A 50983-nucleotide genomic window follows, 5' to 3' on the forward strand; every position below is an offset into this window, starting at 1 on the left:
CTTAATCGAGATGCTTTTGAGGTGGTTAATCCCCTCGGCTCAGCAAAGGAAAAAACATGAGATGCTTGGAGTCTATTTCACTCTAGTACATTTTGAACCTTTTCATTGATCCACTCTTGACAACTTGCAGCTTTTGTGTTGAGAAGCTGATTTCAAATGTTTTGGCCATGAGGAAGTGTTCTTTCTCATTTGATAAACGATCTTGGAGAACTGGAGACAAATGGACTGTATATTTCTGGAAACATTGGTAAGGCAACTGTTTTGCATTGCCGGTGACAATTTGGGGTCACATAACATTGGTGGATTCACAGAAAATTTTAGCACATCTTAACATTTCTGCCAATATTGTCACGTAACTAGAAGTGAGCTTGACAATTTGGAAATAGGGATGCAAACAATTAATCGATTATCGATTAATTGTCGATGACAAATTACTCGATTAAAATAAATTAATTGCAATTAATTGCGTTTTGAACCTGTAATTCCTGGCTGGTCCGCGTGAGGGCGCACTTGACGCCAGACGTACTTGACGCACACGCTGGAACACAAGCGAAGCAGAGCTCTGACGACGACAAGATAAACGAGAGACGGTAGGATGAAGAGGGCCAAACGAAGTGCAGTATGGAGCCACTTTAAGTTGGTTAATGACGACAAAGACGCCAAATGCACAATTTGTGGAAGTATTTTAAGGTTCAACAACTCCACAACTTCGTTGGGACTCTCTTTGTTTAAACTAAGGTGAGGCGCTTGAATTTTGACTTATTGGGCTCATGTTTGTGACGCAGGACCAGTATGTGTACCTTATTGTTACACCTCATGACGTGTTGTATATGCCAGCATTTGCTTTGTATGAAGTGAAGCAAGCAAGGCAGAGCATGAACCGTTGAAAGCCTGAGCGGAAACTAGATTATTCTCCTGTGCCTGTGTACAAGCTTTGTGGGACAAGGGTAATTTCACTTGAGCATAGAATTGTTGACTCATTGTAATCTTGAGTCTGAGAGATCAAAATCTGACAGTAATGCTTGAAGAACAGTCTTTTTCATCCCATCTAGTCCTCTAGTAATGGATGCAGTGTCCACTTCTGTCTATAATCAAATCAAATCTTCCTAAACTGAGAGACGCTGAGCCTTTGCTGGAGCATCTGCAGGGTTTAGTTGAGGACCTGAGCTACCTGCAGCAGAGTGACCTCCACGCTGTCCTGAGACCAACTGAAACCAGGAAACTTCTGTTACTGTTCAAAAAGACGAGTATGTTTCAATTTGTACATAGAGAGCACCGAGGCACTGAACCTGACTCTTCTCCTCTTTGGGGTAGAATCAGTCAGAGGGTCCAAGACCCAGCACTTAGTGATTATGGAGCACTAACTGTGTTGTGTGATGTTGTATGTCTGTTTATATATTTAAAAAAAAAAAAAAAAAAGGGAGGGGGGGGCGACACTTCTTCTGCCACTAGATGGCAGTACCTGTGACCAAATCACAACTGAAGCACTTCTGCGCTTCCTATGGACTTTTCCTTAGTTAGGTCTAAATTCTTGCTTGTGTTGTACGTCGCTTTGGACAAAAGCATCTGCTAAATGAAATTGTAGAATTGTAAACTTTCACATCAGAAAAATGTGCATAGTCAAAATATACTTCAGTAAACCTGTTCAAATTAATGCAGTCCAGTACAGCAGTTCTACTATTAATTATACTTCAAAGAAACTTCCCTACATTTTTGTTGATGTTTTCAAAAAGGTCATGACTATACACTATACCTTGTTCATCATTAATTTCATAGTGGGTGTTAGTGGTAGTGTACTGTACTGCATTATATTGCAGTGTTTCCCCTATTTTTTTCGCTTTGGCAGGGAGGGTTTGCTGGAGCCGGAATGTGCGTGGTCCGTGGTCCTGGTAGTTGGAGGACCCCCTGTCCAAAGGACCCAAATTCCACAATTACAGAGAATTTGGGTCTAAATAAGCAGTCAACGCTGACTTGTCCTTCCATTTTTCTTTATTTAACAATTGAACTGTTTGAATATAATACGATGTACAATTACCTTTTTTTTTTAAAAAATAATGAGCAGTTTGTTGCGCACGGGTGCTGCTAGGGTTACTGGGCCCCATGAAAAGAGTTTTTATAGGGTCAGGCCAGATTTTTGATGCTTTTTTACATCATAAACAGTAATGCAACTTATATCATTAAAATTGTTCAGAATTATTTTAAATATTTTTCTTAACAGATTCATCTTTTTTGTGTATTGTTTTGAGACTATGATAAAGTATATCATTATGATTAATCCAACACACACAGCTGCTCACCTCCTTCCTCTTTTGGGGGCACAGGGGCTGAGTGAGGGGCTGGTGGAGTTGGGGACTGAAAGAGAGCTGCTTCTGGTGCACTTGATTCTGTTCAGAATGAGGTATCGTTTTGATAGAGAGGAGGTTAACTGATTGAATATAACTTAAATATTTACCTAAAACAAATGCAAGTATGAAGAGTTTTCTTGAGCTAACATGGGGAGAAAAGTGAGCTAGTTTCAAAACCATATGCACGGGCAAAGTTAACATTACATAGCTTTCCACTACATGAACCACTCAAACCCAACTTTCGTCGCGAAATACCGGGTGACGTACTGTCGACCATGTAGTGCTTTCTCCTGACTTATTTTTCTTCCTTTGCATTTGTGGTGCAAGATTTTTGAGCCATAGTAACATTTTGACACTCCTTAGCCGCTCTGGTGCTGGTGACCGTGATGTATAGGTGCGCTGTTGGCAGCCAATTTTATTGGATTGAACCATTTTATGTAAATAGCGAGGGGGGGCTTGTGGCCCTTTTTTTTTTAAGTTTCTAAAACAAAGTTATTGTAACCAGGACACAGGATATAAAATATTTGAGATAAAACTTTAGTTATGACTTAGAGCAGGGTTAGGGTTTAGGGAAGGGTAAAGCTCCCCCCCCCCTGGTAGGAGAAGACAAGCACGGGCACATCCAACCAACGGTAAGTATCCTCTATTTGATTCCAGGTAAGACATTTTTTTACGAAAAGAAGTCATCAAAATGTTGTGCTCTATGAATTCAGGCTGGTGATAGGAAGCCCAGTGGGCAACAAGAGCATCACCGGAATCGAACCCCTGAGAAAGTCCGAAGCCTACTCTGAGCTACTGGAGGAGCCAAGGTGATAAGTGTCTGGTGTTCCTTTGTGGGTCAATTATCCATTCTTTAAAAAAAGAAAAAAAATGTATATATGGAAATCCTCAAGGAGATTTTTTTTATATATAAACTATACATCGCGACTCTCATTTAAACCCGTAGGATGGATTATTTCCAGTTTCAGAATGAGAGCAGATTCCTTGGCCCTCCTCCCACGAGCTGTTAGGGATGTGGTAGACGCTGCCCCCATGAGGGCAAGATTGGCTATGCCATGTTCCCTGAAATGGAGGCAATGGAGGAGGGCCGTCTCAGTAGGTTTTTGTATGCGATTTAAGTGTTGTTTTAGTCAATCCTTTAATCTATTTTTTGTTTGTCCCACATATCTTTCCTCAATGTTTACAGAAAATCATAAAAACTAAATTGGCTGATTCCTGACACAATGGTGTATCCCATGGTGCTCCCTTCTTACTATATGAGTTGAAAACAAATCTCTCTCTTTGGAAGAAGTTGTTGTCTTCTGTCTCACCGTCTTATTTTAAAAGAGCAGCATGCACCAGGAGATCTCCTAGGTTTTTGTTCCTTTTATAGGCTGTCACAATAGAGAACTCTGCAAAACATGACATTTTACTCTGTAGTTGAGTGAAATTTTGTCTCGTTTTGTAGGTCAATTGCAGAGAAGGTGAGGAAAAGATGGACCCCAAAGGGATAATCCTCTTGGTGGTAGGTTGAGGCAAAGGGTCCCCAGGTCCAACCCCAACTTCCCGTTTTATCCCCCTAAGGAAAGATCTACTATATCTTCTGTGCAGGACTCCAAAGAGGATAGAGGTGGCTCTTTCGGCATCAGCAGGATCTGTATAGAGGTGACGGTATCTAATTAATTGAGATTTGACGATCCCTTCAAATGTGTGTTTCGGGTGAAAACTGCTTCTGTGTAGCAGTGCATGTGTGTCTGTGGGTTTGAAGTTTTCCCTGGTTGGACAAATTAGGGTTAGGGGCAGAAAAAGGATTTCCACCCCAGATGGGGAAGGATGGAGCATGGTCCATCCAACCTGTGGGCCGTCCGTACCACCGGTCCTGTCGAGGTGGACGATTGCGGCAGCGCCGGCCATAGCGCACCTCCGTCCAGCCGTCATCCAAATACCCCATGTTGGGTAGGTATTAATCCAGGTAAGTACCCTTTCTTTTGTCTCTAAAATGTATTTAGGTTTGTTTTTGTGCGTGTCTGCTTTGTTATGAAATAACAATGTTTTTTATGATATAAATTAAATTAGTCTTTTTAGATTTTTAAAGCTATGATTTAAAATGAAATGAAATATTCCTCTTTTTTTTAAAAAAAAAAGAAATAATATTTATTTTTATAAAAATGAACTAAAAGAGGTGTGCCAAGGCAATGTTTCGACTCTCAATAGAGTCTTCTTCAGGCTAGGCACACTATATGTAATGTCAGGGTTAGGGGAAGGGGAAAATCTCCTCTCCATCCAGGAGAGGATAAGCATGGGCACGTACATCAGGTAAGTATCCTCCAACAGATCTTTTTTTTAAAAAAGATAAAATTTACAATCGTTTAAAAAGAGAGGGAAATAACCTTTGTCTCCACAAAGACAGGTAGGGTGATTCCAAATGGGCAGAGGGCCACAAGTGTATTTGAACCCATGGTGTTGGACATCAAAGTCAAGAGGCAACACCACTCCACCATCTGTGAGTCTAAAGAGTAGGTGTCTATGTTCTATTTGTAGGGAAATGTAAAACATTTTTAAAAAGGGGGAGGTTTTCTTATAACATTTTAAAATTTTAAAAGAACTACAAATCCCAGCGTTCATTAAGGCCCAAAGGGTGAATTGTATCCAATTTTTGGATGAGAGCCGATTCGGATGCTCTCCTCCTTCGGGCTGACAAGGAGGTGGTGGACAGTGCCCCCATGAGGGTCAAGTTAGTCACACCATGTTCCCTGAAATGACAGTGAATGAGCGCTGTCTCCGTATGCCTTTTAATTCGATAAACGTGTTGTTTTAGTCTATCCTTTAATTTGTTTTTTGTTTGCCCTACATACATTTTATTACAGTGGCTGCACTGGATCACATATACCAGGTTGGAAGATTCAGGACTCAGTGTGTGGTCCAATGGGGCTCCCTTTTTGCTGTGTTCATCGTAAATGAACTTTGCCCTCCTGAAAAAGGGATGTTTTAATCCCGGGATTTCCGAGAAAGCCGCATGGACCAGGAGATACTTCAGGTTTTTATTTCTCTTATAAGCTAATATGATGGATGAACAGGAGAAAAAAGGAAACGTATTCTGCAATTGGGTAAAATGCTTTTTCTGTTAGGGAGTGTAGGAAAGGACCCACTTGCAGGCTGCAGTTCACAATCCAAGAAGTTTAATGAACAGCCAAAAAGGTACAAGAAACGCAGGCAAAGTCAAAAACAGGGACAGGCAAGATTCAAGCATCGCAGGCAGTCAGGGCAAATACTGGCACGATCTGGCAAGGGCTAAACAGAGCCCTGGGCTTAAATACCCACAAGAAATAATTATTAAAGCAAAACAGGTGTGCTTTCAAAAATGGCGGGAAATGAACAAAGGACTGGGCGGGGCACAGCCACAACACAGCAGCACATGTGGGCCTGTAAAACAAAGCACACATGAAGCAGAATCAAAACAAAAGCACAACAGAACACTAACATTTTCATTCTATATGTGAGACGTCGAGTCGGAGAGGAGAATGTGGATGCCAGAGGGATGATTTTCCTGATGGTAGGTTGGGGCAAGGAAGCTCCCGTTTTGTTCCACACCTCTCTCTTGATGTCTCGTATAGGGATAGGGTTAGGGTTAGGTATAAGGTAAGAGTGTACCACCCCACCCAAAGTGGTGCACTTTGGAACCGTAAGGTGTAGGAGGCTGAAAGTTGGTGCATAGGGTTCTGATGGCCGGCGGAGTGATTGGTGAAAGTTTCAAGTTGATTGGAGCAAAGGGGGCGGAGTTATTGGCGAATAAGCCCCTATTTTGACCTTCATTGTCGGTGCACTTTTGAGCTGTAGGTGGCAGAGTGCTGAGAGTCTGGCTACCCCCCCCCCCCCCCCCCCAAATGTGGGCACGGGCTTTCCAACGAGCCCAGCCTCGAGTCTCTAGGATGTTCCTAGCCTGAGTAACAGCGATTTTAAATTCCTCATTGGAAATGAATGGGGCATTGATTGGCAGTGCACTTTTAAGCTGTAGGTGTGAGAGTGCTGAGACTCTGGCTACCCCCCCCCCCCCCCCCCCAATGTGGCCACGGGCTTTCCAATAAGCTCAGCCTCGAGTCTGTAGGAGGTTCCTAGCCTGAGTAATGTGGATTTTAAATTCCCTATTCAAGTGAATGGGAGTGAGTGAAAATTTCAAAAGTGTTGAAGGAAAATCGTGGTGTCCAGAACCATGTTAGGAGCACGTTTCAGGTCATTTGGAGTGGACTGGTACTGTTTTTAATGACTGTTTTTTATACATATTTTACCTGTAGGTGGCGCCATGGAGACATCTGGGTTAGGTTCAGGCACCAACCAGGGAGTGGTTAGGGTAAGTATAAGTGATAGGGTCAGTTGTAAAAAAGATAGTAATGGGTAAGTAACAGGTAAGCAAGACTCTTTGGTCTGGGCTCTGTGGTCCTAGGGACTCTCCAGAATGGCTGAACCCAGCATAGCTTACTGCTGTTTGGAAAGGCAGGAGTATGCTGTGCTGGGTACAGCCATTCTGACGAGTCTCCAGGACCACTGAGGCCCTCAAGCCCCCATGCCACGTCAAGGCAGAGTCCATGTGGAGGTTTTTTTTTTTGTTTGTTTTTTAATTTTTTAAAAAATGAACACACAAACTTAATACTAAGTCAAATCCTAACAGTAACTTTAACCTAAGCTAACCCTAAAGCAAACATACAAAACTGTGAATTCTTTATATAACTATATACATAAAAACAACAGATACTTGGGGCCATTTATTGGCATTCTGCCTGAGACTTTGTCCAACGTTTTCGCTTGAAGGCAGTCTTTGGGCGGTGGGCAATGCCAAGAGTAATACAGCTCGCTACGTAGCGGACATAGCCCTCCTCCAGGGTGCCTTCTGTGGAGATGAGGGACATCTCCTGTGGCATCCACCTACTGTAGGTACCGAAAGGGACTGCCAGGCTCTCGGTCCGCTGTGGCCGAACATCCACCTCCTGCAGTTCCTGGGCTGCCATGTCTGGGTCAACGTTTTCCCCATCTGACTTGTCTTCTTCTTCAGGATGTGGTTTGTGATGCACTTTTTCCTTTTCCTTGACCTTTATCGGTATGTCATCTGCCAATTTGTACAGGACTTCATTGGTGACCTCTGGTGGGAATCTTGCCATCACCAGTGGCAACCAGTCCACTTTAAAGGACTATAGGACGTAACCAGATAACAGTGACACATTGATCATATCTAAGAGGGAGGTGCTAATGAGGGGTAGAGAGTCCTTAAGTAGCTTGGTTGGGATGGGGTCTAGAAGACAGGTGGATGGTTTAGAGGAGGAAATGATTGAACTGAGCTCATGAAGGCTAACAGTAGAAAAACTGTCAAAGTGTACGTCTGGTCCTCCAGCAGCCTCTAAGGCTTCTGAGGCTATAGGTGCCATGTTGTCAGCTGATGGCAGGAGGAGGTGAATTTTCTCTCTCATAAGGACAATTTTGTCATTAAAGAAGTCCATGAAATCTTTGCTATTCGGGGAAACAGACGTTTTAAATTAACAATAAATGCAACAACTCAGGAGCCTGTAGCTCCTGTGGAAACAAATTCTAGTCTGTCAATGAATTAATTAATTTCATATTGAAGTCTGCAACTTTAAGTTTCTGTCAGGATGGCCGAGCGGTATAAGGCGCTGCGTTCAGGTCGCAGTCTCTCCTGGAGGCGCGGGTGGGAATCCCACGTCTGGCAAAGTGGGTTGAACTGGCAGCAGAGGAGGCAAATGAGTTTAATGGGACTTTAAATTTGAACACAATGGAATTTGGACAAGGAGTTTTCATTCAAGTCCAAACATCATCGTCCAGCCTCCAACCAGAGGTCCATCAGTTATCATGGGAGCCACATGTGGAGTCTGGATTCTTTTCTATCACATGACTGGATGACTTCAGTCATGTGACTGGATGATAGTGTAGATGCCAGTGTAGAGGTTGGGGAAATAGTCTCTGAGAATCCAGCTTGAACCAACGCCCTCCTTGTTTTTCAAAAACCCAAACATGGACCATTAGTCTCCCTCAAATCCTGTACTTGGGTTCAATGTTACTGTTCCATTTTGCAGCAGTAGGGGTCGCTGTGATACCAGGTTCAGTTCAAGATTCCCAACTCCAGCTCAGGTTGGTGACCTCAGTGGCAGGGTGAAATTGCGCTTCAGTGGATCTTGTGGATCAACTCATGTCTGTCCTCAATGCTCCACAGGTCTGTCAAATGTTCTGTAAAATAGTTTGACCCACAGCAGAGATGCTAGATTAGGAGTTGACGGGAGTTGTTGCAGATACCAGGGTCCAAAGTCAAGGCTTGAACCTGGTTTGTGCAGTTCTTTGTCAAGCTAGCAGAGATTCCTTTCACTGCCAAGCTAAAGTGACTTCTGTCAACAAAAGGTAAACATACAAAAGGATATTTCTACTGTCAAAAAGAACACTTCATGCATAACTCCTATATTTTGAGGAAAACTGAGTGAAATCCACCTGTAACTTCAAGTTTATGCATCTTTCTATTCTTTCAGGTTGAAACTTGACTGAAAACTCACATTGAGCAAAAGTTATGGCTGTTATCTATCACAGGTCACAAATAGCGTTTTCTCAGCGAGAGAAGGCCAGAATGAACACTTCCTGCAGAACTCCTGTATTTTGAGGAAAACTCACTGAAATCCACCCTTTAACTTCAAGTTTATGCGTCTTTCTATGCTTTCAGGTTGAAACTTGACTGAAAACTCACTTTGAACAAAAGTTATGGATGTTTTGTATCACGGGTCACAAATAGCGTTTTCTCAGCGAGAGAAGGCCAAAATGAACACTTCATGCACAACTCCTTTATATTGAGAAAAAACTGACTGAAATCCACCTGTAACTTCAAGATGATGCATTTTTCTATGCTTTCAGGTTTAAACTTCACTGAAACCTAACTTAAAACAAAAGTTATGGCTCTTTATGCTCACAGTTCACAAATTGAATTTTCTCAGTGAGAGAAGGCCAAAATGAAAACTTGATGCATTACTGCTTTTTTTTTTTTTTTTAGGAAAACTGACTGAAATCCACCCTTTAACTTCAAGATTATGCATCTTTCTATGCTTTCAGGTTGAAACTTCACTGAAAACTCACTTTGAGCAAGTGTTATGGCTTTTAATGATCACAGGTCACAAATAGCGTTTTCTCACCGAGAGAAGGCCAAAATGAACACTTCATGCATAACTCCTGTATTTTGAGGAAAACTGAGTGAAATCCACCTGTAACTTCAAGTTTATGCATCTTTCTGTCACGGTTTGCAGCTCTCTTCTCTGCCAATCAAGCCCAATCACCTGCACCTATTCCCACATTATATAAGTCTCCCTCTTCCTTTGTTCCCTGCCAGATTGTGAAGCATTCATGGCCAACTCTCCAGCGACGTCTCTCGCACGCCTCCCTAAAGCGAGGAGAGTTTTCGTTTGTTCACCCTGTTTTTGCCTATCCGCCAGCAGCGAGGACTGTTTCTGTTTACCCCGTTTTTGCCCGTCATCCCAAAGTGAGGAGAGTTTCAGTTTGTTGACTCGTTTTTTTGCCTGCCTTCCTGCAGTGAGGACTTTTTCCGTTGCCCTGTTTTTTCCTTCCTGCCTACAGTGCAGAGTGTTTTTGGTTTTTTCCCGTTTGTTGCCCTGGAGCCTTCCCCATACCTCTGCGGCCAGAACTAAGGTCATTTCCAATTCACGCCTGTTTCTAGTGTGTTGCATTGGGGTCCATATACCCCCCCCCCCTCGTTTCAGTGCAATCTGGCCAAACATGGACCCAGCACGCACTCCCCCCGACCAAATTCGTTTTGAGCGCATTGAGGGATCCCTTCAGCAACATGAGGCCTTTATGGCATCTGCCGCAGCTGAGGCAAAGCAGGTTGCGGCCTCTCAAGAACAGGCTCTCGCCGCTTTGGCTAACCAGGTGCAGCAACTATCTGCGATTGTCACCCAGTTCGTTCCTGTTAGCTCTGCCCCTGCCCCTTCCCCTGCTCTACCAACCAGCCCTATTTCGTCCCCCGGACCAATTTCAGAACCACGTATCGGAGCCCCTGAACGCTATGCTGGCGAGCCTGAAGGTTGTAACCCCTTCCTGACCAACTGCACCATCTTCTTTGCTCTGCAACCTTGCACCTTTTCCTCGGAGCAAGCTAAGGTAGCTTTTACCATAAATCAATTAACCGGGAGAGCAAGGCTGTGGGGGACAGCTGAGTGGGATAGACAGACTCCGGCCTGTACTTCATTTGAGTCCTTTGCGGCAGAGCTACGCAAGGTTTTTGGGCAGGGTGCCCATGCAAAGGATGCTGGGGGGCTCCTAAGGCTAAGGCAGAAGGGTCGGTCGGTTTTTGATTTTTCAATCGACTTCCGCACAAAGGCCCGTACTAGTGGATGGAATGAGAATGCACTTCGTGATTCCTTTTTGCATGGACTGGCCGACTATATCAAGGATAAACTGGTGTCTCACCCCCTACCCCTTCCTCTCGATGATGTCATTGCCCTGGCCATAAACATTGACCTTCGTATCCAGGCTCGCAAGAGGGAGAAGCAAGGAACACCTCCAGCCCGTGTACTGGCTCCAGCATCACTCGGCTCTGCCTCCAATTTGGCCTGGTCCATAGCCGCACCTGAGCTCTCAACCTATGGTCCTGAACCCATGCAGTTAGGCCGCACCAGTCTGTCCCCCGAGGAACGAGAGCGACGCCGCCAGTCCAATCTCTGCCTGTACTGTGGTCGACCGGGCCACTTCATTTCTCACTGTCCAGTAAAAGGGGGGGCTCATCGGTAGCGGAGGAGTTACTGGTGAGTCCGTCCTCTTTTAAAACCTCCTCTGTATCTGATTGCCCTCTGTTTGTTGCCAAGCTCCTTCTGCCTGAAACCTCTCAAGCCCTGTCCACATTCATTGATTCTGGGGCAGAGGCTAACCTAATTGATGAGGAATTAGCCAAACTGCTGGGAATTGACCTGTTCCCCCTGCCTTGTCCCGTGCCTGCTAGGGCCCTTGACGGTCATCTGTTGGGGACGGTCACTCATCAAACCATTCCGGTCCGCTTACTCATGTCGGATAATCACTATGAAACCATCCAGTTTTATGTTCTGCCCTCACCTCGTCTCTTATACTGGGCTACCCTTGGCTCCGCCGCCATAGCCCACATATTGACTGGTCAGCAGGGGTCATCCGTGGTTGGACCTCCGCCTGTCATCAGGCCTCCCTGAAGCAGGCGACTGCACCGCTCCACTCTCCACCTCCCTGTGGCCAGCCTGATCTCTCTGGGGTCCCCGCCCAGTATCATGACCTTGGTGAGGTTTTCAGCAAAGCTAGGGCCATGTCTCTTCCCCCTCTTCGTCCCTATGATTGCGCCATTGACCTTCTGCCAGGTACCACCCCTCCTAAGGGCCGCCTCTACTCCCTTTCTGGCCCTGAAAGGGAGGCCATGGAGGCATACATTAATGACTCCTTGGCAGCAGGTATCATCCGACCATCCTCGTCCCCTGCTGGAGCTGGGTTCTTCTCTGTGGACAAGGACAAGACCCTCAGACCCTGCATCAATTACAGGGGCCTCAATGACATAACTGTAAAGAACAGGTACCCTGTGCCACTCATGTCCTCTGCTTTTGAAGTCCTCCAAGGAGCTAGTGTTTTCACCAAATTGGATCTACGCAACGCATACCATTTGGTCCGCATCAGGGAGGGGGATGAGTGGAAGACAGCGTTCAACACCCCCACCGGTCATTATGAGAACCTTGTCATGCCCTTTGGGTTAACTAATGCCCCCGCTGTCTTCCAGGCACTAGTGAATGACGTCCTCCGAGACATGCTGAACCACTCTGTTTTTGTCTATCTGGACGATATTCTAATTTTCTCCAAGTCCATGGAGGAGCATGTTCATCATGTCAGGGCAGTCTTGCAACAGCTCCTGGAAAATTCCCTGTTTGTAAAGGCTGAAAAATGTGAGTTTCATGCTTCCTCAGTCACCTTCCTTGGATACATCATAGACCAGGGGAGTCTACGGATGGATCCAGACAAGATTTCAGCCGTTACAGCCTGGCCATCTACGGAGAATCGGAGACAACTGCAACGCTTCCTTGGCTTTGCCAACTTCTATCGCCGATTCATTCGTGGCTACAGCAGGCTGGCTACAGCCCTCACGTCGTCCAAGATCCCATTCTCCTGGACCCCTGCAGCCAATAGGGCTTTTGAGACTTTCAATGCATGTTTCACCACAGCTCCCATTCTGCAGGTCCTGGATCCTGAAAGACAATTTGTGGTGGAAGTGGATGCCTCAGCCAAACGCTTAAACCCACACCAAGCCTGCTGGTCACTCTTTTTTTTACACGCTTCAACTTTTCTCTCTCCTACCACCCTGGGTCCCGAAATGTCAATCCTGATGCTCTCTCCCCTCAATTTTCGAAGGGGAATTCCCCGGTTGAGGCTGCCCCTCTGCTGCCCCCCTCCTGTCTAGTTGCCTCCTTCTCCTGGGATATTGAGGAGAGAGTCAAAGTTGCTTCAGCCCATCAACCTGGACCCAGTGCTTGCCCCCCTGATCGCCTGTTTGTTCCTGATACCTTAAGGTCAGAGTTTTTACAGTGGTCACATTCATCTAAACTCACCTGTCACCCTGGCATACACAGGGCCAAGGAGTTCCTGTCTCGATGATTCTGGTGGCCCACTATGGAAGAGGATGTGCGGGAGTTCGTCAAGGCCTGCCCTATTTGCAACCAACACAAGCCATCTCATCAGGCTCCGACTGGTCACCTTCATCCGCTTCCCATACCCCATCACCCCTGGTCCCATACCTTCCTGGATTTTGTCACTGGCCTTCCGAAGGTAACACCACCATCCTCACCATAGTTGATAGATTCAGTAAGATGGCACATTTCATTTCCCTCCCAAAACTCCCCTCCGCTAAAGAGACTTTTGAACTGCTCATTCAGCATGTTGTTCGCCTTCATGGCATCCCGGTTGATATAGTTTCGGATCGAGGCCCCCAGTTCACATCCATATTTTGGCGGGAGTTCTGCAGTCTGTTGGGGGCCTCTGTTAGCCTGTCTTCGGTTTTCCACCCCCAGTCTAATGGCCAGACCGAGAGAAACGATCAAGAAATGGAAACTGCTCTCCACTCCATGGTGTCGTCTAACCCCTCCTCCTGGTCTCAACAATTCGTTTGGGTAGAATATGCCCACAACACCCTGGTCAGTCCAGTCACGGGTCTCTCCCCTTTTCAGTGTGCTTTTGGGTGTCAGCCTCCCCTATTCCCTGCCCTTGAAAAAGAGGCTTCCTGCCCCTGTGTAACTACCTTCATTCAGCGCTGCCAACGCACCTGGACACAATCCCGCAATTCTCTCAGACGTTCTGCTGATCACTCCGCCACATCCACCAACCATCGCCGTTCTCAAGCCCCTGCCTACCAGGTGGGTCATAAGGTTTGGCTTTCTACCAAGGACCTGCCCCTCCGTGTTGAGTCTAATAAGCTGGCACCCAGGTTCATTGGCCCTTTTCCCATAGAAAGAATAATAAACCGGGTAGTAGTGAGACTCAAGCTCCCTCAGTCCATGCACGTTCACCCCACTTTCCATGTCTCTAAGATCAAACCTGCTCCAGAGAGTCCCTTGGTGCCTCCTACTCCTCCCCCTCCTCCTCCTCGCATGGTTGAAGGTGGCCCTGTGTATGCTGTCCGACGCCTTCTTCGTTCCTGCCGCCGGGGGCGAGGGATACAATATTTGGTCGACTGGGAAGGTTATGACCCTGAAGAAAGGTCTTGGGCTCCTGCCTCTTTTATTGTCGACCCTCGTCTCATTGCTGACCCTCACCGGAAGAACCCTTTTCAGCCCTCTTACATCCACCACAGTTCACTCTCGTCGAGCTGCCCTCTCTCAACAGTTCAGCCCGTCTCCCCCAGCGTCACCTGATGATGAGGAGGAGGAGGAGGAGAATCAGGAAGATGGACCTCGCCCCTGGACTCCCCTCCCCACCCTGGACATTGTGGGTCTCCTTCACCGTAATACTAGCCCTCCGCCTGTTTTCCCCTCCTCCCACCTGCCCCTGTTTTGGGATGTCAGGAGCCGTCCCTTTGGGGGGGGGGGGTCGTCACGGTTTGCAGCTCTCTCTGGTTTCCGTTTCCCCCTGAATGTATGACCTCTCACTCACTCAGCCAACCTCCTCTGCCAATCAAGCCCAATCACCTGCACCTATTCCCACATTATATAAGTCTCCCTCTTCCTTTGTTCCCTGCCAGATTGTGAAGCATTCATGCCCAACTCTCCAGCGAGGTCTCTCGCACAGACTCCCCGGCCTCGACCCTGCCTGATTTCATTGACTCTCCTCTTGCCTCCGCCCTCAGTAACCACGTCTGCTTTGTCTTCCTCAGGACCGTTTCAGCCTTTGCCCTGCTTTTGCCCGCCTGCCCGAAGCGAGGAGAGTTTTCGTTTGTTCACCCTGTTTTTGTCTATCCGCCAGCAGCGAGGACTGTTTCTGTTTGCCCCATTTTTGACCGCCATCCCAAAGTGAGGAGAGTTTCAGTTTGTTGCCCCATTTTTTGCCTGCCTGCCTGCAGTGAGTACAGTTTCCGTTGCCCCGTTTTTTCCTGCCTGCCTTCAGTGCAGAGTGTTTTTGATTTTTCCCGTTTGTTGCCCCGGAGCCTTCCCCATACCTCTGCGGCCAGAATAAAGGTCATTTCCAAGTCACGCCTGTTTCTAGTGTGTTGCATTTGGGTCCATATACCCCCCGTTTCACCCTCTAATTAGCCTGCCTGGCTGAGTTTTATATTTTTATCTTCGTGCTGCTCACTGCAGGTCACCACATCTATGATTTTGAAGGAGCCATAGTGAGAGTGCTGTACCTGCAGCATGTGTGGTCACAGGTTACAGTTTAATAACAAATACTAGTCAGTATTCATGTTGCTGCTGTGACCAGGATTCAGACCAGGGTTGCTGCAGCCACAACAGAGTACTGACCACTATAGGATCAGGGCCTCCTCAACAGCAGCTTGAGCTTCTATGTCTTTGATCTTAGAATTCTTTCTTTGATCTTTCAATGAGACAAACACAAAACTCAAGATTCAAAGTGTTTGTTGTCATGTGTACAGTATAGAAACATGTTTCCCTGTACAATGAAATTCTTACTTTGCTGCCCACAGAATGCCTAACATCAGGAATATAAAAATAAATTTAAATTTACAATAAACAATGACAGTAGAGAAGTGAGGAAACAGTGCAGTTAAACAGTGCTGTGCAAAATATTTGAGTATTGCAAAAACAAGAATTGTTGATGCAGGCAGAGGTCAAGTAGGGTCCTGAGGTAGTTTTGTTAGGAGTTCAGGAGTCTGATTGCAGAGGGAAAGAGTTCTTTAGTCCTGTGGTTCTACATTTCACACTTCTGTCCCTCCAGCCTGAGGGTAGAAGTGTGAACAGACGTGTTGGTGTGGGTGGGGTCCTTCAAGATGGAGGCATCTTCAAACGTCACAATATACGTCATCACCAAGCGCTTGATAAAGAGAAATCCTGGAGGAGTCGACGGGGTCGCGCAAGATGGCGACTATGCCGGTCAACTTTTGCTGATCTCTGCAGCATTACCTGAGTACCTACGATATTTAAAAGGCTAGCCATAAAAAAATATGTCACTAGACCACTAGACTTTGACATCGACACCTATCACTGAAGATTAAGTGCCAATTTCGAAACCGTTAATAGCCCCTTTTCTCCAACACGTGTAGCATGAAAATGTTAAACTACTGTGCTAAGCTAACAACAACACTGAACCAGAGGTACAACACAAGGACGAAGAGAGATGCAAAGAAAGAAGCGAATGGAGTAATGAGGATGGACATGGAACAAGAAGAGACTTATGATGATGATTCATGTTCTCCCCTTCCTGAAACTCCTAGCAAAAGCCCAAACCCAAAGAAAAAGTGTGCTGCCCAAAAGGAAAGTCAGTAGGTCTCCAATGAAGATATTCTTCAAGCTGACTACATGAATATCTGTGTTGGAGACGCAGATTCAGAAGAGCACAGAGGACGTCAAGGAAATAAAAGAGGAAATGAAGGGGTTTGGATTTCAAATGAAGGAGACTGAAGATGAGGTGAAAGGGTTAGACACGTGGAAGAAGTGAAAGAGAAGGTTGAAGAAGGGGAGCGCCACAGTAGAAGGTGGAACCTGCGGCTTGTCAACCTCCCAGAAAAGGAAAATGAAGATGTTTGGGCAGAGGCCATGAAGATGATGAGTGTGAATGCGCCGGATGACAAAAGCAAGCTTGGATTCATGATTGACACAGTGTACAGAGTGGGACGCCCCAGGGATGACAAGACACCACATCCCATCATAATACAGTTCAACATGCGCACATTCAGGTACAAGATCTGGAAGGAGTCGCGAAATGTGGACATTATGAAGAGGATGAATCTCCGCACCGCAGAGGACTCGACACGCGCCGAGAGGGAGTGCAGGAATCTGCTATGGCCCCAGGTGGAACTGGCACGGAAGTTGGGGAAAAAAACCAGGTGGCAGGGTCCAGTTGCCTACATCCATGGTGTGAGGTGTGGCAAGAGAAACCAGCCTCAAGGACAATTGGTGGAAGGTCTAGTTAATAAAGACAGAGTTACTGGACTGCTGTTGAATTGACAGCTAAAAACATAATCCAGATGATATTATGGCCTTAAAGGAATGTCAAGTGTTACTGGTACTTCATTGCTCAGGGTAGCCTGTTCCTAAATTCTAGGTTTAAGAGTATCTTCCTTTGTTCTTGTTCTTGCTGTAGGCATCATATTTTGTTTCTTTTTTGATGGCATCCTATGACTTGATCAATCTTAGAGTCATTTTTCTCAATGTTAGAGGTTTACGTGATATCGCTAAAAGGAAAGCTCTTGTTTTGGTTTGTAGACGGACATCTGATATTGTTGCAGGAGACTCGCTCATGTGACGATGAGAAAAAGGTTTGGAGACGTCAGTGGGGAGGTCCGATTTATTTAAGTCCCGCTTCTAATCATTCGGCAGGAGGATTTAATAAATTTAAGGGTGATGTTGTAGAATCTCACTTATCTAAAGAAGGTAGATGGATTATTCTAGTTCCTAGAGTGAATAATGTGACTTTGGTGGTCAATAATATTTATGGTCATAATAACAACTCCATGGCCAAAAATGTGTACATTCAATTAACATCAGAACTAAAAAAGATAAATACAACGATGCTCATTTAATCACTGGAGGTGATTTAAATGACGCACCAGTCGACCAACTAGATGGCGTGCCTGCAAGAGTACTCCCCACATCCAAATTTAAAGCTGTATCACACTTATGTGAACATCTTAATGTCATGGATGTCTGCCATCATTTGCGTCCCTGTCATAAAGAATACACGTTAAGGGTTCTCTACAATCTAGAATTGACCTTTTGGTTATCGTCCTCTCACACATGACAGTGTGTTTCTGAGTCTCTACGTCGCTACGCTGCCTTTTCAGACCGTAGGATGATAGTCATCCGATTTACTAATCGGCAGGAGCAGACAAAAACAACGCGGGGTGATTGGAAACTGAGCTGCAATGTATTGAAGGATGAAGCCTTCTGGGAATCAGTGGAAGCAGTGGCGTGTGACATTTTCAACCGTAACGAAATGAGGAGGGGGCAAAAAATGGGAATTTTTAAAACTTAAAATCTGAGAACTCGCCATTAGACACAGGACAGAAATTAAAAAGCGTAACAATCATACAGAAAGTGCAACTCTAAATGAACTGAGCTCCCTATTAAACAAAGGGAACCTTACAGAAGAAGAAGAGTCAAAACTGGCAAGTCTCAAGGCAGAAACAGATGGATTTTATATGAGCTTGACGAGAGGAGCCCTCCTGGAGCCAGATGGCTGGAAAAAGGTGAAAAGAATACAAGTTACTTTTTTGCTCTAGGAAAAAGGAATTCTAAGAGGGATAATATTACATCTTTAATGATAAACAACGTAACAAATATGAATCCCTCAGCTATTGCCAGTTATCCTCTAAAATTTGATTCCGACTTGTACAGTGCTGTTTAGAACCGATCTGAATGTGAAAAATGTACTGATAGTGGAAAAGATTTTACACCACAAATATCAAACGAATTTAAATTCGACTGTGATGAACGCATCTTAAAACTTGAAATCTCTGAAGCTGTTAAGAAAATGAAAAAAAGGGAGATCTCCAGGAATGGATGGGCTTCCGGTTGAGTTTTATCCGTCCTTCTGGAGTATAATTGAAACCCTGTCTATGAAATGATAAAGGAATGTATAGATAAAGAAAAGTTAAAAAAAGGATTAAGTGAAATCGTAAATGAAACCCAAACCGGCTTTATGACTGACTAAGCTGCAACGTCAAACTTGTTCTTGAGTGAATCGATTACTCTGAATATGTTGAATCAGATGCTCTAATTTTGTTTTTGAACTTTTGTAAGGCGTTCGACGCAGTGGAGCACCAACTCTTATTTCGGGCGCTTCAAACTTTTGGATTTGGGGAAAAATTCATCTCCTATGTTACAACGCTTTATAAAGACATCAGTAGCTGCGTCATGTCATTCCCAAATACTACTAAAAGATTCTCTGTCCACAGATCAGTCCGTCAAGGCTGTCCAAGCTGGCCTTTTTTATTTCTTATTGCTGAATTACTTTAAATACATATTTTACACTGCCATCCCCTCCAAGGCTTACGGATCTTCAAGAAAGAAATCCTAAGAACTCAGCTGGCGGATGACGCAGTCCTTTTTCTAAGAGACAAGCATCAAATCCAGGAAGCACCGGATAAAATAGATGACTTTTCCAAAGCATCTGGATTGAAACTCAATAAATCAAAATGCGAAATCCTTAGCTTGTGTGACACAGAAGACACCACCATGTGTGATGTACCTGTTAAAAAAATGTCAGATACCCGGGAATCCAAATTTGTAAGAATCTTAAAGAATGGCAAGAAAAAAAACTTCAAACCCAAAATACGAAAGACAAAAATTATATTTAGTATGCGGCTTCAGAGAGACCTCTCCTTGATAGGCAGAGTTCTTTTAAGTAAAGCAGACGGTATCTGAAGATTTGTTTACTCCACTCTTGCTCTCTTCACCCAGGAAGCTACATGTAAAGAAGTAAATAGTGCTTTCATGGACTTTATTTGGAAAAATAAGTGCCATCACCTAAAAAAAGAGATCTTAGCTGGTCCAAGAGGTGTTGGTGGCTTGGAAATCCTAGACTTTATGGATGTGAATAACACTTTTAAACTAAAATGGTTAAAAGAATTTCGGAATGCTCCAGAGTCCTTTTGGTATTTCATACCACAGAATATCTTTAGAAAAATGGGAGGAATACAGTTTCTACTACGATGTAATTACGACGCATCCAGTCGCTCATGGCAGCAAAATTAAGCTTTGTCCATAACTTCTCTCCACATAAAACCATAATTTGGAACAGTGAATTCATAACCAGGAAAAATAAATCATCATATTTACAAAACGGGATTGACAGGAAGATCATTTTCCTCTCAGACTTACAAAATGACGAAGGTAAAATTCTAAATTACGAGGAATTTCTTAAATCTAAAACCTTTCCTGTCACAAATAAAGAATATCAATCGGTAATAAATGCTCTTCCTAATGGAATCCTTCAATTGATGAAGCGTCACTTTGAGACGCCAGAAGTACAAGAGAAAGATATCTCCTTCTTTATTGAAGGTTTAGATATTAGAATTCAAAAGTGCACGAATAAACGCATAAGAAACGACTTCCATAGTAAAAGGAAAATAATCCCGAGGGGAAAATTTGTATGGAACTCCCATTTTTCTGACGTTCAGTGGAAAACAGCAGGGCTCCTTCCCTGTAAATTTGCAGTCTCTAACAAATTAAAAGAAGTCCGATATCAAATTTTACATCATATTTACCCCACCAATCGTCTCATTTCCAAATTTGTAGACACTGATAGCAGATGTGTGTTTTGTAGACATGACGAAGAGACCCGAAGACATTCGTTTTATGAATGTGAACACACTTTGAGTTTCTGGAAAAAATTGGAAGAATTCTTCAACGTACAAACTAAAAATGTAATTAATTTGGAAGCTAAAGATATCTTACTGTAGTATGAAAACCAAAACTACAATAGTCAACAAATTGTCAATCGGATGATTCTTATTGCTAAATCTCACATTCATAAAGCGAAATTCTCCAAATCTTATCCATCCTTAGCTCCCTTGAAAGTTGATTTTAAAATATATTTTGATTCGATACAATTGATTGGTAATAAGAAATGCAATATTACTGTCAGCCTTATAAAAGAAGTGTTTTCTGATGTCTGGATGTATTGCCTTCCCTCCAGGTTATTGTAAATGTTGATGTTCCGCACTTTAGTTGAATGATTTTATGAAGGGAATATTTATATCTTTTTGGATTATGATGATGCCGTTGTGTGGTTGTTTTGGTTTTGTTTTTTGATGGTGTACTATTGTTTTTTGCTTTTCTTTTTTAGTACGATTGAATGATGCCTGCCATTTATTTTTTTCTGGAATTGAAAATAAAGTTTAAAAAAAAATCCCCCAAAAATCCTGGAGGAGTCGAAGTTGAGCATTTCCGTGAGTAACCGGTGAGGGGCAGCAATATGCCGCAAGGCATCGAGCCTGCCAGAAATGAAGAGTCGAAGTAGAATAAGACGAGGAACCGGCAGCAGCAGCAGCGGGACGCCTCTAAACGACGAGGAAAGAAGGAGAAGTCCGTGAACCCCTGGCCTCGGTCTCTGTTTCCTGAAGGCTGACTGGCGCCAGTAGAACCTCAACATGTGCGCCACGCAGCTGCTGCGGGTGTCGGTCCAGGAGCGGATCCTCGCCGCCGCTGAAGACTTCCTGCTGCAGCTGGGAGAAGGAGACTCAGCGGCTGGAGTACCGGTGCTGAGAGCGCTGCTGACCGAGCGGCTGGAGGCGGCCGCGGAGCAGATCGTGGCTCTGCTGGAGGAAACCGTGGCGGAGTTCGAGCGGGAGAACCGCCGGCAGAGGTTGCTGCTCGATGCCGTGGTGAAGCCCCGAGTCAGGCTCTACAGAGCAGGTGAGTCCCCGCAGGGACCTGCTGGGCCCCGAATTCAGTCCAGGAAGTGGAGAGGCAGCAGGGCCGGTTCTCGACAGGCATTTGTAAGGGGGCAGACTGAAATGTGAAGGGGGGACGGAGGTGGGAAAGGGTGTGATGGTGTTGGGGGGGGGGGGGGGGATTAGGTGGTTCTCTTGATAACTGTTTTTGTCATGTAATTGGATTGCACTTTATCAGACCTTTACCCTAAGACCGGTCCAACCTGGTCCCACTCGTCCCACCTGAAGGCTCAGCTTCTGCTGGTGTAACTCTTCGGGTCACTGAGGCCCACAAACCCCCTGAAAAATTAAAAAAAGAAACTACAAAAACTAAAAAACCATTTCTCTTCAGATGTCAACAACTAAATCTTGACATTTACCTTCAGTGGATGGCCTGAATCAAATATATTCAAACCCAACAAGAACGCTTGTCACTGTTGCCAATATTAACAAAACTAAAAGGGTCGGCCAAGTAATTAAAGAAAAATCCCTTCACCAAGTCTTGAAAAACAAAACTGATCAACAGAAAATAAATAAATACATAAAACAGAACACCCATCCAGATCTTGACAACCAACAACATAAAACTGATCTTAATTGGATGGTCTAATTCTTAGATACATTTTCAAAGTAAAGTAAGAATCAAATAAGACCTCTCAATATAGCCGATATTTACAAACTAAAAAGGGTCGTTATTGTATTAAATCTCTTTTTTGTCTTTGCGTCTCGTTTCAAGCTCGTTTGTTTGGGAGCCCCTGAACTCTGTGTTTGCACCTGAACAGCTCCACTCTCCTTTCTCATCAATCCACTCCTCAACAACAGCCTCCTGTTTCCCTTTGCAAAACTCTAACAAACCTCCATATCCAAGTCTTTTGTTCTGGACTTCTCATGGGCCAAGATCACCAAATTCCTCTTTCCTTTATGGATCATGGTGTGATGATAGGGGGTTGGGATCCATGACAAAGTAGAGAAGGAACTCTCACAAGATGCTGAGACGCATCAATTACAGGGCACAGACTCAGGAGGGAAAGAGAGGAGGAGAGGTGGAACCTATCATATCCTTGGTGCCTTTTCCAGTGGATTTTTCAGCTCCTGCAGTGAATCTTGTCCATATTCAGTTTGTGGGTCATCTGTTATTTTCTTAAGGGAGAGAAAGAGAAACGTCAAAATCTGAGTGCAACCGAACGCTGCAAAAGTCTGTGTCCCTGCTGGAACCTGACAGGCTACGTCCTGGGTCGTTTGCATCCAAACAGTGATTGGATGTTGATGGAGGGCTGTGGGGTTGGAGGGGTGTGTGTGCACGCGTGTGTGCTGCACATCCTGAGAAGATTCGTACACACACACACAGCAGAGTGACAGTAAGCTGATACTGTATCATGCACCTTTTCAGCAGATTTTTCTGCTACTGCAGATATTCTTGTCAACTCTTAAAACAGTAATTTTGTGAGTAAATCAAAATGTGTTTGTTTTTTTTCAACTGCTAAAATTTTGTGGAAAAATCCCAGAGGCAAACTCCACCTTAAGGAGCCAGAAAGAAGGATTGGATTGTTTTCATGAAGGCAAAGGAGGTCAAATCCCATCCATAATCCCAGACCTGCACAGTGGACACTCAGATAAAGATGCTGTATGAAATCAACAACCAGTCAGTAAAAGTAAAAGAGCAGGCAGCACAATGTTGTTGGGACTGGTTCTGCAGGATTGGTCTCCATTCTAACACAATAAGGTAGGAGAGGCTGGAGAACATCAGTCACATCTGGAGGAGTCAGGATTTTTATTCTGAAAGAGCAGCACAGGACTCAGGCGGCACACACACACACACACACAGAGCTGTACTTGCTTATTTTCTTGTGTGTGCGTCTTTAAACAATCTTGCTAAAATTAACAATAATAATAATAACAATGTAAATGTGTACATCAAAATGGATGTTTTTCTAGCTCACTTGAAATTAACAATGACATGAAAAACAAAATATATTAATTATGTTAATTGGTTAATGAATGTAATCTACAAACAACAAGCTTTCCTTCACAAGAAAATAAGAAGATAAACGAAAAGCAACCTAAAACTATTGGTTTATTCTCTGTTGTTACACTACTGATTTAATATAAACCCTCCAAAGAAATGCGTACAACATTACAATTAACACATCAACATCAAAACACAGTCAGCGCACACACACACAGACACACACACACACGTGTCAGCAGTCTCTCTGTCTCCTGCAGCAAGTCACATGATATGGTTGGTCATGCTTTAAATCATGCTAAAAAATCATGCTAAAATCATGTGTTTACAAAAAAAAGTTACTTTTACTGTTTAGATTGACAGAAGTTACCTGTTGGTCAGGTTTCACGCAACCATTGTGATTTTGTCACTGTGTCGCCTGTCAGGCTGTCATTGTGGAAGCTCCGGAAAAAAACGAATAAATGGAAAAAAAAATGGGCAGGGCTGAGAGCTGCTGACTGACCTCTCAATAAAGTTTTGGCCTCTGCCATGAGCTCAGTCTTCTGTTGATGTCCCGAGCTCAGACCCACAGCTAGTGGAAGCCTGAATGCGGCCTAAAGCCAAGCAAACGTGGCACACGCGTGTTTCAATGTGAAAGGGGTATATTTCACTCTTTTTTCTAACCCTTTACATGTGCACACAACAAGCACTGAATCTTAGACAGAAGAAGGTTGAGCCAGCTTAGGTAAGCTGAAATTTGCTTGGTTTTGTTTTTGTGTTGGGGGTCGTTAGGTGCTTGGCACTGGAGTTTCAGTTTCTCTCTGCAACAATAGGTGAGGTCAGCTGACGCGGGTCACACCCTCTATTGCTTGCTTCCCAAGTGAGGCCTGGCAAGTGAGCCGGGCGCAATTAGTCAAGCTGGAAACTACTGTGACTGTGGTCAGGTATCTAACGGCACAGACCACAAAGTGTTAAAGACCACAAAAGGTAAAGACCTGCGAGTCTACCTGCGCGAGTCCACCGAGCTAGGACACAACTACCGCTGCCGCCTGTCTGACTTAAGTCTAACGCACAATGAGTCTCACACACATCCCGGTCATTGTTGGCAATCAGAAAAAACGCACAGTCTACCGCAAACGCAATCCGCGAAACCTGTCCGCACTCCCAGAAAGTGGTCCCAGCCCACACTTGGTCTTTGGAACTGTCAGTCCGCAGTCAATAAGACAGAATTCATCAGTTCACTGATGAAACTCTCAGACATTCAGGTCCTAGCCCTGCTACCCCAGCTGCACTCTCTGAGTCCGCCACACTAAGCCACACCCCTCGCTCTACTGGACGAGGAGGCGGTGCTGGCATGCTCATTCCTGAGAACTGGTCTTTTTCTGCACTACGCCCGTCAAACAGCGAGACAACATTTGAATATCATGATTTAAGTGTCACTGCTCCCATCAAAGCATATGTTCTGGTTGTGTACTGCCCACCAGGGGGTACTCTGGATGGCTTTGTCTCTGAGATGGACATGTTACTCTCTGACATCCCTGATGATGGCACACCACTGATTGTCATGGGAGACATGAACATTCACCTTGACAGAACTCTAGCAAACGACTTTTTGGCACTCATCTTCTCCTTTGCACTCAAACTAGCTCCTTCTCCTCCTCCCACCCACAAAGCTGGTAAAGTCCTTGACTTGGTGCTGACTCGTAACTGCTCCATAACAGATGTGACAGTTACCCCACTCCACCTGTCAGACCATTTCTTGGTCAAATTTGCGGCTGCCTTTCCGCAATTGCAGACACCCACACAGGCGGTTTCCTTCCGCAGAAACCTGAAGTCCCTCACAGCAGCACATCTGTCTGATGAGGTGAACTCCGTCATGCCCGACGGAGAAACACTCTGTTCCTCTCTGGCATCCTCTCTGGACAAACTCTGCCCCCTGGTGTCCAAACCAGCCAAGAAAAAACAACCAAGTCCATGGCTCTCTGAAGTTCTGAGAGAACAAAGAGCTGGACTCAGGGCAGCAGAAAGCAAGTGGCGTAAATCCCAAGAACCCATTGACTTGTCCATATACAAACAGAACCTTGCTTCCTTCACCTCATGCTTACAGTCCGCTAAGAAAGCCTTCTATCAGAACAAGATCTGTGCCACTTCTGATTCCAGAAAACTGTTTATGGCGTTTAACTCCTAGCTTTCTCCTCCAGTTGCTCAGCCTTCCACTGCACTGACTTCAGACATGTTTGCCTCCTTTTTTACTGAAAAGGTTGCTGCAATCAGCAACCAGTTCTCTGAGCCTGACCAGTCCAGTCAGCACCAACCTGCCACTGCTGCTTCACTCTTCTCCTTTGCTTCTCTGAGTGAGGATGAGGTCTCCAGACTTCTCCTGAGCTCAAAACCTACAACTTGTCCTCTCGATCCAATACCCACCAGCATCCTGCAGACTGTAACAATATGATTGTTATGTTTGGTATGTGGTTCCACACGGACAGATTTGATTGTGACACCAGTGCGGTGCAGTTGAGCCGACAGTGACCTCTGCTACGTTCTATGTTGAGTAAATAAAAGAGTAAGCAGCTACAATTACAATTGCTTGAATCGTCCATTCTATGCATGGAGGGCAAGAATGATACACAGACCATTTTGCCCACTATCAAACCTGCAGTCACACACATTGTCAATTCCTCCCTGGAAACTGGCATTTTTCCTGCTACTTTTAAGCAAGCCCATGTCACCCCACTGCTCAAAAAGCCTAATCTCAACCCCGCCCAGGTTGAAAACTACAGGCCAGTATCACTTCTGCCATTCCTGTCAAAAATACTGGAGCGCTCAGTATTTAACCAGTTCTCTGAACATCTGCGGAACAGCAACCTACTTGACTCTTTTCAGTCTGGCTTCAGGTGTGACCACTCCACTGACACTGCAACACTTCTTCTGCCACTAGATGGCAGTACCTGTGACCAAATCACAACTGAAGCACTTTTGCGCTTACTATGGGTTTTCCCTTAAGTCTGAATTCTTGCTTGTGTTGTACGTCGCTTTGGACAAAAGCGTCTGCTAAATGAAATTGTAGAATTGTTTAGTTATGAGAAACACTGTGGTGGTGCAGCTTGGACATACTCAGTGATGAACCCAGGGTCACAGGGTGTTTCAGGTCATCAGACACCCTCACCTGGGCGACCCAGCCGGGGCTGATCAGACCCCGACTTGTGTCCAAGCAGCGCACTAAACCATGTCTCGCCCCTTTTTATCCATAGCCACCAAGAGGCTTTCTGGGCTGCCTCACTGATGTATTTGGTGGCTTTCCTCTCTTGAGCACCTCTGATTCCTAGGAGTCTGAGTGTTCGATGCAGGCTCTGTCCTGGGAATCCTCTGCAGCCAATATGATCTTACGTGAATTAAACTCCCACTAACTGGAATCTAACGTGAACTGAGCAGGCGCGACCGTGTTAATAAACAACTTCTGTAACCATCTTGCACATCTTTTTATCGATCATGGCAGCGCACTGGCAAGCTGATGAAGTCCACTAGCTGGAGATCCTGCAGCAGATTTCTGGAACCGTACAGGACACAGAGATTTATTGGAACATTACCAGCATTTTGAGACACGGCGCACTTTTATGTGTAATGATGATGTTGTCAGTGCGATGACATACGAGAGAGAAAAACACAGGCATGCAGCCCCACAGCAGGGTCTCTGATGCGTGTCTGCTGGAAGCTTGAATGAGCCCTGGTGCCTAGGAAACGTAGCACAGAAACCTTCTTTAACAGTGTTTCAGTGTGAAAGGGGGACAAGACAACCTGAAATCCTCTGTGAGGAGTCGAGTACATATCCACAAACTAAATGGGCCCCCGGTGCATCTGTGCACCAGCACAAGTCAGATGTGATGAACTAAGCTATTGTCATGTATCGGGCAAGTCGTCAGGTTGGAGGGGGGTTGTTTGGGCAGGACAGACAGGAGGGAGCAGAGAAAGCAGGTTTACTTCAGGTGGTTTCTGTATTAGTTTTATTGTATCAAGTTTTTACTGTCATATTGGGGTATTTGTCAGGGCCAAGATTGAGGAAGTTCAGAAAAGGTATGACAGTACAAATAAACACTTTGTGAAGACAATTGACTCCCAGTCCTATGGACATTAAAGACTCAATAAACATGAATACCAATAACTCCTCCTAACTGGACAAATTTGATCGTCAATCATATAAAACCAACAAATTCCATTCTCTGTCCCTGCAGAGAGGAACACCTCAGCGAGTCAACTATTGAGTGTTTGATCTGTTCTTGATCAGTCTATCAGTTCATTTGTTCATTTGCTTTATTCACTTATTTCCCAAGCACGCACTATAATTTCAGTTTTCTTAAAACCCCTTGTAACCAACGGGACTGCCAAAAAACTTGTTTGCAAACTGACTTTCAAATGCTTATAGAATTTTAACCATTTACAGGAAGTAATCGTGTAATTGTGAGAATCCATGTGTCGCAGGTATTTTTCCCCCTGGCTGTGGGGTTTGAAAAAAAAAAAAAGGAAAAGTTGCACCAAAACAATAACAACAATGCAGTTGTCAGCGTTCACAGCGCTTCATAAGTTGAAAAAAAATGTCATCATGTTGGACTTAACGTCATCATGGTGTGTAGACACCATGCACAAATAACTCCTCAGGGTTGTTGTGTGGCCAAATTTGACCAAATTGAAGAAATAATGAACACAAGACATCTACTTTTTTCTGCTTTCTTTGTTTGGTCATTTGTTTCAGACTCTATTTTCTGAGCACAAAATATTAGTTTATTTTGTATTAATTTAAAGGTATTTTTATTTGAATAAAATGTGCTTTTTCATCAAGTTTTAGTTTTTACTTTTAGTTAACTATTAGGAATTAGTCATCACACACATGAACCCCCCCAAGAAAACAGAAAGATGACTGGAAAGGACTACAGAAAATCTCAGGCCATGCAAGCAGTTGGGAGAGACCAAGCCAGCAGCAACAAGGCCTGGGTAGATGAACTGAACTGGTCTTGAGCTGATATTCAGCCCCCCACCATCCACCCAGCTCTATACACCTCGTCAGGCCTGTTCGCCCTCCCCCGCTCAGTCTAGCCCCTTCAACACCCAACCTGCAGTCGTCATCTGAGGTGTTCCTCTCTGCAGGGACACAAAGGAACACCTATTGAGTGTTTGATCTGTTCTTAATAAGTTTATCAGTTAATTTGTTCATTTGCTTTATGCACTTTATTTCCTAAGGACACATTTTAATTTCAGTTTTCTAACCTACAGTAACTGACAATAAGTTTTTCACCCAAACATCATTTAAGGGATATTGCCATTTATTGTTGTATAGCGAAACCAGTGACAACTGTAAAGTTGCTACCTAACAGTGTTGTCTTACAGAGTCTTAAATTTAATATGTTGATCCTGCAGGAACCCTGCAAACACACCTTTTTCACAGTGATGCACAACTTTCACCAGAAAGAAAAATATGTGCAAGTAGCAGGTAAATTCACTTCAGCTAAGCTCGAGTGAGGAGTCTCGTTTCAGAAGGTGTAGGGAAACCCTTCACCATAGTAATGAAATGTAAGTTAGTCAGTCTAATGAGTGTCGCTCAGCGACAAGCCAGAGAAACAGCGAGGCCGGTTCACAAAAATCCAGTTGCCCAGCTTTGCGCAACTGATTCAACCAGGTCCGATCTGGCAATCTCTCGGCGCACTGTTGCGCCATCGGCGGCGGAGACCGAAAGAATGGATCTGCAGGCAGATTCTGCTGACTCCTCCTCCTACTATGCCCATCTTGGCATAATTGTGCACATCTAAAAACCAGATAAGGTGGCTGTGTGCCAGGCTGCACTGCTCAAAATAACCACTGCGCGGGGTGGGAACTCTGTGCCACGCAGGGGGCGGGTTTGAAAATGGAGCCCTATATGTGTGAGCGTAATAGAGGGTTTAAAATATTTTGCCAGAGTCTTTAGTGCCCCAGAATATCATTATAAATAAAAAAAACTTCAATATTTAATTTCTCACGAGCTCCCAAAGAACTCCTAAAACACTAAACAAGTCGAAGATAAAATCATGGCATGGATTTCACCAGTGCTGCAGTCGCTCCACGCCATCTAAGAGGGAACTTCTGTCATTAGTTCCCAGCCAACAGGGAACCTCTGTCATGCTATGTTTGTTTTCTCAATACTGTTTTGGCCTCTGTCATGAGATCAGTCTTCTGTTGATGTCCTGAGATGCCACTTCACTTCTTTTTTTCTAACACTTTACATGTATTTGATCTTACGTGAATTAATCGCTGCTTGGGAACTCCCACCAACCGGGAACCCCAGCGTGAACTGAGCAGGCGCGACCGTGTTTATAAACGACCATCTTGCACATCTTTTTATAGATCATGGCAGCGCAGAGTCAAGATGGTGAAGTCACGAGCTTCTCATCGTCCAGGGTGTAGAGGAGATCCGGTGGCAGATCTGAACTGTACGGGATGTGGCGATTTATAGGAACATCACCAGCATTTTGAGACACGTTGCACTCTTTTGTGTAATGATGACGTTGTCAGCGTAATGACGTACAAGAGAAAAAAACACAGGCACGCAGCGGGAGCTCAGACTCGGGTCTGCTGGAAGCTTGAATGAGCCCTGCGGGTCTGGCACATTCCTCAGCCCCTCTCATCTCTCTGTCCCATCACATCACATCTCATGTGACACTAGGCCTTGAGGGGCTGGACCCCCCAATTTTAATCACATTGTAGACATTTAGGGCTTGGAGGAGTGCATGAGGATGTACTGGGAGACTCTGCCGTCTGCAACTGGCGGGGCTGTCATGCCCTTGGGGCCTCCCCCAATTTTAACTACATTCTAGTCATCCACATCATCACATCTACACTCCCACGCACAACATGGGGGGGGGGGGGCAGCTGGGGCGGGGAGTGGGTCCAGTGCTGCCTCCTTTGCTAACTGCACCATTGCAGGCCTGGGGGCCTGGCCGATGCTCTTGGGGGCGGTCTCCCACATGGTGGTTGGGCTGGGGTTGGTCGCAGGCCTTGATATTGTGCGGTGGAGCACTTGCTGGCGGTTTTACTAGGTCTGAGGTGCTCTTGACCGTATCAGCATCTATGGAGTACTCAGCCCCTGTATGGAGGAAGATGAGGGTATGATTGTTTTGTCCGGGGGTGTAGGTCCCGGACGTGCGTGCCTTCGGCTCACCCTGGCAGGCGGGCTGGGCCTCTCGGGGGAGTGGGAGGTCCTGGCTGCCTGGCTGGCTGGTGGTGCCCTATTGCCTGAAGCCCGCCTGCTCTGGGGGGAGGGGGAGAACAGGGGATGGGTGGAGGGGATGGGGATGGAGGGTTGGGGGGGGGGTAGCTCTGTACAGGGGCGGTGGGCGTGGTCATTGTGGTCAGGTGGTCAACACCTTAGTGTTATTATTATTTATTGAGGACTACGGATGTATTTTAGCTGCACTCTAACACCAGTAGATGTACATTTTTAGAGTACCGGTACTCTGTATTGTGAACATGTCCATGAATGTACACTATCCTGTCTAAATGGACAATGAACTGAACTGAACTAAACTAAAATAAATTAAATTTAAAAAAAAAATCTGCCAAAAGTCTGAGAAATATTTTTTCTCCTGATACCAAATAATTATTATTAAGAGCAGCTATGAAAGAAAATGTAATCCACAGAATGAATGGGGCACTTTTAGCCCATTTATTTTCTAAATATTTTCTCAGAGAGAAATGTTTAAATAATGATCACATGTAGGTTAAATCAGCCACTTTTAAAGCCACAGAGACGGTCGTTGTGGTGAACAAGCTCTCATCAGCAGTGTGAATGGGTCAGACAGCTCCACTGCCTTATATGAGGTCCCCTGTTACCCAGGTAGACCTCACTCAAGAATCCAGGTCCCCTCTTGGCAATTTCTTTAAAAAACATTAAAAGTCACATTTCAAGTAACATCATGGTAAAAGACCTAAAGAGAAAATTTTCTGTAATGTTTTTTGTTTTATTAAAATGACCAGAAATAGGTGTCCCCTCTTAGTCAGTCATGGCTGAGAAGCCACTGTTGGTAAGGTACGCATGTATGTGTGTGTGTGTGTGTTTGTGTCTTAGTGTCTGTGCTCATTTCCCAGATGTCTCCTGTTTTTTCCTGGGTGGGCTGACATGTTTAGCATCAGTACAGGTCTCAGTGATCCAGCGCTCACCTCTGGTTAGAGTGATTTAACTCTCATTCTCCTGCAGGATCATAGAAATTAACTCATTAATCAATTAGCAGATGTGATGATGAATGGATAAAAACATTCAGCAGAGGGGACCTATGACCTTTGACATGGGTGACACAACGTTGATGCAAGCATCTGAAGCCAGCGTTTCTATTCCCACTTTGCTGACTGGTCGTCAGTAGCAGGATGTCTCTTTTCATTTACCGTAAATTCTGGACTATAAGCCACGACTTTTTTTCGACGCTCCATGCCCCGCGGCTTATACTCCAGTGCGTCTTGTACGAGGATTTTACCTTCACCCTGGGGTGTGGCGGGCAGTGGCAGCGGGCAGTAATTCCCTATTGTTCTTGATGGTAGCTCCAAGTACCGTACTTAGGGAAATTCCTAGCCAAATGTTATGGTAATTTCTCTAAGTACTGTACTTGGAGCGTCCAGTCCATGCCGCGGTGCAGTGGAAAAAGAGCATCACACGATATTTTCAGTCATTTGTACTCACCCTCAAGATGGAGAACAGAAGAAGGAATGCTTATGATGCAGCTTTCAAGTTTAACCGCCAGATTGATTGCCTTTAAGATGGAAATAGAGCTGCAGCAAGTAAGTTTGACATAAACTAATCGATGGTGAGACGCTGGAGGTGGCAAGATGACGAACTGACCCAATGCAAAAAGACGACAAAAGCTTTCAGAGGTCATAATAGCAGATGGCCCGAACTTGAAAACGCTCTGGAAGACTGGGTCAACACGCAGAGAACGGGCGGCCGAGGTGTTTCCACCGTGCACCACGGCTTATTTACCGGTGCGGCTTATACGTGTACAAAGTTGATTTTTTCCCTAAAATAAGCATCTGCGGCTTACATAACGGTGCGCTCTATCGTCCGGAATTGACGGTAGTTTCTTTCTGTTTCTGTCTGTTGCTCCACTATTTCAGAGTCAAATGAAGAGATTTCTGATGTTGCTGTTTGTGTCCTGCAGATGTGGAACAGCTGCTGGTGATTAAAGAAGAGGTTCCCCCTGAGCTGCAGGAGCTAGAACCCCCACACATTAAAGAGGAGTCAGAGGAGCTCTGGACCGGTGAGGAGGGAGGGCAGCTTCAAGGGCAGGAGGAGGCTGATATCACCACGTTCCCCTTCACTCTGGTCCCTGTGAAGAGTGAAGAGGAAGAGAAGAAACCTCAGTTCCCGCAGCTTCACCAGAGTCTAACTGAGGAGAACTTGAAAGAAGAGTCTCTGACCAGTAGCCCAATTCATCATCTGAAAACAGAAGCTGATGAAGAAGAGAGTGGAGAACCAGAACCAGCCAGCAACGTTGATCCAGATACACTCGTACAACCTGAGACTGACGATCAGATGTCAGACTCTTCTGAAGCTGAGACTGAAATCAGTGTGGATGTTTGTGTCAGACCTGATAGAGCAAAAACACAAAAAGTAGAGAGTGAAAGAGAATCAGAAATTGTCAGTAACGTGACCTTCGGTCCTTCTGAAGAGACAGAAGTCAGTGAGGATGAGCGTCCCTTTAGGTGCTCAACATGCAGTAAAGGTTTTAGTTACAGAAGTAGTCTGGATATACACACAAGAACACACACTGGGGAGAAACCGTTCCCTTGCTCAGGTTGTGGGAAAAGATTCTCAGTAAAGGGACAACTGAAAACGCACATGAGGACACATACTGGGGAGAAACCATTCCCCTGCTCAGTTTGTAGCAAAAGATTCTCAGTAAAGGGACATCTGAAATTACACATGAGAACACACACAGGGGAAAAACCATTCCCCTGCTCAGTTTGTGGCAAAAGATTCTACGTAAAAGGACATCTGAAATTACACATGAGAACACACACAGGGGAAAAACCATTCCCCTGCTCACTTTGTGGCAAAAGATTCTACTCAAAGGGACATCTGGAATCCCACATGAGAACACACACTGGGGAGAAACCGTTCCCTTGCTCAGTTTGCGGCAAAAGATTCTCAGAGAAGGGACAACTGAAAAGACACACAAGAACACATACTGGAGAAAAACCATTCCCTTGCTCAGTTTGTAGCAAAAGTTTCTTAGATAGGGAACATCTGGAAGTACACATGAGAACACACACTGGAGAGAAACCATTCCCCTGCTCAGTTTGTGGGAAAGCATTTTCAGTCAAGGGACATCTGAAAACACACATGAGCATGCACACTGTGGAGAAACCACTCCCATGCTCAGTATGTGGCAAAAGATTCTCAGAGAAGGGACAACTTGAAAGACACTTGAGAACGCACACTGGTGAGGGACGATTTTCCTGCTCAGTTTGTGGAAAAAGATGTTCACAAAAGGGTAATCTAGTATCTCATATGAGAACACACACTGGGGAGAAACCATTCTCCTGCTCAATTTGCAGCAAAAAATGTTCACAAAAGGGAAATCTCAAAATACACATGAGAACACACAATGGGGAGAAACTATTTGTCCCGCCCTGTCTCTGAAGCTGATCAAGAGTATCCAGATAGCCTAGTCCCCTCTAGCATGTCTTTGGGCTGTGGGAGGATTCCCGCTGAAAATGACACTGCACGAGCCTCTGGTGAAGTACCTTTTAGTAGTAGTACACACGCAGTGTATGCTCAATACTGGCACCCACACACACAGTGGTCAGGCAGGACACTGTGCTGGGCACTAGTGAAACAAATATGCAGTTGCTATGTGATGGATTGGTTGGATGACTGATGTATCAGGACCAGGACTGAAGTTGGTCCCTGACCATCCAGGAGTAACACACAAGATTAATTTTCGCAGTGAAGGTCTTCTTCTTCTACAGGTGAATTAAAGTGTAAACAGCTGTCCACACACCTTATAACTGTCCTCTGTCATGTAATAAACTTTCTGTACACTTGTAAGGTTCTCGATGCCTTTGTTTATATGTAGAGGCTCTACTTGTATCACCACGAGGCGCTCTGCTTTTTTGAGTTTATGTTATTGTTATGATTTGTCTGTTTATCTGCTGCCCCCACAACCTGTGTTGGGAGCTAATGAGTAGGATGCTCCAAAATCGAGTTACATTTGGAATTGTTCGAAATAATCAGAAAAATACAAGAACACACCTTAGGTTCCTTTTAAGCAAGAATGTTCCTTTATGAGCTTTAAAAGTGAGGAGAAGGATTTTAGACTCTATTCTGGATTGGTGATGTGGTCTCTCGGGCAATCAAACAAAGAAATTCTTGGTCGACAAAAGCTCTCAAATTTCGACTAAAAATCAACTAATTTTATATGTGAAAAATATACTGTGTCAAATATCAGCACAAAACCTGTTGAGGAATATTTAGACAATTGTTTTTGTCACATTATCATAATTGACCGACACTATCATTGGTCCTGTGCACAGAGCCAGACTGAACAGAGGAGCTCAGCATCGCGGCTGAGACACAAATAGACTTTTAACTTAAAACTTTACTCTTAAACACAAAAGGCAAGTCCACCATAAGAATTTTTACAATTAAAACAAAAGCAATTATTAGATTAAAACATTGAAATGTCAATTCTGATGTGTTCATTTACTCGAAACTGACAAGCCAAACCTAAGGTGGACACGTTAGCTCACTGTTTTGAGGTGATTTGCCGTGTTTGTAGTGGCGCTGTGACATGAAAACTGTTGTTCGCAAACTTCGCATTCAACTTTTTTTCATTTGTCTATTTTCATGAAATGCTGCCACACTGCAGATGTCTTTGACATGGTGGACGAGGACTGACTTAAATGAAACCGTCAAAATTAAATATACATTCATCAAACCACCAGACGTTGGCCTGAGTATTCTTCAGTCTGTCTGTCTCTAGCGGGGCGGGCTCGTCCAAAATAGCAAAAACAAGGGGGGTGTTCAAAGACAGATTGTTATCTGTGAAACGGGTGCTTTCGGTACTTTCCTCCTGATGAAATTAACGTGGCAAAAAATCCAATTTTTGTCGAGGTGGAACGTATTGACTAGAAAATTGACAAGTCGACTGGGAGATTACAGCCCTAGTGGTCTCTCCTCCTAGTTCCTGTCCATGCATGTGCAGCGGCATTCTGGACCAGCTGCAGTCTTCAAAGGGGAGGTTCACTTTTTTGGACATTTGGCCTTATACCCAGCTCACCCAGGGTGCTACCAGCAACTGGAGACAGTTTTTGACCCATTTGGTCTGGTCCTTCTGCTGACTCTATCTGCAATGCTAGTGCTAGCGCGAGTGGGTAGGATCCCATTAGCCTGCCATTTAAATACCATCTTACTCACTCCACAGCACATTCCAGGTTATGAAGTAAAACTCCAGAATGTCAAATTAAACGTGTTTGTTGATAGAATCATTATGGATCCAAAACTTTTCATATATCGCGTTTCTTTTTGTGGGACAAACCTCAGATCAGAGGCGTAATTTCACCTCTCCTCTAGTCGGTAGTCGTGGGCTCACGTTACAGCTTCAGAGGACTGATATGCTGCTGACATTACTGACTGAATGTATTTCTTAGCCACTGATGAGGAGGCCTGTATTTATCTATAATATATATTTATATAGCCAGTAGTTTCTACCAGTGCTGTCTTGTGATGGACTCTAAAACCGGACTGAAACCCTCAAATAAACGATTGTTATGTAGGAAGTCACACAGCTGATTAGCAACTGCTTTCTCCAGGATTTTAGAGAGAAAGGGGAGGTTAGATGTCGGTCTGTAGTTGGCTAGAACCTCAGGGTCTCGAGGAGGCTTCTTCAGCAGTGGTTTCATTATAGCGACCTTAAAGGACTGTGGCTCATGTCCTGTCACTGAAGACAGATTCATCAGATTTAATAAAGAGGTGCTCACTGAGGGAAAGACTTCCTTAAGCAGCCAAGTAGGAATCAATCTAAGAGACAGGAAGAAGGTTTGAATGAGGTTATCATTGACTTAAGCAGGGCTGGACTGGCCATCTGGCATACCGGGCAATGCCCGGTGGGCCGATGCACGTCTTTGGGCCGGCCCATAACTGTCATAATTTTTGTGTAGAGTGTATAGTTTTTAATCGACCGTAACGGTATCGGAGACCCGAAATGCGGCCCATTGGTTGATTTTCTTGAAGGACATTGGGCTAGTCCAATGAAATCTCTCAGCTCTCGTTGGCCCGCCGGCTGCCCCTTCGCTGCCCCTTCGCCGCCCCTCCCCTCCCTCCTGATCGTTTGTCCTGGCCAGAAGTGAAGGGAGCGCGGTGGCTGTGTACTAAATGGACGGAAAAAAAAAACAAAAACGAAAGGGGGGAGCAGAAAAGCTCAGGGAAAAAAAAAAATACTGAAAGATGACACAGCAAAATGTGCCAAAATCACGGACATGTTTGCAGCTACCACAAGCTCTGCGGTTGTACACCAGGGCCGGCCCAGGACTGTGATTGACAGTCCTGGGCCGGCCCTGGTGTACATTAAACAGTATCTGGGGATATTGTAGGCTTATATCCAAATGCTCAACCTAGGAAATAATTATACATTACTAATTTTATTCAGTCAGACTTAAAACATACATAATAATAGCAGCTTATAGGGTTTGTGCACAACCTTGTTCTCTGTGTGTGTGTGTGTGTGTGTGTGTGTGTGTGTGTGTGTGTGTGAACTGCCTTTATAGCCTTTGTTGTCAAATCATGCTTTGAGTAGATTTGGTGTCCAACTTCCAGTGTTATTTAAGCTTGCCATAAAGTTATAGTTTGAGTTTGCAGGTGTTGCAGCTTACAGTTTTTATTATCACATAATATTAGAGAAATATTGATTTGCTGAAAATGGATGATTAATCATTGGTAAACAGAGAGGAAACACTAGTGACACTAACATCCCTGCCTCTCTCTCTTTCTCTTAGTCAAGCCATGCTGTTGCAATGGAAGTGGAGGAGTCAGATCAGACAGTTGGAGACTATTTTAGTCGCCCTTCTTCCACACAGAGGAATGATTTTTTTAAGTTTCATCCTCAACAAGATTCCATAAACCCTGTCGTCCTGAGGCTCTTCGTTAGAACGGACGGCATGACCTGGAAATGGCTGACTTATTGTGGTCAACGTCATGCTTTGTTTTGTTTTGTTTGCTGCTTTTAGCAAGCCCAATGATCCAAGCGTCTTCATTAGAGGCCTGACAGACTGGAGGCATGTGCACCAAAGAGTAGAGGAGCATGAGAGAGGCATGGCACAGAGGCAGTGTGCTGAGGCATGTTTTTTAAACTGCTCCAGAGCAAGATTGGCCACCTCCTTGAGGGAAGACAGCTGACAGGACACCGTGAGCAGGTTGAGAAGAGACATCAGGTGTTGGAACGTGTAGTGGAAGAAGAAGGTCTCTGTGAGTAGTGAAAGAGTATCACTCTTTTAACATGGTTGCTCTCTTCCGTGTAGAATACTGCACTTTATTTTAATTTTTGAAACTTCAAAATGTGCACATACATCCTCTGGTATGGCGTGTGCTTGCACATATCGTGTAAATAACCATGGTGGGCTGCCAGGGATCAAAAATGCCAGGGCCATTTTTTGGTCCCAGTCCAGCCCTAGACTTAAGTTCTGGATTGTTAATTTGATAAAAGTGATCTAAATAATTATCCGGTTTAACAGCAGTTTCTATGTTTACTGAGTTTACAGGTAAATTAGCATCTATTCAGGGTGTAGGACTTTTTCAACAAGTCATTATTAATCAATCAGAAGGACCCACAGAGTCTATATTGCGCTGTTCAAAATCTGGAGAGGACACCTTCTAGTTGGTTCAAAAGAATTTATTCAGATTAACAGGAACGAATCCAGAGCTCTGGAGATCGTCTTCCCCTATGCTGGAGTCAGCACACGCAGATGCGTCGTCCCTGGCGTTGGGGCAAGAAGTCCAACAATCTCACTCTCTCTCCAGTTTTATGTGTTACAGGGGAGGTGCTGACGTGATCGCGTCTACGTGCAAGTGCGTATTTTTGATCTTCGTGTTATTTTGCAGAATCTTCTGTCTGACCTCGTGCCAGCACCATCCGTTCCCATCGTAGACTTCTTGTTGCATCTGTGAAGATCAAAACCTCTCTTTCCCTGATCCATGACCTTGCTCTTATCTACCTCTGACTCCCACCACTTCATCCTACCGTAGAAATTCTGTGGACTCTGTTCTGACCTGTTTAGCTTGAGGGAGTGATGCTAGCCATGAGCTACACTCCTGCTATTCCCTGTTGTGACCTTTTCACCTGTGTCCACTCTTGTACAATCTGGTCTGTGCTTCACTGCCTTGTGTTTCCTGCACTCTATTTTAAGTAAATACATGTATAAATTTAACTACAGTTTAAGCAAATATATATGTATGGATTAATCTACAGTTAAAGCAAATATATGAATGAATTTATCTACAAGGGCAGGAGCTGATTAATTTGATCCTAATAGTTCATATTTTGTCATCAAAGAAACTCCTAAAGTCGTCTCTACTGAGAGCTGAAGGAATCCAGGGTCTACAGAGTCAGGACTCTGTCAGTTTAGCTCGGTGCTGAAAAGAAACCTGGACTCTTTTTATTTTCCTCTGTTAGTGATGAATAATAGGCGTCTCTGTCTTTACTGAGGACCTTCTTATCCATTTGAAGACGATTCTGCCTCTTGCTTTAGTTGCCTGGTGATGGAATCACACCACACAGCTGTTCTCTGTTGTTGAACTATCTTTTTAAAGGAGCAATGGAGTCTGGAGTTGGTGGTAGTGAACCTGCAGTTTTATCTACTATGAGATCAACCTCCAAATGACTCACCTCAGAATCAGGGGTCTCTGTAGTAGTGAGACATGGCGTTGAGTTTAATACTGGTGGAATTACTTCCTTAAGATGTGGTCAGACCCACCCTGAGTTTGGTGAGAACCCTTGAAGCCTGGGACTTCAGGTCAAACGCTGAGACCACGGCGTGATGGAGAGTTTGATGATTCATCACAACAATCACTCTGATAACTCCTCCCTGCCTGGTTGATCAGAGTCAAACTTCCCATGTTTGGTCAACTTCCTGTCCTGAAGACTTCACTACTGCAGGTGAACAGTTAGCAACTGCTCTGTTTGATGAAGCTGCGTTCAGGGAATGAGGACGTTTCCCTTTGTGTCACTGCTTCTCTACTAATCTGATCTCTGATCAGTTCACCAAGAAGAGTCTGGGGTCAGGGGCTTGATGAGTAGAGCTGTTTTACCAGGAGGAGGCTGGTCTGATTGGTTCCTGCCATTGAAACAAGACCTTCCTACATTTATGGATCCATCACCAATATGAGCCTTCAGTCTGTCAGGTGGTAGAATTCAGTCAGCACCAAGAACAGGAGAGTCAGAGTTTAGAGAGCAAAGACAGACATTAAAATCGCTCCTATAATGCAAAAAATATACTGTCATATATTGGAAAATATAGAGCAATGTATTAAATGTTAAGTATCCATAAATGGAAATCCAGTTTTACATTGGGGTAGCATGGCAGTGCAGCATGTGACTCTGAGTCTCTGTGGCTCAATCGGTCAGCGCACTTGGCTGTTAAGGCAAGGCAAGGCAATTTTGTTTGTAGAGCCCGTTTTCACAAACAGTTTGTCTCCAGGGCTTCACATGGCATCATAACAACATCCTCTGCCCTTAGACCCTCACATCGACTGAGGAAAAACTCCATAGAAAACCCTTTTAACAGGGAAAAATCTGAGAAACCTCAGGGTGAGCAACAGAGGAGGATCCCTCACCAGGAGGGACAGACGTGCAGTAGATGTTGTTACAGACAAGAAAACAGTTTACAATACAAAATGTGGGAAACATGGAAATGTTAATAACAGCTGAAGAAGGAAGCTTCTGGTAGGGGAGGCAGGGAGAGCAAGCCAGCTTGATGGGGGACTGGATGGTAGACTGGTTCATGGAAGGGGAGGCAGGGAGAGCAAGCCAGCTTGATGGGGGACTGGATGGTAGACTGGTTCATGGAAGGGGAGGCAGGGAGAGCAAGCCAGCTTGATGGGGGACTGGATGGCAGACTGGTTCATGGAAGGGGAGGCAGGGAGAGCAAGCCAGCTTGATGGGGGACTGGATGGTAGACTGGTTCATGGAAGGGGAGTGCAGGCCGGTGTAACAGTAGGGAATAAGAGGGGGGGGGCGATGCAGGCGGCGGTTGGGGCTCTGGTGGATCTGTGGAAACACAGAGAGACTGCGAGACACCAAGGCCAAACTACAAAGGGCAACAAGTAGTGGTAGTGACAGTTCCAAAAATGTGCAGGGAGGAGAGGAGGAGAGAGGGGGAGAGGAGAGGAGAGGAGAGGAGAGAAGAGGAGGGAAGGGCTCCATGTAACCTGATGTGTCCCCCAGCAGTCTAAGCCTGTAGCAGCATAGCTATCAATGGTTCAGAGCTACCTGAACCAGTCCTAACTGAAGGCTCTGTCATACAGGAAAGTCTTAAGCCTGGACTTAAAAGCAGTTAAAGTGACTGCCTCTCTGACCCATGGAGAGAGCTGGTTCCATAGTAGAGGAACCGGTACCTGAAGGCTCTACCTCCCAGTCTGTTTTTAGAGATACCGGGAGTCACTAACAGACCTGCATTCTGGGAGCGGAGTGCTCTGGTCGGACAGTAGGGACTAATGAGTTCTTTCAAATAGGATGTAGCTTTATCATTGAGAGCCTGATGAGTCAGCAGAAGGACTTTGAAGTCGATTCTAGATCCTACAGGAAGCCAGTGGTGAGAAGCTATAGTGGAGGGATGTGTTCTCTCTTCTTAACTCCCATCAAAACCCTCGCTGCAGCGTTCTGGACCAGCTGGAGACTCTTTAGAAAGTTGTTGGGACATCCTGACAGGAGAGAGTTGCAGTAGTCCAGCCTAGAAGTGATTAACAGAGAGGCTGGTGGTTGGAGCCACCCAGGGACGATGAACAGGCTTTTCTGGTGCTTAGGACTCTGTTGATCAGCTGCTGAGTTGCTACTTGATCTTAATATGGATGGACGGATAGACCCTCCACAGCAGATGCATGTGACAGATCTCTTAATGAGGTACCATTCATCATCATCAAGTTTTCAGGTTAAATTCAGTGTGTGAGGTCTACACTGCACACATGAGGGAGGAAGAAGGACAGATGAGAGTCTGTTGCTGTGTCCCTCATCGCATACTTCCATACTGCTGACTTAGAATTTTCAAACTGAGTATACTAATCAGACTATGTACTCAATGGCGCAGTGCACCAGTTTAGAGGGTGCAGTGCTGTCCCAAATCACATTCTGCCACGCGGTGCACTCACCGGAACTGATGACGTGTTGACTTCTTATTCTGCGCTGATCATTAGCATCAGCTAATTACTGCCACCTTTTGCCTGCCCTTGTTTGTATTTGTGAAGCAGTAAAACAGTAAAATGAACGGTCATCATGCATTGTTACACCACAATTGGCGCTGACAACGCGATGTCCTCCTTCTATTGGCTAACGATTGCAGCAGTCAGTAGACTTTATTCGTGTGATCTATTTAGCAAAACATTTTGGTGACAAGTCACTTTATCTTTTCAAACCCGTGTCCACACAGAATTTCAAACTTGTCCCCGTTATTAAATGTAAAGACGACTCTAGACAAGTCAGTGTTGATCGACTCTCACCACAGCTGCCCGCCACCATTTTTATCAACAGGTGAGTGTTCACAGTCGCATATTCAAAATCTTGACCAATTTGAGTTCGTCATCCAGGTACAGGTTTGCCCTCTGAGCTTTCAAATGCAACACACAATCAATAGGAACTGAGTTCTGTTCAGACAAAGAACTCATTGTTCTGCTGAAGTGAACTCATGAACAGAACCTGAGTGAGAGTTTGCCTGAGATCAGCAAACCAGGGTCTCAGAGATGGCAGCAGGTAATTCTCCTCCTCCTGAGCCCCAGGAATCAGCAGCAGTCCCTCAGAGCCGACTAGTAGGAAAACAAAAGAACCTGAGGAACGGAGCAGAGGGGACACACATGTTGCAGTTTTAACCCTCGATGCTCGCTAGGGTCACTTCCTGTTTCTACAAGACCTCCTGCTTCAGAGCCAAATTGGGAAACATTCAAAATTCAGCTTCCTGTTCTTTTCACAATCCTGCTCTCCTAAATCAAGGACTGTTCATTCAATGGTAGAGCAGAGTGGAGCAGAGGAAGTGTGCTGGGCCCAGAACCCAGAGGTCGATGGATCAAAACCCTCCTCTGCTAAAAGAAAAGAACAAAAAAAAAAGCCCTTTTTTTTTTAGAGATGTGTTTCTGTTACAAAGGGGTGGAAAAGATTCCTGCAGAATCACCAACCATTGTGAGAGTTAACAATAGTCCACTTTCTGACTGAAGCAAAAGTAGACTTCAAAAGGTTTTTCTGATTCAACATAGAAGCTGAATTTCCATTTCTATACTGATTATCTGATAAGGTTTGTGGGGGGTGGAGCCTATCCCAGCTGACATTGGTCAAGGGGCGGGGTTCACCCTGGACAGGTCACCAGTCCATCACAGGACCAACACATAGAGACAGACAACCATTCACACTCACATTCATACCTACGGTCAATTTAGAGTATCAATCAGCCTCGTCCCCTCTTGATGTCTTTGGACTGTGGGAGGAAGCTGGAGTACCAGAGAGAACCCACACAGGAACAGGGAGAACATGGAGACTCACACAGCTGGGGCTCGAGTGCTAACTACTGCACCATTGTGTCACCATAAAATGCCACCAGTGTTTAGATGTTCTGTAAAATCAAGTACACATGAACATAGTTACCTCTTTGCAGGCCTGGTGGCGCAATGGATAACATGTCTGACTATGAATTTGAAGGTTCTAGGTTCAACTCCTGGCCATCTCATTTTAAACTTTACACTTAGAAGATGAAGTGTGAACTGTTGATGAAAGTCACTGAAATCCTCCCAGGTTTCCTCCTTGTCTGCTGTAAACATGAACACATGGATGATCCTGCTACCTCTCACATGTTAAGCTGGCACTTGACAGTGACAGCAGGAACACCAAAAAATCCCAGTGTGTCATCAACATTTCCTGTCAAATCAAAGATAGAAGCTGTTGAATTTCTGTATCAGAACAAGGAGAAAGGAGCCCCAATGAAAGAGTGATGATTCTTCATTCTGATGTTCTTCACTCCTACACAAGAGAGTGAAAGTGTGGGCTGGCTTGGAGCAACTGCCTGCTTCAGAATGGGACGAGCCTCAGGACTTTCCAGTGAGTGCTGCAAAGCTTTTCACTATCAATGGAATCACTGGGAAAAGAAACTCCTCCTGTCAGATGAAGGCCAAATCATTTTAGCTTCACTGTGTTGAGGGAGGTTTGTTCAGATGATTCTAGAAGAATGAATCAAAACATCATTGAACATTCAGAAAAAGTGGATGCTGAGTTTTATTGATGGTTTCAGGAATCAGCCTCTGGGAAAACTGGGTTTGTGGTGGCTCCAATCTTCAAAGCCTCTCCATCTGACAGTTTCTCCATCTTTTCATTCTGAACCATCAGCAAAGGCAGAGGCAGTGGTTCAAGATGTCCTCCCTCCAAAGGCAGTGGTTCAAGATGTCCTCCCTCCGAAGGCAGTGGTTCAAGATGTCCTCCCTCCGAAGGCAGTGGTTCAAGATGTCCTCCCTCCGAAGGCAGTGGTTCAAGATGTCCTCCCTCCAAAGGCAGTGGTTCAAGATGTCCTCCCTCCAAAGGCAGTGGTTCAAGATGTCCTCCCTCCAAAGGCAGTGGTTCAAGATGTCCTCCCTCCAAAGGCAGTGGTTCAAGATGTCCTCCCTCCAAAGGCAGTGGTTCAAGATGTCCTCCCTCCAAAGGCAGTGGGTGATGTTCTCAAGAGCCTCTCAGCAGATAAACCCCTCCCATTCTCATTCAGACAGATGCATCAAATAAAGGCAACAGGAAGATGTTTCCTCTTGCTGTTCAGAATCTGGGGTCACCAACAAAATGCTGGGTTTCCTCCAGAATGTGGATGAGTCCACTGCTGGGATTGGAGCTCTCATAGAGCAGTCACTTGACACATTTGGATTCTCATTTGATCAAATGACAGCATTTATTGCAGACAACACAAATGTGAATCATGGAATTCTCAATTCTGTCTTCACCCATGTTGTTAAGATGTTTCTGTGGCAGTTCCCAAAGAAGGAGAAAACGGACCAACAACATTAACGTTTGTTAATCAATGCACTTCTTTAATGTTTGTAGCGGCACCAGGATCTCCTGCTCATGCATCCCAGGTAAATCAATGGCATTGCTGCATGTAACCTTATTTAAACTCCTGAACCTCAGAATGTAGTTAAAGGTGTTTTACAAGGGGGCCTCACAGCTCTTCCTGAGTAATCAGACTAATTGGGGCCATTTCCACAACAAAGAGAGACTCACATATGATCAGGATTGTATGGAAGCACATGCCAAGAATATTTGTCTTTAGCTCCACGTAAACCTATATCACATGTATGCTTGACTTACAAGTATACATTTGTTCAAAGTATTATTCAAAGATAACATATAAGACAACAGAAAAACACTTAATATCAACCAACTTGAAAAAGAAACAGGTTGTGCACAACACAGTAAAGTGTTGAAGGAGGAATTGTTGCCTCGGCCCAGCCCAACTGTTCCTCTTGTAGGAACGGCCCCATGTGCCGCTATCTGATCCTGTCCCGCTACAACCTGCTAAGCCACACCTACCATACCATTGGTCTAGCGTACAAGTTTTTGTTGACCCTGTCTGTTACACAAGTGGCCTGTGAAAGGACCTTTTCCACTTTGAAATTTGTGAAGAACAGACTGAGCAGCTCCATGACCCAGGACCGCCTCGAGGCATTTTTGTTGATGTCAAATCAGATGGAGCCTTGACACTGACAGCATTATAGACAAGGTTGCAGTGTCCAGTATCCACTGGACACTGCAACCTGACACTGCAACCTGGCGGCGCATCAATCCTGATGCGCCGCCAGCTGACCTTCTAAGGCAGTGGTTTCAAAACTGTGGGTCCCACCACTCCAAACCCATACGTAAGTGGTTCACAGTAAATGGCCAGTTGCCATAATGATTTGTTGACACATGCATGCAAGTCGCAGCACTTTATTTTTTGGGTCCCAACCCACAAATCAGAGACATACCAGCGACAACATTGTGTAATTTAACTAAAATGTGCCACTGGCGCCTACTGACTTTTAAGGCAGTGTTTATTTTTTTATTTTGTTTTGTTTTCAAATCGTGGGTCCCATATTTGGATCACAGCAAGGTCCAGGTGCAATAATAAATACTTGAAGTTGTGCAAGTTGTGCGCTTTATTTTGTCTTATTTTGTGTTATTGAGGCTGTGATCGTGTGTTCTGTGTTGTTCTGTTTTATTGTTTAAAATCTCATTAAAGTTTGGGTGGTTTAGATTATTTTGTATTTTAGTTTACATACAAGAAACAGATCTGTATTGTTTTCTTCATTATTATTTGCATTTCTGTGGTTTTGTGGTGCCGCTGCAACCTAGTGACCTTTAAGGCAGGGGGCCAGGTGCAAGGATACATATCTGTGCAAGTTGTGCACTTTATTTTGTCTTATTTTGTGTGTTATTGAAGCTGTGATTGTGTGAATTACTGTTCTGTTTTATTGTTTCATATCTCACGAGAAATTGTGTGGTTTGCAGTTTTTTGTATTTTAATTTACATAAAAGAAACAACTAAAATGTGCCACTGCCACCTGCTGACTTTTTTAAGGCAGTGTTTTGTGTGATTTGGACCTGCCTTGTCTTTTTCATTTTCTATGTCAGTGTGTTTGAAGACTGTAAAGGGGAATACTGTTGAGTCAGTGATAACCTGACCACTGACCAATAACAATAGAGAAATTAATGAAGTAATTATTACACCTCTGTTTTCACATAGTAATGAGAATTTATTGCTAATTTTACTGCACAAAATAGTTGGTGGATCTGGCCAAAATTAGCCTGAAAAGTTTGACCACCTCTTGAGGTATGATAGTCTGTCAGACAGACGCCACCATTTCACGCTATTTTGGCAGTGGCGCGCTATGCGGCGCGTTCTGGTATTAATTCCTCCCAGTCAGATTTGGAGTCCCACCCCGGCTCTGCCCAACAGTAACACAGCTCTCATCCCACTCAGTCTCCAACTGTTGGCTTTCACACTTTTTTTGTTCCGCCCTTGTTGCTAAGTGGCCGGTGCCCCTGTAGTTACCTGTGGTTTTATGAATGTGTGAGTGACCTCCGCATGTAGACGGGTTGATCAGCTGATACCTGTGTAACTTCCTGGAATTCCTCCATCTTCTGAATCTCACTGACTCGTTCATACAGTTTATTTCCTGTTGTGTTTGAGGAACGATTCCATGAAAACAAGGACAGCTCGCAGCCTCCGAGCACCTGCTTTGTCTCTCAGTGAGGACCCTGAGGAGCTGGTGGAGGAATACGGAGTTATCAGGAGTTCTAAAGTGATGTTTTCATCAAAGATTGAATCGAGTGCTAAGTACACTCTCATCAATGAGTCAGATTTGTAATTGACTCGCCAAGATTCAATGCCTCTGTGAATGAGTTGAAAGCCTTTGCTCCTCATTCATTTCATTGTTAGATTCAATTGGCTTCTCTCAGAGTGTAAACGAGCCCACCCACTGCCTTAACCACTCCCTCAGCAGTGGATAAACAGACAAATAATGACAGTAACATACACATAACAAGTAGTAAAGCACATCAGTGGTGATTCAAGCAGAGCCTCTACATGTAAGCAAAAGCACTGAGAACTTTAAAAGTGTACAGAAAGTTTATTAAAAAACAAGTTTATGAGGACAGTTCAAAGGTGTGTGGACAGCTGATTACATTTTAATTCAGCTGTAAAAGAAGAAGAAGACCTTCACTGTGAAAATTCAGCCTACACCACAGCCCCCCCTCCTGGAGGGTCAGGGACCAACTTCTGTCCTGGCCCTGATACACCAGAGAGCCAACCGAGCTGTCACACAGCCACTGTGTATTTGTTAAAGCGGCGCCCAGCAGCACAGCGTCCTTTCTGAGCCAGAAGGATTTTCAGCAGCCGACATCTCTTCCTTACACCTCCCTCATGCTCTCTCTCACACACACACACACACACACACACACACACACCACTGACTCTACTGCAAATCCCTTCACATTGCTCTTTTAGTTCAGTTTTGGTTCACTGTTGTATTTTTTTGCCCTCAACATGCATCTCCCACTCTTTTATCGTGCTTAAGAGTTATGGTTTCTCCCCAGTGTGTGTTCTCATGTGTTTTTTCAGATTTCCCTTTTCTGACCACCTTTTGCCACAAACTGAGCAGGAGAATGGTTTCTCTCCAGTGTGCGTTCTCATGTGTCTAGTCAGTTGACCCTTTTCTGAGAATCCTTTGCCACAAACAGGGCAGGGGACTGGTTTCTCCCCAGTGTGTGTGCTCATGTGCGCTTTCAAAGATCCCTTGACTGAGAAGCTTTTGCCACAAAAGGAGCAGGGGAATGGTTTCTCCCCAGTGTGCGTTCTCATGTGGTTTTTAAGATATCCTTTTTCTGAAAACCTTGTGCCACAAACTGAACAGGGGAATGGTTTCTCCCCAGTGTGCGTTCTCATGTGTCTTTTCAGATGTCTTTTTTCTGTAAATCTTGTGCCACAAACGGAACATGGGAATGGTTTCTCCCCTGTGTGCGTTCTCATGTGTATATCTAAACTCCTTCTGTAACTAAAACCTTTACTGCATATTAAGCACCTAAAGGGATGCCCCTCCTCACTGACTTCTCTCTGAGATTCAGCAGGACCAAAGGTCATGTTCCTGGCGATCTCTGATTCTCTTTCAGTCTTCACTTTTTGCTCTTTTGAGCTGCAATGAGCTGCTTCCTGTCCTGGGCTTGATTTCTGAAGCAGATTCCTCTTTGAGCAGAAGTGTTCCCTTTGCTCGGAGGTGGCCGTGTTATCAGGTGTGACCCAATCATCCTGACTGACTTCAGTCTCAGCATCAGAAGAGTCTGACATCCGGTGGTCAGTCTCAAGTTGTACAAGTGGATCTGGACCTCCGTTGCTGGCTGGTTCTGGTTCTGGTTCTCCACACTCTTCTTCAGCAGCTTCTGTTTTCAGATGATGAATTTGGCTGCTGGTCAGAGACTCTTCTTTCAAGTTCTCCTCAGTTTGACTCTGATGAAGCTGTGGGAACTGAGGTTTCTCTTCTTCCTCTTCACTCTTCACAGGGACCAGAGTGAAGGGGAACGTGGTGATATCAGCCTCCTCCTGCCCTTGAAGCTGCCCTCCCTCCTCACTGGTCCAGAGCTCCTCTGACTCCTCTTTAATGTGTGGGGGCTCTTGGTCCTGCAGCTCAGGGGGAACCTCTTCTTTAATCACCAGCAGCTGCTCCACATCTGCAGGACACAAACAGCAACATCAGAAATCTCTTCATTTGACTCTGAAACAGTGGAGCAACAGACAGAAACAGAAATAAACTAAATGAAAAGAGACATCCTGCTACTGAGAACCAGTCAGCAAACTGGGAATAGAAACGCTGGCTTCAGATGCTTGCATCAACGTTGTGTCACCAAGGTCAAAGGTCATAGGTCAATTCAAAGGTGAATGCTTTTGTCCATTCATCATCATATCTGCTTGTCAAAATGTTAATTTCTATCATGTGATCCTGCAGGACGGGTATTCAACTACAATTTAAAGAGGCCTGGTGAGGGAAAATTTACTGAAGCAAAAGTTCAGAAGCTCTTATGTTGGCTTCCTCCCCTCTTGTGTCCCGCACCCCCACTTTTTTGCTCAGTGAGAGAATGTGAGCTCCAACTTGTCCTGACAGGATTTTAACCCTGGACCTGAATGGAGTCAGGGCCAGGCTCACACACGCGTGGAGGGGCTCATTAGTGAGCCTGGGACGATGTTGAGCTTTGATTACATTCATTGAGAAGAAACCTGCCAGCAGTGGTTATGTGGAGTCAAGCGTGACCAAAGACAAAGATACTGGCTGATGCTGTGTTCACACCAACCTGGATACAAATATTTCATGCATTGGGATTACAGGTCAATGTGGACAGGCAAATAAATTCAGATTCTCAATGGCGCGAACACGCAAATTGAAAATATTAATCTTATTGCGTGTCACTTCTTTTGGATGTTTTTCTACCATAAAAATACCAGAAAGTCGTAAAAATTCAGTGAACGGGCTGGAGGGCCTGAGCAAATGCCGGCAGAGACGCATTCCAAAAACCCGACGGCGCCATCTACATGTTGGTCAGGCAGCAGCCAAGATGGCGCTAAGCGTGTCCCGAGCCTGGTGAGGCTTAACGCCTCCAACAACACCGAATGGCCTTCAACTATTAAACAATTCTACGTTGTTCCACTCCGGCTCAGACGGTCGGAACAGTGACCCGGATTGTGGACACAGCTTGACCAGAGACACTTGTTAGCTAGCATTCCCGTGAGCGCCGCCTCCCGGTTCTCCTGGCGGGGACTCACCTGTTCTGTCCAGCGTAACTCGGTGCTTCAGCACGGCATCGAGCAGCAACCTCTGTCGGCGGATCTCCCGCTCGAACTCCGCCACGGTTTCCTCCAGCAGAGCCACGATCTGCTCCGCGGCCGCCGCCAGCCGCTCGGTCAGCAGCGCTCTCAGCCCCGGGACTCCAGCCGCTGAGTCTCCTTCTCCCAGCTGCAGCAGGAAGTCTTCAGCGGCGGCGAGGATCCGCTCCTGGACCGACACCCGCAGCAGCTGCGTGGCGCACATGTTGAGGCTCTACTGGCGCAAATCAACCTTCAGGAGAACAGAGATTTCTTCTTCTGCTTCTTCTTCAAAACAAGTTGAGTCCAAGCTGTTGACTCTGTGCTGCTCCAGACTCGCGAACGTTCGCTGAACTCGCTAACCTGGTAACAGCAGTAGTGATGTGGCCTCTTCCTTCTCCTTCTTCTTTGCTGTCTAACGGCAGCTTGAGTTGCATTGCTGCCTCCTGCTGGATCTTCACATCACTACTCCCACTACACTCACTGTTGCAGTCCTGTGGCTGTTAAAAACTCAAACACCCCCCCTCCTCCAGGATGGCTGCAACTGTCACCTTCCTAAGCCCCACTTCACGCAGCTGTTTGATCAGTACCTGCCTCTCCCGGATGTAACATCTACACGAAATAAGAACATGCTGCACCGTCTCTGGCACCTGAAGTGATGTGTCGAGTCGTCCAGGATTTGTTTATAAGCGCGTATTGATGACGTTTGAAGCCTCGCGAGCCGGCAGTGACCACGTGACTTCTTCAGGAACTGTTTCTCCGGCTTGTCGTGAGATTCTAAACATCCAAAGCAGTGAAACGCCGTGGTTTCCTCCCTCTGTTTCGCGCGTCCATTCCAGCTTCGTTTCTAGAGGTGAACCAGCACGGAAGAGGAGGTTTTCAGGGAACATCTGGAGTTGATTCCTCCTCATCAGCTCCACATTCATAAAACCACAGGGGCACCGGCAACTTAGCAACAAGGGCGGAACCAACAAGTGTGAAAGTCAACAACTGAGGTATCAATTCGTATGCAAGCAATCATACACAAACCTGGGGTCCGTTTCACAAAGCAGGTTTAGTGAAAACTCGGGGTCTACCAACCCTGAAATAAGGAAAACTTATTAG

At 45.1% G+C, this 50983-nt stretch overlaps 1 protein-coding gene and 1 pseudogene across 2 annotated transcripts; one reads left to right on the plus strand and one right to left on the minus strand.

Moving 5' to 3' along the window:
• The first annotated feature begins 20682 nt into the window (after nucleotides 1–20682).
• Nucleotides 20683–35088, plus strand: LOC147238483 (uncharacterized; annotated as a pseudogene). The gene is made up of 2 exons (XR_015111777.1): nucleotides 20683–21349; nucleotides 32482–35088. The product of XR_015111777.1 is annotated as an uncharacterized LOC147238483 (transcript).
• Nucleotides 35089–47187: 12099 nt separating this feature from the next.
• Nucleotides 47188–50664, minus strand: LOC147238484 (uncharacterized). The gene is made up of 2 exons (XM_086197236.1): nucleotides 49841–50664; nucleotides 47188–48753 (listed from the first exon to the last, which is right to left on the minus strand). The coding sequence occupies exons 1-2, from the start codon at nucleotides 50103–50105 to the stop codon at nucleotides 47609–47611; spliced, it is 1410 nt and encodes a 469-aa protein (XP_086053362.1). The 5' UTR covers nucleotides 50106–50664; the 3' UTR covers nucleotides 47188–47608.
• Between the last annotated feature and the right edge of the window lie 319 nt (nucleotides 50665–50983).

This window comes from Aulostomus chinensis, chromosome 24 (genome assembly GCF_037954235.1).
Source record: "Aulostomus chinensis isolate RoL2024-O1b breed Wild chromosome 24, RoL_Achi_v1.0, whole genome shotgun sequence".
NCBI classification, from domain to species: Eukaryota; Metazoa; Chordata; class Actinopteri; order Syngnathiformes; family Aulostomidae; genus Aulostomus; species Aulostomus chinensis.

What these genes read in the sequence shown, in the direction of transcription:
- LOC147238484 (XM_086197236.1), bottom strand. Translation starts at nt 50,105, where the DNA reads ATGTGCGCCACGCAGCTGCTGCGGGTGTCGGTCCAGGAGCGGATCCTC. An exon ending in AGTTACGCTGGACAGAACAG is followed by an intron (nt 48,754 to 49,840) that starts GTGAGTCCCCGC and finishes TGTGTCCTGCAG; the next exon opens with ATGTGGAGCAGCTGCTGGTG.